The 71,259-nt window shown below is 48.9% G+C and overlaps 1 protein-coding gene across 1 annotated transcript; it reads right to left on the bottom strand.

Moving 5' to 3' along the window:
* Positions 1-31,369: 31,369 nt before the first annotated feature.
* On the bottom strand, positions 31,370-51,880 carry SIAH2 (siah E3 ubiquitin protein ligase 2). Its single transcript, XM_062178517.1, has 2 exons — positions 51,334-51,880; positions 31,370-32,004 (listed from the first exon to the last, which is right to left on the bottom strand). Exons 1-2 carry the CDS (start codon positions 51,778-51,780, stop codon positions 31,447-31,449), a joined length of 1,005 nt encoding a protein of 334 aa, XP_062034501.1. The 5' UTR covers positions 51,781-51,880; the 3' UTR covers positions 31,370-31,446.
* Positions 51,881-71,259: the final 19,379 nt, after the last annotated feature.

Raw genomic sequence — 71,259 nt, 5'->3', positions numbered from 1 at the left:
TGACAAAGCGACCCCCTGGGGTGAAGTCTTCGGAATACCCAGGCTGAATCAGCAGGCCCTTCCTTTAAAGCTGCCCGTCCAGTGTGCCCTGACGAAATGCAGCAACTCGGATCCCAAGGCAGCGTGCTGGGCTTTCTTTCCGCAAAGACACCTGTCCTAGCCGCCTGGCAGGGTCTGGGGCCATGCCTCTTAGGCCAAGTGCAAGACCCTGTTGTCGCTGTGTGCTTCAGAGTGCTGAGGTTTATTTCCCCTCCCGCTAAAGGCACTGTAAGGAGAGGCAAGCAGTGTTAACTTTTTTTTTTAAACTAAACAGACTCTTAGTGAAATCTTTTTAATGTTTAATTTCTAAATATTTAGCCTGTTCCATGAGTTGACACAAACTTAAAAATAATCAGTTCTAGGGGCTGGCACTGTGGCGCAGTGGGTTAAAGCCCTGACCTGCAGGGCCAGCATCCCATATGGGCACCAGTTCTAGTCCCAGCTGCTCCTCTTCCAATCCAGCTCTCTGCTATGGCCTGGGAAAGCAGTGGAGGATGGCTCAAGTCCTTGGGCCCCTGCACCTGCATGGGAGACCCGGAAGAAGCTCCTGGCTCTTGGCTTCAGATCAGCGCAGCTCTGACTGTTGCAGCCATCTGGGGAGTGATCCAGCAGATGGAAGACCTCTCTCTCTCTCTCTCTGTAACTCTCTTTCAAATAAATAAAATAAATCTTAAAAAAAAAAAAGCAGTTCTAGATCAGGAAACCCAATTTTAATAGCCCCTCAAAAACTTCTGTCCCCAAGCCTCCCACACATTCCAGTCACTACCCACCCTAAGGCGAATCCCTGCCCTGATGTCCTGCAGCCCTGATGAGTTGTGTCTGTTTTTATCCTTTTTATGGATGAAATCCTACTACTTCCACTCTTTTATAGCCAGCTTCTTCCTTGTCTGTGTGTGCGGCCATAGAGTGCTCATTCCTGCTGCTGTATCGCGTTCACTGTGTGACTGTACTACAGTCTGTCCATTCTTTTATAGGTGGACACTTAGATGGCTTCGAATTCGGGTACTGTTGTGAGTCTCATGGCTGTGGATTTTCTAGCACACGACTGTGGGTCATGTGTTCACACTCTGGTGCTTGATATCTGGTTGCAGAAATAGTTTCCTATCACCACACCCCTGTCTCAGACATTTGGGCTGCCATAACCAAGCATAGCAAAGGCCGGTTGGTGTATAAACCATAGGACTCTCTTTTTCCCGGTCCTGGAGGCTGGTTGTTGGGGAGCAGAGTTCCAGCATGGCCCATTTCTGGTGAGGGCCCACTTCTGGGTTGCACGCTGTTGGTGGGAAGAAGATGAGAATGCTCTCTGGTGTGAGAGATTTTACCCTGCTGGCCAGCTGCCTCCCAAAGGGCCCCACCTCCTTAGGCTGTCCCGTTGGGGTTTAGGATTTCAATATATGAGCATTCAGTCCATGGCAACCCTCTCTGAGTCGGGAACTCTGTGTGAATGGCTGTGAGGAATTAGAGGACAGCTGGGTGTCCGTGAGGGCAAAGGTCCAGTGAGCAGTCAGGATCTGGCTTTGGAATCCTGCATCCACAGAGCGGCTCTCTCCAAACCTCACGCATCCCATTCTTTCGCCTTCTAGTGGTGACTCCGGTTTTTGCCCTTTGAGTCATCAAGAGGCTAAACACCATGCTTGAAGTCACACAGGCAGCAAGCACAGGAGCCAGAGCTGCAGCCAGGTGGTCTGGCCCCACGCCAAGCCCTTTGTCGCCCAGCGATGCTGGCTCACCGCATCTTCAGCCTCAAGTCCCTGCTTAGAGCCGAGCCGTCTCTTCCCCGTGGAAACAAACGCGCCTCATCTTTCCCTCTTGAACTCAGACATAAATTACTGCAAAAATGACTTTCCATCTTCAGTCTTCCACTCCATCTCTTCTCATTGCTTCTTACTCACATTTTATCTGGGATGTTTAGGATGCTCCTAGAAGTAAGAGTAGTTTATGCTAATTTGGCCTGTGTAGATGTTTAATTGCCAGTGTCAAAAAGAAGCAGTCTGATGCAAAAGAGAACCTCAACATCACTAGCCAGTAGGGACGTACAAAACAAGTCAACAATGAGATACTACACTGTACTCACTAAGCTGACTTTGATTAGAAAAACACAGACTATAACAAGTATTGGGAAGAGGGTGGAAAAATGAGAGTTCTCAGACATCACTGGAGAGACTGCAAAATGGTGCAAGTGTCCTGGAAAGCATTCTGGCATTCCACGGCGTCCCCTCCCGTCCGACCCAGTGGCTCCACTCCAGTTCCACCCAGGAGAATGCAGACACGTGTCCACGCAAACACTTGCTCATGAATGTTCTCATCAGCATTATTCACAGTAGTTACAGTGTTCCTCAGCTCACCCATGGGTGATTAAAATGTATCTTCATCCAGTGGAATACTGGTTGGCAGTGAGAATAAATGAAGTGCTTACCCGTGCTTCAACATGGATAATTCTCGAAAACATGAAAAGTGAAAGCAGCCGGTTATAAGGACTCCACAGTGTAGTTCCATTTGAATGAAATGTAGAACAGGAAAGATGGGCCAATTTGAAGCTACAGAAAGCAGATTGGTAGCCGTGGAGGACCAGCAGAATTTGGGAAAGTGAGGAATGACTAATGATGGGCCTGCGGTTTCCCTTAGGGATGAAGAGCTTGGTCCAAAATCACTTGGGTGATGGGCGTTTGGCTCAGCGGTGAAGATGGTGCTTGGGTTGCCCGCGTTCGCCAGTAACGCGGTTCCACTCCTAGCGCTGCTTCCAGTTTCAGCTCCCTCCTAATCCCCATCCTGGGAGGCAGCTGGCAGTAGCTCACGTGCTTGGGTCCCTGCCACCGTGTGGGAGACCTGGATTGTGTTCCTAACTCCTGGCTGTGGCCCGGTGCCCTAGCTGTAGTGGACATTTGAGAAATGAGCCAGCTGATGGGAGATTTCTCTCTGTGTCTCTATCTCTGTCAAATAAAAAATTTAAAAATGAAGTTATGGTGGTGGAGCACATCTCTGAGAACACAGCAAACACCACTTAATTGCACACTTTGAGTGAGCTGTCCGGTACGTGAATTATATCTCAATAAAGCTATTTTTTTAAAAAAAGGAAGTGGAAAAGTAAAATCACCCCACCCAGAAGTTACCAACAACAGCTTATGTGGCAACAAAATTGAGCCCCAACTCTGTCGCCTGCATGTGCTTCTTCATGCTGGGATTCTTTCTAGGGATTGTATGTCCCTGGCTTTTGCTTTGCTTTGCTATAGTATTTTATGTCCTCTCCTCCTTTGAATTGTGAGGCATTGTGCAAGCTCACAGCAAGTAGTAGTTCTCCCTTTCTAGGATTCTTGGGAGGATTCAATTGTGCCCGGCATGTGGTTAATAACTATTAGCTATTATTTTTATCCTAACCAAATTTTTTATTGTTGCAGAAAAAACCGAGGTATGGAGTATGTTTCTCAATTTTAATGGCTGTTATTTGTGTAGTTCTGCCGGGTCCAGCACACATCCAGTACATGGGAGGTGAAGGCACACAGACCTGCCTCCACACCCCTGTCTACGCATTATCACATGGTGCAATGATACAGACAGACATTAGGGGGCAGCATACAATCGCAAGAAAACCCAGCACATTTGACATAGGCCAGAAATATCAAAGGAAAGTGAAAAGCCTTCCTTCAATACAGTGTCTTGTAGCATGCTTTTTTTTTTTTTTTTAAAGATTTATTTATTTGAAAGACAGTTACAGAGAGAGGTAGAGACAGAGAGAGAGGTCTTCCATCCACTGGTTCACTCCCCAGATGGCTGCAATGGCTGGAGCTACACCGATCACTTGGGCCATCTTCTACTGCCTTCCCAGGCCATAGCAGAGAGCTGGATTGGAAGAGGAGTAGCTGGGACTAGACCCGGCACCCATATGGGATGCCAGCGCTTCAGGCCAGGGCGCTAACCCGCTGTGCCACAGCGCCGACCCCTTGTAGCATGCTTTTATGGAAGGGAAATATTGGATGGCATTGCTTCTGGAAGAACAGCTGCAGCATTTCTCGAGGTCTACCTACACATACCTGCAATACAGGATGTTGCTCATGGGCTGTTCACTGTATGCTGGCTCCTGTGGGATCACTTAGCTTCTCCTGCAGCCAGTTCCCCCCATGGGAGGCGCTGATGGGAGCCAGCTGAAGGCCTATGTTAGGATACCACTGCCTTACAAAGCACTTGAACATGAGATGTGGCTTTTGGGAGCAATGGGGATGCTTTAGGTCTGAGGCTTCCCTTAGACACCTAATGAGTTTCCGTGGAGGTCCGCGTGCCCCAGCTCAGCCTGAGTCCCTCAGGCAGAGGGGCCTACTCCATTTTCCTCTTTATGTTCTCAGCAGTGTGCGGGGTTTGAGCAGCACAGTGACTCCTGGGCTAAACTGCTCTGTGAGCGGAAGAGGGAGAACCATGACCACTTTGTGCACGAGCAATGGGACTCGCCAGTGTGTCTTCTTTTGTTATTTTGTTTTTCCATATTGCAAAAGCAGTCCACGTTCATAATGGGCAAAGCAAGCAAACAGATCTTTGGAAAATGTTCATCATCCCACCTACCCAATATTAATCTGGAGAATATCACAGATTCTTTCCATGTGTGTAGATAAACGTGTGTGTATATAAATGTATGTGTGTATACATAGACAACGTTTACATTGCTGGCATTGTGGAATATCATATTCCATCATATTATGTTACTATCTTCATTTAACTACAGCCTCTCTTTCGGACGTTTAAGTTGTTTCTACATGCTTGGTCTTTTGAAGAGAAGTCTGTCTCCAAGATTCAGCACGCATTCTTCACGAACGCTTTAGGATAAATCCCCAGAAGCAGAATTTCTGGGTGATGGGTAATTTACATTGTCACCAACAGTGGCAGTGCCCTTGATCAGCTGAAAAGTTTTAATTAGACATCATGTGAGAACTCTACAATCGTGGCTCAGGAATGTCATCGCTGCTCAAAACATTTGGGGAACTTTGTGTTTGGTGATTCGGGGTATGACTCACAGAAGAAAATAGATCATCTCATCTTGCCTTTGATCTTTGTACAGGAAAATCCAGTTTATGGCGAAAGGACAAAGCAAGCGTGCATGGAGGATATTTGTATAAATATGGCACCCACGTAAAGGGGAGAGGTGGAGAAGTGTGTCCCACATGGCCTGCAGTGACACACCAGAGGGGAAGCTGCCACCCCTCATTTTTGTAAGTCTCTTTGGAAATTTTGGATAGAACCTCCCCATCATTTGAAGATTCCTTCTGGGTGGCAAAAAGGTTTTTTCTTTTTTTTAAGATTTATTTATTGATTTGAAAGGCAGAGTTACAGAGAGACAGAGGCAGAGAGAAAGAGAGAGGTCTTTCATCCACTGGTTCACCTCCAGATGGCTGCAACAGCCAGAACTGCGCTCATCCAAAGCCAGGAGCCAGGAGCTTCTTCTGGGTCTCCCATACAGGTGCAGGGGCCCAAGGACCTGGGCCATCTTCTACTACTTTCCCAGGCCGTAGCAGAGAGCTGGATCAGAAGTGGAGCAGCTGGGACTCGAACCAGTGCCCATATGGGATGCCGGCACTGTAGGTAGCAGCTTTACCTGCGATGCCACAGAACTGGCCCCTGGGCTCTTTCCTAAAGGTTCCCAAGCTCCTCTTGCTTTAGCTCATAAAGATCTACCCAAGCAAAGCACAGAACATCCAAAAACACATTTCTTCAGGTTTCTTCTTGGAAGAACAAGAGAGGTAGTGAATCCATCCGAGGTTTAGCAGTTCTATTTAGAGGGGCTTATCGGTGGCAGTTGATTGACGGGAGCTGGCCTGGAGGATGGCGCTGGCTTTCCCCAAGGTTATCTGTTTATTTGGAGGGGATTTGGGGAAGAGCTGATGGTGGGCGGGGGCTACAATGAACTCAAGCAACCCTCTCAGTGCTGCTTTGAGAGGGCTACGGTGCACAGAAATCCTCAGTGGCTCCTCGTAGCTTCCTAGATAAAGCTCTGGACCAAAATGCAAGGCCTCCTACATGACGATCTTAGCCCTACTTTCCCAGCCCTCCCAGTCTTTACACAGACCCACATGGAAGCTACCCACACGCTTGCCACTGTGCCAGCCACCACTCAGCAACCAGCTGGGCAGTGTGGCCTGTCAGCCCAGGCCTTAGCTGCACTGAGAGTGGCACACTTTCTGCCTGATGTCTCCCTGATCCTGCCTCCCCGTGGCCTTCTGGACTCAGGCACGCGAGGGACCTGCTGTGCTTTGGAGCAACCTTTGATGACCTGGGGACAGGAACTGGAGGGTGAAGACCCCTCTTATGTTCTAAGCCTTTCTGCACAATTCCTCAGAAGCCCCCAGTGGGATTGAGCCCCTCTCAGTCGGGATTGAGCTCCCCGTGCTGACCAGCTGGGAAGGCACTCTTACTGCCTGGCCCTTTGGTCCCCACTCCTGCTGCCTGGGATCTAAGCCTCATCTCAGGCTCTGCTTACTTGGAGCAAACAACAGTTGCCATCCTGTTTGCTGTGTCCTCATTATGTTTTTTTTTTTCTTTATAAAAAATGTTATTTATTTATTTGAAAAGCAGAGTTACAGAGTAAAGAGACAGAGATCTTCCATCTGCTCATTTACTCTCTCAACGGCCACAATGGTTGGAATTGGGCCAGGAAGAAGCCAGAAGCCAGGAACTTCTTCTGGGTCTCCCATGTGGGTACAGGGACTGAAGGACTTGGGCCATCTTCCACTGCCTTCCCAGGCGCATTGGCAGGAAGCTGGATCAGAAGTGGAGCAGCCGGAACCCAAAATAGTGCTGATATGGGATGCTGGCACTGCAGACGGTGGCCCAACCCACTGTGCCACAGTGCTGGCCCCACTGGTTACGTTCTTTGCTTTTCTTTGATTCATTTCTTCAGTACTCACATAGGACATCTAACGTGTTGCCCATGTGGGGAAGAGTCCTGTAATATAAAAAGAAATCAGACACCGGTCTCGCCCTTTAGGAGTATTTTTTTGGCCTAAGGGAAAAGGCAGGCAGCTCAAACAATGGCAGAGTAACAAAATGAATGCTGTTCCTGAGACCCAAGAAGAGGGCACACAGGGGACAGGGCTACCAATCCAATTTGGGGCACCTGGGACGGGTTTCTCAGAGTGGATTGTAACGGACGAATAGGAGGCAGTTTGTAGGAAGGAGGTGGTGGGTGTGGTCTGGCAGACAGAGTCGTGAGAACGTGGGGTGCTTGGGTACTGTGGGAAGTGCAGGGAGACTGGCGTGCAGCACGCCCAGCAAGGTGCTGCTCAGAACCAGAGTGCCTGCTGCTTATGTGCCTCTGGCCTGTCTGGACTCCGGGACAAGGTAGTCCTCTCATCCCAGCGGTAGCTGCTGGCCAAGGGCAGACGCCATGGACTGGGGACAGGCTGAGTCTGCTGGGCGGGGGGGAGCTGGGAAGCTGCATCTGGCACTGCACATGGGTTGCTGTGCATCAGTTTCCTGTTCTTGGAGAGAGCCAGCAGGCATCCCCAGGTTCGAGTACAGCTGGGAGGGGGCTGGAAGGGTGCTGTCTACCACGGGAGCAAATCACTTGCGTGTGTTTTCTCTGCATTGAAATAATTCTTTTTTTAAATTTTATTCTTATTTTTTGACAGGCAGAGTGGACAGTGAGAGAGAGAGAGACAGAGAGAAAGGTCTTCCTTTGCCGTTGGTTCACCCTCCAATGGCCGCCATGGCCGGCGCACTGCGGCCGGCACATCGCGCTGTTCCGAAGCCAGGAGCCTCCTCCTGGTCTCCCATGGGGTGCAGGGCCCAAGCACTTGGACCATCCTTCACTACACTCATGGGCCACAGCAGAAAGTTGGCCTGGAAGAGGAGCAACCGGGACAGAATCCGGCGCTCCGACCGGGACTAGAACCCGATGTGCTGGCGCCACAAGGCGGAGGATTAGCCTGTTGAGCCACGGTGCCGGCCAAGCATTGAAATAATTCTGCATTATGTTTATTGGTGCCTTTCCATTTCCCTCCCCCATCTTGTTGTTTAGCCAGGCAGCTCCCGACTTGGGAGCAGGTCAGTGACTTTTGGAGTGGGATGGATGAACCAGTGGCTGGCTGAACTAAGTGGCCGCCTCCTGGAGACCCCTTGGAGAGCTGGGGGAGGGTGAGAATTAAAGGCCACACAGAGAAGGCACGGGGAGGAAGCAGTGGGGAGGAGAGGAGAGGCAAGGAGAGCAGAGAGGAGCAGAATGTGGCTGAGGCCCAAGGATCCGGCAGTAGCAGGGGTGGGAGATAGCGGGACTTGGGACACTTGCTGGGGCCCGCCTGATCTTTCTGCTTCTGGAACCATCCCAGCTCCCAGAAACCCACTGGTCTGCCTGACCTGTGGCTCCCAGGCCACGACAGCAAACACACACTTCCCTGTTCTCAGTCACATCCCAGCGTGAGCATGGTCAGGACAGGTCCTGCCTCTCACTGCTGTGTGAACTTGGGCAAGGAGTTGGCCACCGTGTGTGCCTCAGTTTCCTCATTTGTAAACCAGGCTAACATCAGTGACCACGTCCGTGGGTCATCGTGATGACTGCCAGCGGCACTCACTAAACGCTCTCTAAGCTGCGTTAAGTAAAATGTGTGGGAGGCAGCTGTGGACGTGGCCTGGGCCCAATAGACGAAAGCTAATAGAGTTACCGCGGCGGCTGAGCTTTGCTTGGTTGCTGGCGACCCGGCAGCCCGTTCAAGAAGTGAACTAACCCGTAACCAGCTGACAGACTCAGCTGTAGCCGGTTACGTGGCTTCCATGGGTGCCGTCGGGCCACGCTGTTGGCCCCCTTCTCAGAGCCTGCCCTGCTTCTGGGGGCTGCTCAACTGGCGAATCTTTTCTATTTGGCTCAAATCAACTCTGCTAAGTTTAGCTGGTGTAAGGCACTACAGAGACTATTTCCCAGGTGTGTGGCCCGGGGGGCTGTGGCCCCCTGGGAGCCTTGAGCGTTCCCAGGCCTGATGGGGCGAGGGGCGGGAGCAGCTCTCAGACCCAGCAGCCTCAGGAGAGGGCGTGGGACAGCACTGTGGGGCTCTGTACCACTTCAGTGGGGCCAGCGTGGAAAGGCTGTGGATCCTCAAGCCCTCCCTGCTTTTCTGCTCTGATCTCCTGCCCATGCCCCCCAAAGACCAACCCGGTTGGAGACCAGCGGGCAAGGCAGTTCAGTGGGTACATAGAGGGCAGCGTGCCAGGCCCAGAGCGGGCGGTGGGGCGTGCTGCTGTGCTCTCCTCTCTACATTAAATGCCTGGCACTTGGGTCTCCAGGCCTTGCAAACGAAACAACCAGGCGCAGAGAAGGCCCAGGGGATCACACAGCTGGACCTCTCTCTCGGTGACCTGAACGTGCTGTGCCGCTTCCCTGGCTGGCCTTGAAAGCTCTGTGGGCAGACACTGAGGCCTTTTCTCTTTGTGTCCTGAGTGGCAGGCAGGACCAGGACATAGCCCTGCGGCTCGACCATTGGGGTAAGTGTGGAGTCCTGGAGAGGAGCTTCCTGTGAATTGTTACAGAAGGAAAAACTCGATGTGTGTGTGTGTGTGTGTGAATGCTTACGTCACACACGTGCTGGGGAGAGGAAGTCTAACGTGCTCTCAGATTTGGGTCAGGGAGGACGCCGGGCTGTCCCCAGCGCCTTTCTTTCCCCTCGTTTGAACCCAGCTGAGGGTGTCCCTGGATCGCATGGGCTCTTTTTTTTTAAAGATTCATTTATTTCTTTGAAAGTCAGAGTTACAAAGAGAGAGAGAAAAGAGACAGAAAGATAAAGTCTTCCATCCGCTGGTTCACTCCCCAAATGACCACAAGAGCCAAGGCTGGGCCGATCCGAAGCCAGGAGCTTCTTCCGGGTTCCCACATGGGTGCAGGCCCCAAGCACTTGGGCCATCTTCTACTGCTTTCCCAGGCACATTAGCAGGGCACTCGATTGGAAGAGGAGCAGCCAGGACTCGAACCGGCACCCATATGGGATGTCGGTGGCACTGTTGACAGCGGCTTAACCTACTGTGCCACAGCGCCGGCCCCTCTCACTGACTCTTGGCAACAGGTCTGTGGAGTACACGTGGCCGCTGCTTTATGCACGAGGACACTGGGGTGAATAGGTTTGGCAGTGTCTGTGTGTGAGCCCAGGTGTGTGTCTTCCAAGCCCTGAGCTTCTTATCGCTGAGTTAGTGTTTCCCAGCCAAGCCTTTGCAATCCGCCCTTGGCATTTATGCCACTTCCATATATTTCCTGTGTTGTTGTTTACTTAATATTTTTATGAGAATTGCTTTTTTTTTTTTTTGAGTGTTTTAAACAACTCTGCTTGAAAAGGAAATGGTGTCAGTGCGTAAACGGAGAGCCAGAATCACCCACGTTGAGCGGAAGGTGTGCGCCTGTGACACATAGGGATTCCTGGCGGCAGCCTGCCGGCTCTGAGAAGCAAAATGCCTGGGATGTGACTGCGTCCCCTGAGGTGCCGGGCTGCCCCGAGAGGCCCCTCTCCCCTCTGTCTGGGCCCTCAGATAGGCAAAATTAGAGTTGAAATTGGGTGATAGGCAATTGCCTTGAAGTTTATCTTGAAGCCAGGCAAGGCGCACATGCCCCGTCACGGAGACAGCACCACGCCGCGGGCTTGGGTGCAGTCACGTGGTAGATTTTGTCTTTTCCTTCTGCAGCCTGCTATAGTACATGCCCCCCTCAGGCACTTTGTTTGCTGTTTTCCCTGCTAGAACCTTCTTCCTCCAGGTACCAGCCTGGTTCATTCCCTTACCTCCCTCAGGTCTCTGCTGACGGCTCACCTCCCAGAGGGCTTCCCTCTCACCCTATGTACAGCACAATCTCTTCTCCTCTATTTCCTGCTGGGCCCACCCCACTTCCCTGCTTTATTTTCCTCCATAGCGTTGCCTGTCTTCAGTGTATTACCCTGTATTATATTTTTGCATTAGTTTTATTATTTTTGCCTGCTTCCCACCATGAGCAATACAAAGGCTAGAATTTTTTTTTTTTTTTGCATATTTTCCTGGATCGTTTCTGTGTAAAAGCTTACCTGGCACGGTGCAGGTAGTCAGCATATGGTTGTTGAATGAATGAATGACTGAATAGTGGGTACCTAGTAAACATGTGTTGAACAAACAGACGAATGGATGTTGCCTTAATCCTGGACATGCCAGCTTATCAGGGGGAGAGTTTTCCCCATGCGTTTAATAGCTTTATTGACATATGATTTATACATGGTTGAGCCATTTGAAATGTATAATTCAATAGTTTTTACTGTATTCAGGGTTGTAGGATCATTATTAGTAGTAATTTTAGAAAATTTTTGTCACTCCAGAAAGAACCCTGTAGCCATTAATAGTTACTCCCCATCACCTCTCCCCCACCCCCACCCTAGTCAACCGCTAATATACTTTCTGTCTCTGTAGATCTGCCAGTTCTATACATTTCACACAGTCACATAATACGTAACCTTTTATAACTGGCTTCTTTCGCTTAGCATAGTCTTTTCAGCATTTTTCATTTTTTATTGATGACTATCCCATTATGTGACCATGTCACATTTCATTTATTCATTCCTCCATTTATAGAAGTTTGGGTGGTTTTACTTCTTGATCATTATGAATAAGGTTGATAAGAAGATCCATGTTGAGTGTCTGTGTGGCTACCAGGACTGGAACTGCTGGGTCACGTGACAGCTCTATGTTTAATACTGCCAGAATTTTTCCAGAGCAGCTGCACCATTTTATATTCCCATCAACAATGTGTGAGACTTACAATTTTCCACGCTCTTAACTACACTTGTTATTATCTGTCTTTTTGATTACAGTTGTCATGGTGGGTGTGAAATAGTATCTCATTGTGAATTTTACTTGTATTTCTCTGGTTAATGATGTTATGCGTATTTTCACATACTTATTGGACATTTATCATTGGAAAAATGTCTATTCAGATCTTTTCGCAATTTAAAATTATGAGTTGTTTGTCTTTGTTGAGTTATGAGAGTTTATATTCTGAGACAAGACCCTTATTAGGTATTTGATTTGAAAAAAAAAAAAAAAAAAACCCTGGATTATGTTCTCACTATTTTGATGATGTTCTTTGAAATCAGTTTTCTTCTGTTGCTTGTGCTTTTGGTATCATATTTAAGAAGCAATCACCTAACCCAAGGTCTAAATGAATCCTGTTGGTATTTTCTGCTACAAGTTTTTTCATTTTAGCATTTACATTTATGTCTTTGATCATTTTGAGTTAATTTTAATGTTGTGAGGCCAGGGTTCAGCTTCATTCTTTTGTATATAAATTCCCAGTTGTGCCAGCACCATTTGTTGAAAAAACTCTCCTTTCACCATTGAATGGTCTTGGCACTCTGGTTTTAAAAAGTGGGGATTTTACGTGTGGGAGACCAGGAGGAAATTCCTGGCTCCTGGCTTCGGATCAGTATAGCTCTGACCGTTGCAGTCATTTGGATAGAGAACCAGTGGAAGGAAGACATTTCTCTCTGTCTCCCTCTCTCACTGTCTGTAAACTCTACCTGTCAAATAAATAAATAAAAAATAAAAAAATCATTTTAAAAAAGTGGGGATTTTAAATCAGATTTATGCTATTGAATGTTTATTAAGGTGGAAGCACTGAAAATTCTAGTCAAATATTGTTTAGCTACAAGGTGAAAAATCCCTTCAGACTGGCTGAAGTTTTTTTTTTTTTTTTTTTTTTTTTTTTTTTTGACAGAGTTAAACAGTGAGAGAGAGAGAGAGAGAGAAAGGTTTTCCTTCTGTTGGTTCACCCCCCAAATGGCAGCTACGGCTGGTGCTGTGCCGATCCGAAGCCAGGAGCCAGGTGCTTCTCCTGGTCTCCCATGCGGGTGCAGGGCCCAAGCACTTGGGCCATCCTCCACTGCCTTCCCGGGCCACAGCAGAGAGCTGGACTGGAAGAGGAGCCACCGGGACTAGAACCCGGTTCCCATATGGGATGCTGGCGCTGCAGGTGGAGGATTAACCAAGTGAGCCATGGCGCCGGCCCTGGCTGAAGTTTGAGTAAAGGGAAAGGCTAGTACTTGGACTCTGTGTTTTTTTTTTTTTTTTAGATTTATTTATTTATTTGAAAGTCAGAGTTACACAGAGAGAGGAGGAGAGGAAGAGAGAGAGAGAGAGAGGTCTTCCATCTGCTGGTTCACTCCCCAGTTGGCTGCAACAGCCGGAGCTGCACTGATCCGAGGCCAGGAGCTTCTTCCGGGTCTTCCACGTGGGTGCAGGGACCCAAGGACTTGAGCCATCTTCCTCTGCTTTCCCAGGCCATAGCAGAGAGCTGGATTGGAAGTGGAGTAGCCGGGACTCGAACTGGCGCCCATATGGGATGCTGGCTCTGCAGGCAGCAGTTTACCCTCTACGCCACAGTGCCAGCCTCTAGACTCTGGCTTTAAGTTATTGTTTCCCACTAAAAGAACCCAAAATTCCTTGGAGATGTAGTTGATTTCGATGTTGAGGGCAGAGAAAGGACAGGATGAGGCTGGAACTTCAAAGACGATTATCTGTGGTCACGTCAAAGGACCCACAAGCTTAGCTGAATACACGGTTGCCAAACCAAGATGTTACGGTATGAATATCAACCAGGACAACAACTACAATAATTGGAATGTATCAAAAATACTTAAATGTGGCTGGAGTTTGCCGTAGTGTTGAGATGCTGCTTGGGACACCTGCATCCTAGCTTTGCTTTGGATTCCAGCTTCCTGGGAAGGTGCACCCTGTAAGGCAGCAAGTAATGCCTCAAGTGTTGAGTCCCTGCCACCCATGAGGTAGACCTAGATTGGGTTCTGGGCTACTGGCGTAGGCCTGCACCTGCCCAGGCTGTTGTGGGCATTTGAGGAGTAAACCAGCAGATGAGAGAGCACTTTCCTTCTCTGTCTCCCCTGCTCTCTTTCTGCCTTTCAAACAAAATAAATAAATAAAAATTCTTTAACTGCTAAAATCCATGAGTTCATTGTGATTTTTTTTAAAGATTTATTTGTTTGTTTGAAAGGCAGAATTACAGAGATAAAGAGATGGAGGATGATAGGAGAGGGAGAGAGAGAGACCCTTCATCCATTGGTTCCCTCCCTGAATGGTGGTAGTGGCCTGGGATGGACTGGGCTGAAGCCAGAGCCAGGAGCTTCCTCTGGGTCATGAAATTTAGCTAGTATGGGGCCAGGGGTTGTGGCACAGCAGTTACGGCACATCCCATGGAGGTGGCAGGGGCCCAGACATCTGGATCATCTTCAGTTGCCTTCTCAGGTGTACCGGCAAGGAGCTGGATCGAAAGTGGAGCTTGGGGGCCGGTGCTGTGGCACAGTGGGTTAATGCCCTGGCCTGTAGTACTGGCATCCCATATGGGTGCCAGTTCAAGACCTGGCTGCTCCGCTTCTGATCCAGCTCTCTGCTATGGCCTGGGAAAGCAGTAGAAGATGGCTCAAGTCCTTGGCCCCCTGCACCCATGTGGGAGACCCAGAAGAAGCTCTTGGCTCCTGGCTTCAGATCGGCGCAGCTCCAGCTGTTGCAGCCAATTGGGGAGTGAACCATCGGATGGAAGACCTCTCTCTCTCTCTCTCTTTCTCTTTCTCCCTCTGTCTCTTCTCTCTCTGTGTAACTCTGACTTTCAAATAAATAAATCAATATTTAATAAAAAAAAAAAAGTGGAGCTTGGCTACCATGTGGGGTGCTGGCACTGCAGGCAGTGATCCAATCAGCTTTGCCACAATGCTAGCCCCAAGTTTTTTTTTTTTTTCCTTTTTTTTAACTAATTAAAAAATTAAGGCAATGATTTGTCCTTATCTGAACGGCAGAGAGACAGATAGCAGGTGAGAGTGAGTGCTTCCATCCACTCTCTCATTCATTGTTCACTGGCTTACAGCATCCAGTCAGGCTGAAGCCAGGCGGTGGGAACGCAATGCAGTCCTCCCAAGTGGGTGGCAGGAACCCGGTTACTTCAGCAATCACCGCTGCTTCACAGGGTCTGCGTTAGCAGGGAGTGGGAGAGTCTGGAGCAGAGCTGGGTGTTGAACTCAGGTACTCCAAAGAGGGACGTGAGCATCTTAACCGCTGGGCCAAACACTCTCCCCAGTGATTTGTTTTTAAATGTATTTCATTGGGGGCTGGCGTTGTGGCATAGCAGGTGAAGCTGCCGCCTGTGACACCAGCATCCCATATAGGCGCTGGTTTGTGTCCCAACTTCTCCACACCAATCCAGCTCCCTGCTAATGGCCTGGGAAAAGCAACAGAGGATGACCCAGGTGCTTGGGCCCCTGTTACCCACGTGGGAGAATTGGAAGAAGTCCCTGACCCCTGGCTTCATCCTGGCCCAGCCCTGGCTGTTGCGGACATCTGGGGAGTGAATCGGTGGATTAGAAGTTCTCATTCTCTCTCTCTTTCTCTAACTCTGCCTTTCAAATAAATGAAAACAAACAAACAAACAAACAAACAAAAAACAGATATAACCATTTCATCAGTAGCAATGTAAGGTTCTTGTACATGGATCCCTGTTCAAACAGACTGTACAGCAGCTGGAGAAATACGAATTCTGATTGGATATTTTTATCATATTCAAGAATTGTTCATTTTTATGGGTATAAGAATGGTATTGTGAGTATACTTTAAAGTCCTAATCTTTATTACATACTGAAATACACACACACACACACACATATGAAATTACATAATGCCTGGGATTAGATTTTAAGATGCCCATGTGGATATAGAGTTGATAAATGCTGATATTGCTGATGACACCTCCCATTCATCTCATTATTCTTTCTTCTTTTGAAAATTTACATAATAAAAGCATACAAAACCGTAATCCAACTGGACAACAATACAGAATTTAACTCCGAAAGAGGGAACGTGCTGCAGCGTGCTGTTTTCTTCCAGCTTGAGTGGGAGGAGACAATAAATATGGACTAAAATTGAGAGGGGGAAACAAGTAGCAAGAGGAACGAACTGGGAAGACACAATAGGCCATTTCCAAGATGGTTGCAAGCAGGAAACGGATGGGAGGGGACTGGGGCCCGGAAGGGTGGGCAGTGGTGCTTGCTGCCTCCATCTCTCAGGGCCCTCTTTGCCCGCACCCATGCCCGTATCCTGGCACTGCCCTGCGGGTCTGGGGCTTGCCACCAATGTCTCTGATGCTCCTAAGAGAGTCTGATTGGTTGCTGCTCAGCCAATGAATGAGCAAAATGTGGCTTGGGTTTCACCAGCCCTAGCCCACTTGGTAGTTTGTGGATGAGGAACTTGCATGGGGGTTTCCAGCAACTGCAGGCAAGGTTTTCCAGCAAGGAGGGAAATTATCTAGAAAGAGTGGGTTTCATTGTGAGTGGGGTTGGTCGTGAAATTTAGCTAGTACAGGGGCAGGGGTTAAGGCACAGCAGTTACGGCACCAGTTAGGATGCCCACATCCCGTATCAGAGTGCCTAGGTTCGTGTCCTGCCAACCAACTGACTTCTAACACAGCTTTCCATTAATGCACATTCTAGAAGGCAGCAGGTGGTGGCTCAAGGACTTGGGTGCCTGTGATCCATGCGAAAGATCTGAATGGCATTTCTGGCTTCAGCCTGGTCCAGCCCCGGCTGCTGTGGGCATTTCAGGAGTGAACCAGCAGATGGAAGAATCTCCCTCCCCCTCTCCCTCCCCTTCTCCCTCTTCCTCCCCCTCCCCCTCCCACCTCCCTCTCCCTCTCCCTCTCCTTCTCCCTCTCCCTCCTGACCCTTCTATGTGGTTGATCTTGTGTTCAAAGCTGCAAATGTAAGGTTAGAGGACATATGTGTGAGAGAAAATCCATGAAGGGGAGAGGAGGTGTCCAGGGGTGGACTTAGGCACTGAGTGGATTGCAGCTGATCGGGAGGGGCTTCCCTGTCTCTACATCTGCCTGTCTACCTCCATCCTGCAACGTCCTACCCAACATTCAAGGCCCAGTGCAAACCCTGCCTCCACCCGTCAAGGAGCATTCTCCAGTTGTCCTTTGAAATCCATAGCGAGTTGCAGGCCTTTCTCTCAGCTCGCTTTGTGATGACGTAGTTGACACAGTTGTGGTGGCAGTTTTTGTATTACTGTCTGTCGCCTCTTTGTGTTATGCTGTCACACTTCTGCTGCATAGGAGAGTACATACTCTTGTCGTGTGTACTGGTAGGCAGGGCCATAGGAGAGCCCACAGACCTGGGTATAAATCCCATTTCTAGGGGCCAGGTGTTTGGCATGGTGGTTAGCATGCTGCTTGGGATGGTCATATTAGAGTGCCTGGGTTCAAGTTCCAACTCCTCCCTCCCCTTCCCCCCACCCCAGATTTATTTTATTTATTTGGAAGGCGGAGTTACAGAGAGAGGTAGAGACAGAGAGAGGTCTTCCATCCGCTGGTTCACTTCCCAAATGGCCACAACAGCCGAAACTGGGCCAATCTGAAGCCAGGAGCCAGGAGTTTCTTCCAGGTCTCCCACGTAGGTGCAGGGTCCTAAGGAACTAGGTCATCTTTCCCAGGCCATAACAGAAAGCTGGATGGGAAGTGCAGCAGCCAGGACTCAAACCAGTACCCATATGGGATACTGGTACCTCAGGCCAGGGTTTTAACCTGTGCCACAGCACCACCCCCGCTCCACTCTCAACTCTAGTTTCCTGCTAATGTGCTCCCTGGGAGACAGCAGGTGATGACTCAAGTGGTTGGGTCTCTGCCACCTGTGTGAGAGACTGGACTGAGTTTCAGGCTCCTGGCTTCAGCCTGGCCCACCCCTGGTTGTTGCAGGCATTTGGGGAGTGAACCAGTGCTTGGGAGATCTCTGTCTCTGTATGTCCTTCACTGCCTTTTAAATAAATTAATTAATTTAAAATCCCATTCCCACTGCTTGCCAGCTGCATGTTCTTGGGCAAGCTTTTCCTGAGCCCTGATTTCGTCATTTGTCAATGGCAATGATAATACCCATCTCTAAGTATTTATGCGGATTAACTTATGTCAGGATGTAAAAGTACAAGGCCAGGCACAGAGCAGCTGATTGACATGTACTGAATTGAAGAGAAACAAGTTAGGCCTGGAAAGATGAGGAGACTCAGCATCGCTACCCGGAGCTGTCTCCTGTGGTCCCTTGGTGGAGAGGTGAGAGCTGCCCTCACCAGGGAGGAGGGCAGCTCTGGATGACCCGGAGGGACCTCTCCTCATGGTGTCTGCAGAAACTGCTGGAGTTCCACTCGGCTGGTGGCACACGTGCCCGGAGCAATGGAATCTCTGCACTCTAGCTGCAAGCGTGCCCCTCCTTGACGCCGTGCTGCCAGGGCCTGGATGCAGCAACAAGAACAGGACTGGAGAACGCTGACCCAGGCTTTGGGGGAGCCTGGACGAATGCTGCAGCTTCCTGCGGAGCAAACCGCTCTGGCTGATCCGGATCGGGTGCCTTTTCTCCCACTCAGGACTGGAGAGGCACAGACTCCAGCCAGCGCAGGGCCTCGTAGACATCCTTTGCTCCACCCTTTGCTTGTGGGCACAATTTCGGAGGTCATAGCCTCCTGTATTTTAAGAGCGGCTGCTTCCTGACTGTCTTAATTGAACAAGCAAATCGCCTGCCCCGAGAATTCTCGTCTTTGGAAAGACTTTGCCCTGCGATTTCCCCCTCTCCCTCTGGGTCCTTCACCCTGGCATCACACCACGCTCTAGCAGCTGCAACTTAAGAACAGAATAGAAATCGGTTGTGGGCTCCATTGTTCTCCCGCAGCTACTGCTCGGTCCTGGGATTCTCCTTGGCACACCTTCCGGAAAGCATTGTCTGCAGCCCCTGCGTCCGCTCCTCGCTCCTCCAGTCCTGCTCGTTCCATAACCTGGAGTGCCGTGGGCCTCTGTCTCCTCCCCGCCACCGGCTCATGTGACTCAGCTGTCGTCTCAGTGAGCATCAACCCACTTCTCTATTCACGGAACCGGATTTTTTATTCCCCCCGGGGACTGTGACGCCATACATACCTTGTCTTCATTACTCATCTGCTCGGTTCCTCATGTCAACTCTAAAGCTGGTGGTCGGAGGACATGGGCCCGAGTTCCACATTCTTCTCTGTCCGTATTGTCTGCCTGGGTCTTATATTGCACCCACAACTTAAATACTGTACATATAGTGATGCTTCCTCAATTGACGTCCCTACCCTGGCCTCTCCTCAGACCTCCAGGCCCGTGTAAGCCACTCTCTGGTTGATGCCTTCAACCATGTGTCTCTGGCTCTCTCCCTGGTCTTGTTTTCATAAGTGATTCTCATACAGTTACTCAGGGTGAAAACCTAGAGGTGATCACCCTTGATTCTTCTTCTCCTTTATTTCTATAATCATCATACCCTTTATACCCACCCACTCCTTTAGCAGACCCTGTCAATGCCACCATTAAAACATGGCCTAATTCTGTTCATTGCTTCCTCTACTCACCCTTGTCCGATCCATCATTGTTGGGGAAGGAGAGAGCCCCTCTCCCGGCACCCCCTTAGTTCTCATGTGGGCTTTTTTTTTTAATTTGACAGGCAGAGTTAGACAGTGAGAGAGGGAGACAGAGATAAAGGTCCTCCTTCTGTTGGTTCACCCCCAAATGGCCACTACTGCCGGCGCTGCACTGATCTGAAGCCAGGAGCCAGGTGCTTCCTCCTGGTCTCCGATGCAGGTGCAGGGGCCCAAGCACTTGGGCCATCCTCCACTGCCTTTCCAGGCCACAGCAGAGAGCTGGACTGGAAGAGGAGCAACTGGGACTAGAACCCCGGTTCCCATATGGGATGCCAGCACCGCAGGTGAAGGATTAACCAAGTAAGCCACAACACCAGCCCCATGCTGAGTCTAGAAACCAAATTGACTGGAGACAGATTAGCAAGAGAAAAGCATATAAATTTTATTGGTCTTTTATACTATTTAGAATGAGAATGATAGTGTAAAGAAATGACACAAAGGAATCTCTGGACTGGGGCAGTAGCCAGGAGATAGGACTGTATGGGGTGTGGGGTGTAAAGCTAGTGCAATATAAGGGTTCCTTTGGTGAGTTTGTTGAGTCTTAGGCCCATCACAGCCCCAGTGCCCATCTCTAGTACTAGAGGCAGCTTTTTCCATCTTGTAGGGGCAGGCACTCCTTCCAAAGGAGTCTTCATGGTTCACCACACGTAGGACGGGGCCGACCAAATGGCCTTTCAGCAGCTATGGTCTTTAGGTGACTTCAGCTCAAAGCAGCCAGCATACCAGGGGTGATGGATCCTTAACCTCCTTCATAGTCATCTGTCCCCTGGGCAAACGCAGTCACTGCCTCAGCGCTTCCGTTCTTGTCCCAACAATCATTGTTCTTTATTGAGCAGCTAGAGCTAGTGGTAAAACCCTCGATCAGGTTGTCTGTACTGCTTCTCAAAACTGGTCAGAAGCTCCCCATTGTAGCTGGAAAGAAATCTAGAGCCCTGGCGTTGGCCTCATAGGCAAGCATCTCAGCCCTTGCTGTTCACACACCACATCCCATTGTGCTCTAAGCCCTCTGTTCACACCCCGTCTCAGGGTGCTCTAAGCCCGCTGTTCACACCCTGTCCCACGGTTACTCCCACAGCCCTGGCTGGATCTGCCCAGGCCTTTGTGCTTGCTGCAATGCTTCCTTGCAGGTGGGTTCTACATTTGTGTGCATTCCTCCCCTTCACAGTCGTTCAGTCTAAAGCAGTCACCTGGGCATCTCTAGCTCATCACCCCATTTATGTTCTCCACAGAGCACTCCTTACCCTCTGATAGTTTCTTGTTCATTGAGTTGTCTATTGTTTGTTTGTCACTCCTACTTGAATATATATGTCCCGTGAGAGTAGATACCTTGTCTATTTTTGTACACTGCTCCATTTCCAAAACCTAGTATGGGGCCTAACCCACAGCAGGTGCTATCAGATCTTGGATTTGATTCTACCTGACTTACTGACTAGTTGATGAATTTCTTCTTAAGTATTTCATGGAGGCTGGTAGAAGATGTGAGACTCCTGGTTCAGAAACAAAGGACTTTATTCCTCCCAGCAGCATGAATACCAGCACGTTTGCCCCAGGTTTCCCTGGCCTCCACGTCTCACGGGGATGTAGGAAAATGAGTCAGGTTCTGCACACAGCTGAGTCTGTGCAGCAGGTGAGGGACACCAAACTTGAAGACTACACAACTTGTCATAGGTACTTGTGAAAATTCATGGAAAAAATGAATTAAAAGCTTGGTGCAAAAAATTACAGCCTATGCATAGTTTTTTCCCCTCATAGTATGCATTTTTCATGAAGTTCTCGAGGATTCCATTTAGTAAGCAGTAAGCAAGCCTGCCCTTTGCTCCCAAAGGAGACATTACTTCATCCGTCAAGTTACTTGCTGAAAATACAATCCTGAGAAACGTCTCAGGTAAAGAGCAGTTAAGCAGCAGGTCACGGAGCCTCTTGCTGCAACTAGTTTCTCCAATGTTGTCGGCTTAAAATAATCTAGGTACGAATTTGGCGTATTTTGGAGTGGCATGTCCTAAACTCCTTCATTTGTATAGCAGAAGAATAGAAAGTAGTTGGTATCCGTGGCATCATACTCCTCAAGACGTAAAGGAGCAGGAGAGTTCTGTGGAGGACTATCTTTCCCAAAGCTATGTTGTAAGTAGATGCGAAGGGAATGAATGTGGCCAGCTCATCCAGCGGCCAGATAGCAGGTCCTGGTGTCTGCTGATGGGCTCATTGGAAGTCAGTTCCTGCCTGGTTCCCTACCTGTCACTCACCCCTGGGTTCCCCTTTATCACTGCTGTCGTCAGCCCTTGTGACTCCTTGGCAACACCTATGCTAACAGAGGCTGAATGCTTGTTGGAACTTGTAGCCACCGCATTTTGCTGTTAAATGGCCCAAGACTGACCCTGTCACTACGCATGACAGGAGGAGAATTAACAGTGCGCTCATGATGACACCTACTGGGTGAGAAAGACAAGGCGTGTCCTCTAATTCCACGCCCCAAAAAGTACTCCATGGAATGGCATGAAATTGGTCTTTACCATAATCGAGTACAGTCTTACAGGATTAGTAAAGCTCAGTTGACAAGGTCCTGGGTTGACACAATTTGGTGATGCTGAGGGACCCATAGAGCTCTCAGAAAACAAATATCTGAGAGCCAATGAATTTAAGTAGAAGAGATGTCTACAGCTCTCAGAGTGTTGGACCATTTACAACAGTCTACCCAGAACATTCTTGCCCCGTAAGCAAACTGCATGAGACACCAGGTTGCATTCAGAAAATTGTTTGGCAGGCATGGAATTAGACCCACGGTATGAAACGCTGATCAGATGTTAAGAAGGTTTAATGGTATCACTCTTTGCAAGCCTGAGGCACCTATCCCCGTATTAGAAACACACCTGTCTGCTTGAGCCTTATCTTTTACCATAAAGAGTTCTTGCTACAGACTGCCAACCTTTACTTCCTGGTCTCTCCTTTCTCAATGTTCTAGGGTGGACAATTTTCCCTTTTTGATCAGTATGTCTTTCTCTCTGAATTTTACTTCCAATTCTTTTTTCTTTTACTATTGTATTACCCATCTCTTTGTTACTACATCTCAAGTACCTGAGAGGAGCTAACTTACACAGGAAAAGGCTAATTTTTGCTCATGGTTTTGGAGGTTCACAGTCCAAGGTCGGGGGCTCTATTAGTCTGTGTCTGGCAGGGGTGCTGGATGGCAGAATGTGTGCAGAGCAAGGATCACATGGCAAACCAGGAAGCAAACAGGTGCATGCTCACGTCACAGGGTCTCCCCTAAAAAGGGCATCACGATTTGATCGTAGGAGTTCCCCAGCTTAATCCAATCCATTCATTTCAGGCATCATGCTTGGATTAAGTTCTGTCCTTGATCCATTAACATAAGACTCTGCAGAGCAAGCCTTTAAAGTCTGGGCTTTAGGAGCCACCCAGACTATTACCCAAACTATGACAACTGCTTAACTGAAGGAGTTGAGGAGGTGCCATCCCCAAAATGTGCCCCATCGATATAGTGATGATTTCAAGCTGCAAACACTGGAGAAACAGTGGTTACAGAGAGGCCTCTCTGATCTGCTTTTTCCTATGTGTAGCAGGCCATAACGATTCCCTCAGGGGGATTCCTTCCCCTCCCAGGATGAGAATGTTCTTTATCACTGCAGACTGGCACTGAGGGCACCTAAATGCACTGTGCTAACTTTCGTCTTCCACTAGCTTTGCGCCCCTTGGACTCTCCTAGAGTTCACGGTCCCTAGCCCGGACCCCTCTGTGCTGACAGTCCTTCACCCATTTGTCATTCTCTGTCCCAAAAGTATGAAGGCTTTCTGCAGTTTCTTTGCATCTTCAATCCCTTGTCAGGGTCTCCGTGTACATGTAAAACTACTAGTGTATACGCGTTTCTCTTGTTCAGCTGTTTGGTGGGAATTTGGTTCAGAGACTCAGCTAATGATCTTATCAAAGAACTAGGATGGGGAGGGACCATTATTAGTCTTTCTTACACAACTAATATGTGAGTATATTTTGTTGTAAATGACCCAACCAATCAAAAGACACACAAGGAAAGCTGGTCCGTACCTCTCCCCGCTCTCCCCCCCTTTCTTTTAAAAAAAAGATTTTTATTTATTTATTTGAAAGGCAGAGTTATGGAGAGAGAGGGAGAGACAAGAAGAGAGTGAGATCTTCCACCTGCTGGTTCACTTCCCAGATGGCCACGATGACTGAGGCTGGGCCAGACAAAAGCCAGGAGCCTGGAATTCCATCTGGGTCTCGCACATGAGATGGCCAGGGCCCAATACTTGGGACATTTTCTTCTGCTTTTCTAGGTGCATTAGCAGGGAGGTGGATTGGAAGTAGAGCAGCCAGGACTTGAAATGGTGCTTGTTAGGAAACTGGCACAGTTTTAGCCAGGTGGCCGCATGGCCCAGCTACCTGAGCCAGGCTCCACCCCCATCCTAATGGGATTTGCTGCTCCTGCTTCCCTGCCCGCCCTCGGGTGAAGTTTTAAAAGGGCCTGTTCCTGAACACGTGCTCTCTTGGCCCTTCTCTCCTGTGCTCTCTTGGTTCTTCTCTCTAGTCTCCTTCTCTTGTCTCTTGGCTCTCTCTCAGCTCCTCTCATCTCTCTTCTCTCTCTCTTAGCTCCTCTCCTCTCTGTTTCTTTCTTATATTCTCTTTCTCTCTCTTTCCCTTCGCCGCCCCTTCACTCCGGTCTGTTGGGTGTTCCCCAATAAACTCTTTCCCTTACTCTGGTGTTTGGTGTGTTTTGCAACGGCTAACATTAATATATAACAGTGCTCAAATGAGATGCTGGTGAAGTGGTCAGTGGCTTAACCCATTGTACTACAACGTCAGCCCCATTAACTTTTAAATTTTTAAAACATTCATTTATTTATTTGATAGGTAGAGTGACATAGAAGGAGAGACAGAGAGAGATCTTCCATTTGCAGAGTCACTCCCTAGTTGGCCACAACAGCCAGGGCTGGGCCAGGCCTAAGCCAAGAGCCAGGAGCTTCATTCGAGTCTCCGATGTGGGTGCAGGGGCCCAGGCACCTGGGCTATCTTCCACTGTGTTCCCAAGCATATTAGCAGGGAGCTGGATCAGAAGTAGAGCAGCCGGGACTTGAGTCAGCCCTCTAAATGGAATGCCAGCATTGTAAATAGCAGCTTAACCCATGTGGGTCCCCATATTCATGAATTTTTTGAAGCACTTCCATATGTATGCAAGAAGAAGAGGAAGAAGTACAACAGAATGACTGTGTGAACGTACTCAGCACCACTGAATTGTACACTCAAACATGGTTAAAATGGTGAATTTTGTGTGTCTATTTTACCACAGAAATATGTATTTTTAAAAGTTGAACGTGTGTCCAGATCTCTAGGGGATGAGATAAAAGTGCAGATTCTGCATCAGAGGGTCTCCGTGGGCTGGGGATGCTGCACTTCCAACAAGCTCCCTGGTGATGCTGACGCCGATGGCCCATGGACCACACTTTAGGCAGTGAGGCTCTGTATGGCCTGTCACTGGAGGAAAGGCCATGGAAGCCGTGGGGTTCTTGTCTCACACAAGAAATAATTCAGGCTGAGACAGAGAGCGGAGTGATAAGGCTTTATTGGGGATAGGGCATCCATCAGAAGGGAAGGGACAGAGAGAGTGCCCAGTTGCTCGAATTGGGGGAGAGCGAGGTTACACGGTTGAGTGGAGAGAATACACCTGCCAGGTGGGCGGCTCAGCAGAGAGCAGAGGGCTGAGCACACAGTCCATTTGGACTTGCTGGGTTTTTAAGGGAGTCTGTTTACCCACCTCCCCCTCTCCTCTAGGACAAAGGATGGGGAGTCCTGGGGAAGGGTTTGTTGGGTGAAAATTAGCAAATTCCTCCCCAGATTTGCTGGCACCTGCAGGGAAGCTGCAGCAGGGCAGAGCATGGGGCTTCCCTTAGGGCATCTGTGAAGGTGTTTTTGTGCCATGTTATCAGGTCAGGTAGCCCATTTGGTCCTGAGGAGAGAGAATTCTCCTGGGAGCTTTCCTTGGGGGAAGGACTGGGACCCCCTGGGAGGTTATCAGGGTCTGGGCAGGACTTTGAAGTGCAAGCTGCTGGGCTCCTGGAGCTTCCCCAGTAGGTGCTGGTCTTCAGGCCTGTCTCTCACACACAGAGGCTCAATTTCTGACTCCTACCTAACATGGCCTCTGGGTTTCCTTCCCCTTCCAGTTGCTGTGACAGTGGACAGAGCAGCTCTGAAGCACAGGTATTCTGTTCTGTATTCACCAAGCTTCCTGCACCCTATAACTTGCTTATCTTTATCTGTTCCAAATAAATTCCAAATAAGCGGGTTTGTGTTGGTGGTTAGAATGTGTGAAAGTCAAACATAGATGAAGACAGATGCTTTGATGTGGTGAAGGGACACTGCTATGGTTTGAATAGGATAGGACTCCCAACCTGCTACTGATGGTCAAGTCCCAAAGCCGTGGATGGATGGATATGAAGAGGGTTAAGATATGACCCAGTTATGTGTCTAAGAGGCGGTCCTAGTTGTAGGTCTGTAGGTTCATAGCGAGAGGGGAGCGTGCTCTTGGAGAATAGTTCTTGGGAGGGAGTTGGCTGTGAAAACTAGAGTCTGGCCCAGCTGCTCTCTCAGCTTCCTGGCTTGCCGTGTGCGCCTCCCTTTACCTGTTGTGTGCCACAGCCATCCACCACCCTCGGCAGATGGCCAAATAAATGGTCCTGCTCCATCTTGGACAATGAAAGCCCTGAGCCAAAGCAAACTCTCCTTCAGGAGAAGCTAATCTTAGGTACTTGGTTGTAGGAATATAGGCGTGGACCCTGCAATGGGCTTCTATCCCAGTTCTGTTGCTTTCTAGCTGGGCACTGGAGGCAAGTCACTTAATCTCTAATTTCCCAAATGGGGCTAATATGCCCTTCTTATCATCTCCTGGGGAGCATTCAAAGGGTTAATGTGGACAAAGCTCCTTGCGCACAATAGATGCCCATACAGAGGCTGTGATCTTGGTGGACTTTGCAAACTGATCTAATCTCGTAATCTGATTCCCTGCAGGTCAAGGGAATTTATCTGTGCTCTCTGCAAGGCTCATCAAACACAGAGCCTGCCTTTGATCTGAAAGTCAGGTGACACAGTGACGCAAGGAACTTCAAGGCACAGAGCCCGCAGACCAGCATTCTGTCCCTGCCTAGAGAATGGCAGGTGTAGAGAAACCCTTTCCCCTCCTCCCTTATGTAGATTGTGGGATTATCTCCTCATCTCTGCTTCCTGCCGTTTTCCCTAGTGACTTCAGGTGCCAAGCCAGAGACACCAGGGAACATCAACACTTCAAGTGTTGGCTTCAGTGCTACCATCAGCCTAGCCCATTAGTAGTAATTTATTCAGCCAGACATTAATGGGGTTCCCTGGGTGTCAGGGATATGGGGACAAATGAACAAGAACTTCAAGTGTCTCTCACCCTGGAGTTTGTCAAAGAGAGACAGGTGTTGAATAAATAGACAATTGCAATTGTGCTCAGGCTATGAAAGAAAAGAAATTATGGGGGGGGGGGGAGCCATTGTAACCCATAAACTGTACTTTGGAAATTTATATTTACTAAATAAAAAAAAGAAAAAAAAAGAAAAGAAATTTCAGTAATAAACTGGAAAAAAAGAAAAAGAAAAGAACAGGCTGTTCCAAGAGAGAATATTATCTGTGACACCACTGATCTTCATTTAAAGAGCGCTTGCTGACTGCGTGTTGAGTAGACTGGTTTGGAGCAGGAGGAGGAAGGAGGGCATGGACAGTGGTCCAGGCCCAGCTGGTGGCACTGGAGCTGGGGAAAAGTTGGTGGAACCAAGACTGAGAGCAAGTTTACTTCATTTGCCTAATTATCATAAAATGTTGGCTTGTAGCTCTGTAATTATTTTCCCCTTTTGCTCAACATGGAAGACACCAGTTTGTGGTATGGGGCCAGTGGGCTCCCCTCTGGAAAATAGCTATTTTTTCTGGAAGATGGATAGTGGTTGTGAATGGTAGTGTCAAATTGATATCGGAATTTGGCCCCCTAAAATATATATCAAAATGTGGCCCCTTAAATTTCCCCAAAAGTCCCACCTGGGATGCCACATATGTTATCGGAATTTGGGGTGCCATACAATATCACCAAATGTTTATTAATAAGTTCCTAATATTAATAAGCCTGAGTGGGTCCTTGCCTAATATTCAGAGAAGAATTCTGAATACTGGCACAAATGAACCAAGCAGCATGGTACATTAAGCTTTTATTCAGTGCGAAAGATGCATAGGAGAGTGAGAGCTTTATCTAAGAGAGAGATAAATCTGGGTTCATACCGAGCACCAGGAACCAGCCACCAGGAACCAGCCACGTGGAAGAGCATCCAGGCCGGAAGCATGGGGCAAGGGTGACCCAAAGGCCACGCGCCCGGGAGGCGCAGGGCTGCAGCCAGTCCCCTCCTGGCAAGAGGCCAGGGAAAGGAAGGACACACCCTGGTCTAGGCTTTTAATCCACTCTCAAAGGGGAGTGGTTAATTAACCTGATTGGCCGGTGGGCGCTCAGGTGTGGCCAGGTAGGGGCATGAGGTCACACAAGGGCGTGGCAAAGGCGTGGTCTTCCAGCTCACAAACCTAATCAATGTCAACCTGTATGCCTGTCTACTTCAAAATGGGTCTAAAGTCCTCTCGTGCTTAGTCATTTGGGGATGCCAAGACAAGTGAACAGTATTCACAAGTGAGACATCTCTAGAAGCAGAAGGATGAACACTACCAAGAACTGGATTTCCATCCTGCAGGCATTCCTGCTCCCCTTCCACAGGCCATTGAGCTGTAACCGCACGTTAAAGCTGGGGATGTGTAAGTCAGGCGGGGTCCGGGCCATGGGCCTCTCAAGCCAGAACTACAAAGCACAACTGGTCTCCGTGACCAGGCACCACCCCAGCTCTCAGCCGTGGGAACATGAGAGGCAGCTGGAGTGTGACTCACCTGCCAGTGCTGACACACACGCGCGGGGTCACCTCGTACAAAGGCTGGCGGAATGACTGACACACCTTAACTCCAACATCGGGCAGCTTAATTGTTGCAGAGAAACCAGCACAAAAGGAAGAACACGTAGAAGATAAAGCTCCCGGTGATGCAGGTTAGGCAACTTAAGACCAGAGAGGTCCGCTGACTCAACCAGGGGGCCCTCGCTGGCCGGCTGGCGAGTTCCATGGGCCTGCGTGAAGGGAGGTGGCAGCCTGGTTTCCTGAGGAGGATTCCCTGGGCACGGTGTGGGAGGAGGCTGCAGAGGGCTGCCAGCCCAGAGGCGCTCTGCTGCTGCTTTGGGTGTGTTGATGGAATCGGGAGATCAAGGATAGTTAACGCCTCAGAACCCCCTGGATAGCTCCCCAATAGGATTTAACCCCGCAAAACTGTCCACTCTTCAGGGTTCAGGGAAACTAAGGCCAGTTAGTTCCTCCTCAAAGAATGCTTGGATCGCCCTGTCCTCAAGTGCAGCTGGTGATTAAAGTTAACTTTTAAAGTATGAAATAATACAAATAATAACGTATATTCCAGTTCCCGCCACTCAGGAGTGACTGTTAACATTGTCGTTCAAGTTATATTCAGAACCTTTTTTTCCCTTTAGAACAGCACGGATATCGTTAAACATAGGTTGAACCTATTTGGCCAGATTTTTATCAAATTAGAGGATTGAACTAAAACTGGAAAGAGAGAAAAAAAAAATCTTTTTTTTTTTTTAAATATGGTAAAGTAGACCTTGAGATAAGTGGCAAATACATATCATTGTATTTACAACTGCATTTGCAATTAGAACTATGCCAAAAGGCATTTCAACTTACACCACCTTTTTCAGTGTTTTTACTTCCTCTTAAAACAGGGAGTAACCCGGGGATTTTTGTTTTCTGGCTGAAAATGCAGTTTCAAGAAAGAGTACAGGTTAAGGTTATAGACTTCCAATGACTAAGACCAAAGTGAGGTAAACAATTCTGGAAAATAAAAAGCTGTGCTGCCTGTGACTTTATTTCCATTGGTGCAGCTGGAGAAGCCTGTTTGAGTGGGGAGTCGGGAGCCCTGAATTCTGGGATCAGCGCTGCCCCTACCAACATCCAGGGGGGCTGCTGCCCCGTCACTTTACCTCTTTGGACTAAAAACCCAACATTTGGTGCTCTTGGCAATTTGTTGAATTGGTCCTGATTGCCACCATCACACAGGACAGGGAATGTGAGATGTGGACATAAGGAATGCTGGCCAGTCGGGCTGGTTGATAGAACACACTGCCTGCGGGCTGTGCAGGCACTGGACGGCCATGTGGATCGGCTCTGTCCCCAGGGCCCAGGTCCAGCCGCTCCTGGACCCTAGTTCTACCTCCACAGGGTCTTCCATATACCAGCTCGAAATGCAACTTTCTTAGTGATAAATGCTGGGATTTTCATTCACTCACCAAACATGTTGGAAGCAACTCCCTTGGAGTAGGGCATTTTTAAGAAACCTTTATTTGGAGGATAGGCTAGAAGATACGTATGTTAGAAATTCCAGAATTCTACGCTGGGTGAAGACAGGGAGAACTGTCACACGCCAGAAACAAAGACAAGCGCACAGCCGTCACTTCCACCTGGTACTGCACTAATGACACTAGCTTACTGTGGGAAGTGATCTTGAAGGCTTTCTGGGCACTGGGGGTAATCTCTGGAGTTCTTGAGAGAATTGAGAGTTGGGACTGAGGGACCCTGGATCAAGCTCAGTATTGTGGACATCAACACCTGCCCAGCCCCCTGATTCTGTGCAGTGGGAGCAATATCCCCCCTGCAGGGGTCCTGGCGCTGTCCCACAGAAGGGCCCACCACCGTCCACGCTTCTGAGATGTGAGTTTGGGCTCCAGTGCTGCCCCCGCCCCACACCACGACCTCTGACAAATGGCTGCTTCCTCCTTTGGGAACAGAGCTGGCTCCAATCCTAGAGGGCATGGTGAGGTTTCCTTGCACTTACACACAGGAGCTGCCCAATAGTTACATCTTATCCAACTAGGAGAAAGGAGGACAACATTCATTTTTGGAAAATATTTATTACAAAACTAAAGTGAATGTGGCAAAAAAAAACAAAAAAAACCAACACATCCCTTTAACTAGCAAGCATATGGTGTGTTTATAAAGCTTTTCCAACTCTACCAACCTAGTCTTTCATACCAGCTACCATCAAGGAAGGCTTCTGGGAAAACAGGTCATCTGTGCTTAATCACGGAGAGCTCTCATTGGCCATGCCTTTCCTAGGCAGTCCACCCCAAACCCAGAGTGACCAACCCCAGGAGCATGTTCACGTGGATCTATAGTTCTAGTTTTGAGGACAGGGGGTAGTTGGAGGGTGAAACAGTAGAAAGACCAACAGTATCAGCAGAGGACAACCTTAAAGCACCTTTAAAATCTGGACCCTTGTGTCTACAGTTTAATCCTCAAACTTTACTATGTGACGAGATGGTTCCATTCCTGGCCTCCCCCCCATCACCGTTTTTAGGATGAGGGTTCCAGATGATTCTGGTCAGCCATCCAGTTTGAGCGACTCGGTTTAAAATGCATGAAAACAGTTCCTACCCCCTAAAAGTAGAAGTCAGATTAAAGAATCTGTTGACAGTCAATGTGCTTTTGTCAACGTGTAGGGACACATGGAGGGAGGCAGGGGGAAGGCACCTCCGCTTCCTCGTGTCCTGGTCTGGGGAGCCCTGAGCCACCTGCCGTGTGTCGTTCAGGAAGTAAACACGAGTTAACAACGGAGTGACCTGACAGCACAGAAGAGCCTCCCACTAACAGGCCAGCCCTCTGCATCCCCCTGTAAGGACCTCTGTCGGGCTGGGACGCTGCTGCTCGACAAACAAAAAACACCACCTGATGGTGGGGTCTGACTTGCGAAGACATATTGGCTAAAACATCTGTAAAAACCTTTATTAAACATAGAGCACGAAGCCCAGGTCATCTCCATGGTTTAGGAAAGCCACCGGGCGAATCAGGGGCAACACGTGGAGATGGTCACGTTGATGCCAAGGTTTCCGTTATCTGCAAAAAGATGAGCTATGGCTGTGTCAAAGACAAGGCAGTCGCTGTTCATGATGGCCGCGGACACGCCGTCGTGGATGGAGCGCGGCGTGGCCTCCCAGGTCAGTCTCCGCCGGTTCCCATTCAACTCCAGTCTGTAGGCAAAGTTCTCAGCTTGCTTGCGGGTGCCGATGAGCAGGACGATGGCGAAAAACTGCTGGTGGCCTTCGTACTTCTCCTGTTTCTCCAGCACCAGCATGAAGTGGTGGCCGAAACAGGACTGCATCATCACCCAGTCGACTGCCCCTGGCAGGTTAATGTCTGTGGCTAGAAAGACGATGTCTTCTCCCTGAAGCGTGGTGATGCTCTTGTGGGCGTGCATGAGATGGGACATCACGGCTTCCAGGGACCCCTGCCACTTGCAGGAGGCACCAGGACAAGGGCAGGAGTAGGGACGGTATTCACAGATGTCTTCGTGTTCTGGCTTCTCCGTGTGGTGCAGGGTCAGGGAGCAGCCCGTGGTGGCGTACTGCAGAGACACAAAGACAAACGCTGAGTCCCGGGTCCTCTCCCCACTTCCCGGCATGGAAGCCTCTGTGACTATGCAGCCACTCCAGTTTCCTGGGCTTCCACTGAATGTGGGCAGGGCACAAAGTCAACGGAAAGTGGAATTAACAAGTAGGATTATCTTGGTGCAAACACATTTGAAATCCATGCATAGCTTTTTCACAGTATGCATTTTCCATTAACTTTTTGAAAATACCTGTATTTTTTTTTTAATTAAAGATTTATTTATTTGAAAGGCAGAGTGTGAGAGAGACAGAGACAGAGAAGGAGATCCTGTATCTGTTGGCTCATTCCTCAAATGTCGGCAATTGCCAGGGCTGGGCCAGCCTGAAGCTAGGAGCCAGGAAATCCATCCAGGTCTCCCACGTGGGTGGTAGAGGCCCAAGCACTTGGGCCATCCTCTGTTGCCTTCCCAGGTACATCAGCAGGGAGCTGGATAGGAAGTGGAGCAGCCAGGACTCTGACTGGCATACACGTGGGATGCCAGTGGCTCAGGCGGTGGCTTAACACACTGGGCCAAAACACTGACCTGTATCCCTCTATTCTGAGCAAAATATCTAAGACTAAAAGTCTAACTTCCTGTTTACCATCAATATTGCCACGCAGAAAATCAAGAGCATTTCCTCAACCAGAAGTATCCTGCTTTCCATTACCCCTATGGCAACATTGTTAAAAAGTTGCGAACTAGGTTCTCTTCCTATTAAACATTGCAAACAAAACTTCTCAGTCAACCTGACCTTCCCTTCATTTTCCACGAAATTTTTCTTGAAGAGATTAAGTGCTTGACAGTGGGTTGGGCAAGGATGATCACATGAGGATGCTTGAAAACCTCATGGAGAAATAGAACGAAGTTTGGGGTAGATGTTCAGTGCAGCAGCTGACGCTGCCTGGGATGACAGCGGCGTGCATCAGAGTGCACAGGGTCAAGTCTGCGTGCCAGCGCTGAGTCCAGCTTTCCGCTGATTCGTGCCCTGGGTGCAGCAGGTGAGGGCCCAGGTACTTGGGTCCCTGCCACCCATGTGGGAGACCGGGGCTGAGTTCTTGGCTCCTGGCTTTAGCTTGGTCCAATTCCGGCTGTTGTGGGCATTTAGGGAGTGAGCTAGCAAATGGAACATCTCTCTTTCTCTCTGTGTCCCTTTCAAAAGAATCTAAAAAAATATTTTGGTGCAAAAATGTTGAAATAGATGCACATACTATTTTTCATAGTATGCATTTCTCATGAACTTTTTGAAGAGTCTTCATATATGTGGACTTTAAACTTTCTTGTGCCAAAATAAACTTCTCTTGATTTCCACTTTCCACAAACTTTTGGAAGTACCCGCTTACTACCTAGACTCTTTTTGTGCACAAAGACAATTTTGAAGAGAGAGTACTTCTCTCTATTGTCCCCCCACTGCCCCGGGCTCAAGCTGGTGGCTGGCAGGCAGGCCAGGGGGAAGCCACCCTGTGGCTCCTTGTTCTTGACGACTGGAGTGACCAGGCCAGGGCAGAGGAAGGCTGGAGACCCCTATACGCTGCTGGAAATGTCACCTGCCTTCAACTTGAGGGCCTTTGCCCATACTTTTTGGGTTGAAAAACAAAAACAAAAACAAAACAAAAACAAAAAAAAAAAACCACAGGCAATAACTTTCAGTAGGGTGCTTTTGAGTTTGATTCCAGCCAGTGGAGGCAAAATGAGAAGAGCCTAACCCTCCTCCCAAAGCCTACAGAACTTTCCCAAGACCACTTCCTCAAGTTCAAGTGCACATCTGTTCACAACTACGTATGCTGGATTCCCACCACAGGCCCAAGAGGAAGGGAAACTAGATGAGTTTTCTGACATGGTCAAATCTGTCCCTCTGACACTGCTTTCCTAGAGGAGGCATAGAACCTTTTCTCTCCCTTGCTCTTGGGTTGCCCTGCCCAGTGGATAAATAGCACCCGCCACGACAATAGTCCACACTGGAAGGAATTCAAGTTCTCTCCCAGCCCTCACAAGAATGACAATGTTAATTCCTAGGTACCAGATGGAGATCAGCCCACAAGCAGATACTTGCCCAGAGTACAGTGCTGCTGTCTTGTAAAGAATTAAGAAACCTGAGTCACCTTTTCAGGTTAAACTAGATGTCAGTCTTCTACTCCTGGGGTGCAGGTCAGCAGGTGAACTGTCTGGCTTCTGTGCTCGGATCCCGCCCTTTTCCACTGAGACATGAAGGCACCAAGTAAGGGAGGGGCCAGGTCCTTTTTCTAAGATGCTGCATCCAATTGCTAGCAAAACGAAACCCTCAAACCCTCATATCTGTGTTTGCTTCTCTTTACCCTGCTGCCTTATGTCATAATACCCTTATAAACTTTTAAAAAATATATTTTATTTGAAAGGCAGAGAGACAAGAGGGAGGAGAGAAAGAAAGGAAAAAAAAGAAAAGAAAGGAAGAAACAAAGGAAAAGAAAACAGATTTCCTCTATTCATTGATTCACTCTCCAAATGCTGGCAACCCCAGGAGTTGGGCTGGGCCAAAGCCAAGATCCTTGTTCTCAAACTGGGTCTCCCACATGGGTGTCTGGGATGCAAGCATCAACCCCTGCCCCCAGGGTCCACTCTAGTAGGAAGCTGAAATTGGGAGTGGAGCTGGGACTTAGTCCCACACAGTCTGATACCGGTTGTAGGCATCCCAAGCAATGTCTTAACTGCTACATCAAATGCCTACGCCCTCCTAGGGCAAACATCTATCCTGCAGGCAGTATTATTCTCTAGAATGTGCAGTATATAAATAATTCACACTGAAAAATTAAGAATGGGAAGCCTCCTATACAGGAGTTATTTAAACATGTATCACTTTAAATCGGGTCTTGACAACAGACACTACTCGCTTTATAAATCCAAACGAAGATGACGTGGTGACATGCCAACGAAGCACACACACAGGCAGATCCACTGCAGACGCGTCATTCACTACGTGAGTCACTCACTCTTCACCGTGGTCACCGAGATGCCATGTGCTGAGGCCTACAGTGGATCTGAAACCACTTCCAGAAGTGCATGGATGACAGCTGCATTTTAAGAATTTCCATTTTGGCCGGCGCCGTGGCTCAACAGGCTAATCCTCTGCCTTTCGGCGCCGGCACACCGGGTTCTAGTCCCGGTTGGGGCGCCTGATTCTATCCCGGTTGCCCCTCTTCCAGGCCAGCTCTCTGCTATGGCCCGGGAGTGCAGTGGAGGATGGCCCAAGTCCTTGGGCCCTGCACCCACATGGGAGACCAGGAGAAGCACCTGGCTCCTGGCTTCGGATCAGCGCGATGCGCCGGCCGCAGTGGCCATTGGAGGGTGAACCAACGGCAAAAAGGAAGACCTTTCTGTCTCTCTCTCTCTCACTATCCACTCTGCCTGTCAAATAAATAAATAAATAAACAACAACAACAAAAAAGTCTTTGCTTCTCATAAAAAAAAAAAAAAAGGAATTTCCATTTCCTCTATTCTCCTTTATAGCCAGGGGGCCTTTTCTCTTTAAAAGCAAGGTCTTTGGGTCTGACTGTTACACGACAAGTCTGTCTGCCGCTAACCCCGTTAACTGCATCAACCTCCATCCCCCCACCGATGGCGGGTTTTGCCACTCTCACTGGGACACGCTGCGGAGCGGGGCACTCTGGCCAGCCCCAGGGTCTTTCTCTAGATGGTGCTCGCCTCTTGGTTCTGCTTTCCTATGGGGCTGCTCAAGCCCACTGCTCTAGCTTCCCGGCTGATGGTCCAGGGCGCAGAGATGGCTCCTGGGCCAGGGACATTCTGATTACACCTGATAATCACTGCCTCGACCAGCAAGAATTGGCAACTTTGTATCAACCACGCCCTTTTTCTCCCGGACAGCGGTGGCAGCACATGCTACAGCCAGTTCAAGACCACCACCTACTGTCTACTGTTGCAACTGCTGGCCCTGGAAGGTTAGCAGTACTGCTCTGATTCTGGAGACAAAAGAACTAGCGTCACTGGAATTCACTCTGGCTCTTAAGGCCAACAGCAGCACAGAATATCCTTGGGACTTCACTCCTGTTAGTTATCGCCTGCATTTCTGTATCAGCACAAGGTTTCTACGAGTCAAGTTTTGCCATAGACTGTGTCTATTCCAAGCACCACTTGGATGTAGGGTGCATGCTACATCTCAGTTTCCCATTCCGAATGAGGCTCCCAAGAACCCCGTTACAAACTTTAAGTAAGTCAAATTATAATGCATTTTTAAATAATTTTTTTATTTAAAAGGGAAAGAGACAGATATCCCATCTGATGGGTCACTCCCCAAATGCCAAAAGCTAGGCTAGGCCAGACGAGAGCCAGGGACTCAATCCAAGTCTCATGTAGGTGGAAGAGACTCAAGTACTTGAACTCAAGTGCCTGCTGCCTCTCTGAGTGCGCATTAGCAGGAAGCTGGAGCCCAGAGCACAGCCAGGACTCGAACCCTGGTACTCCAATGGTTAAGCAGCACTTTATCCCCTGAACCCAATGCCTGCCCCCAAATTCTAATCTTTGCAGATGACTTTATCGCTAGCAACATAGAGGTACTCAGCACCTTCTCCACACCAGATACCAAGTCACAGCTGTGGAAGGGGCGCACCAGAGAGACGACAGCCTGCATTCTACTCGGGAAGAATGGCTCAAAGAGACTATGTCAGCTTGCTCTGCCCTCACCTTCCCCACCCGAAAGCAGATGATTATCTTGAACAGAAACTGTACAGTTGTTGACTTTGCCGATGAGAACGGCTTGCTTATGGTTTTGAACCATGGGCTAATTTTGAAAGCATGGGTGTAAAAAATGCAATCAGAGGGAACTAAATTTATTTACCCCAGTGTATTTATACTTTGTGTTTCTTCTTTAAAAGGCCTGAAAAAACAAGTTACTATTAACTGTGTTGAAAATCCAGTTTGTGGCTAGGGATATAGAGACCGCTGATGGTCAGGTGGGTGAGGCATTTCTGTCTGGAGTTTTTTCTTTCTCTCTCTCACGTACGCACACAAACACACATGCCCTCTTCAGACACAGCCAAGAACCAGCTCAGGGGCTCACAGCTTCTCTGGCTGCCACAGGCTCTCAGGATCCCGAACCGAAGCCGTTTCAGAATGGGTTGTTTACCACAGCTGCCCAGGAGCGATCCCGGGAACAAGATGAACTTGGGCGAAGGGCAACACCGGAACGTACAAACTGTACCCCTTCCCAGAGCCTCCAACCGCCCCACGTTCACCAACTCAACGCTGACAACAAATGTTTCTCTTCTTGCAATCATTTTAGAACCGTTCCCATCCCAGCAGTGGTATTTATATTCTGAACTATTTGGTTGCCTTACAAGTCACACATTCAGCTCTTCCTTCGAGCCAAACACAGGAAGAGGGAACCTGCCCAAATTACACCAGCAGAAAGGGTGCTGCCTGGCTTCTGTGTGGACGATGACCTTGTGAAAACAGAGCCTGCTGCAGCGGCTACTGACTTAGGCGAACAGCTCTGAAAGCCTTAGGTGCTCACTCTCTTCTGAACAAGCTGAGCTCTGATGCCAACCTCTTCCTTCTCTCTGCATCCCGGGTACGGGGTGCACCCTGGTGCCACTTCCATGATGACTGGTTGGAGATGGTCTCCACAAAGAAAAGACCTAAACTTGACCCATACCCTCAGCATCCCTGGGCCCCACGCATGCTTACAGCAGTCTTGGTGTGGTTCTGGAGTGACATTCCAGAGCACCATGGGAGTTCTGCTGCCTACATTCAGGGCTCCCATTCAGGGACCAGAGAGAGGGCTTCACACGGTCTGCAAATTCCCTAAGCCTGCATAAAACTCTCTCTGTGCCTCCGAGTGGCCAGGGCAGATCCCACTGGTCCCTGGCCCTGGATTTGTGCCTTCTTGAAAAGCTCCAAGGGTTTCTGAGGCTTGCCGGGGCTCTTAGAGCACACAGAGGGCACCAGCTGTGGCTCCTGCCCCTTGCAGCCTCTGCAAGGGCCGTGCACTGCAACGATAAACAACTCAAATGTGGAGGCCCCCTTAGCCCGATTTCGTTCCTGTGGTTTCAGTTACTTGCTGCCAACAGTAGTCCCGAAATATTCAATGGAAAGTTGCAGAAGCAAACCATTCACAAGTTTTAAACTACACGCCCTTCTGAGCACCGTGATGAAATCCCTGAGTGGGTCATCCCTTTGGTCGGGGTCTCCATGGTATATACACTGCTGGCCCCGTATTAACACAGTGACGGCCCAGGAGCCTCCTTCTGATGTACCACAGAGGACCCACAGCAGCAAACGCCACACCCCAGTGCCTGCACCATCCAGCTCCCTTCAACTCAGCCTGTGGGCACTGTATCGGCTGACATGAACACAAGGGTGATAGTGTATTTTGTGAGAAACAGACTACATTCACATAGCTTTTCCTTCAGCACGTTGTGACAGTTCTATTCCTGCTCATCAGTCACCGTGCATACTTTACAAAGTAAACTTTATCCTAGATATGTTCAGTAGAGGAAACACGCAAATGCAGGGTTTGGAACTACCCAGTTTCAGGCACCTGCTGGGGAAATCTTAGGACATAGCTCCGGCTAAAAAGTGGAAAACTGTACATCAGTGATACAGCTGTAAAAGCAGGAGGGGCCGGGTAAGGAGGAAGGGGTGAGGACAAAGCGGGCTGCAGGTGGAGCTGCTTCAGTTCATTCTGGAACAGGGTGAGTGGAGGAGACAGTGGGGATAAGACGCTTTGGCCGACAAGTCAGTGCATCTTCCCGGCTACTAACCGTCTGGGGCCCCTCACTCCGTTGTGGGGCTGTGCTGTGCACTGGGGGATGTCTGGCAGCAACTGTGGCCTCTATGCATTAAAAGTGATAGCAGCCACTCTTGACCCTCAGCTGTGACAATGAGAAAGGCCTCCAGCCGAGGCCAAATGTCTCTTAGGGGACCAAACGGCCCCAGCAAGGACCGCAGATGCTGCTTCCCGTGACTGAGAGAGCCTGGCTCCAGGCAGCCACATTGCCAGCTGCAGGAGGGGCTCATGCCAGCGACCAGGTGCAGCTGGTCCCTGCCCAGCCCAACAGGCATGACCAGGGCCCCTGGGGAGCGCCAGCCCCGACACAGTACTGGATCCACTGTAGACCAGAAAACCAGTTCCACCCATCTTACTGCCTAACACACCCGGAGCCCAGCCCCATGTCCCTCAGAAACCAAAGAACCCACGTTTTGAGAAAAAGGAACAGCAGTGATTCCCACTGGCTACCCCCACACCAAGCCCCAGCCCACAGACACCCGGCCTTCGAAGGAGGCTCTAACAGTGGCTTCTTCCTTGGTTGGCAAGGAGCACACCAGCCCTTGCGGTGCCACTCCTTAAGGAATAAGGTGGCAGCCGCACCTCTCCCCACAGGATCAGGCTGCCGGGCCCTCCCCACTTTCTGTGGCACCTGGCAAGACGGTCTCGAGGTTTCGCTTTTCATCCTCTGGCGAGGGCTCGCCCCACCACATGGGAAGAACAGGTCAGAGCAGTTGTGTGTTTGGGCCGGGGAGGGCTTTCCTGGTGGCGCTAGGCTCTTAGCTGTAGCCCGTTGTTAGTGAGACGGCTCCTGCTGGCTCCGCAGAGAGCAGCCCTCCAGTGTGTTCTGGGACCTGCTCACAGCTATAAACGAGATTGCTCCCTAGGGAGAGGATCTGCTCATCCCGCTTAGTTTTAAGTCAACCTCTCCAAGGAAAACACACACACAGAAGCTCAAAGCTAAAGAAGGATTCGAGGAGGGGGAAAACGGCTCAGCAGGACATGAAACGGAGAAATGTTGAAATTGTATTTCTGCCTTGTCTTGAGAAACTTCACATTGCTCAAAAGTCGTGTGCAAACACGTTCTGCTCCGAAAGGCAATGCGTGACCTGGTGCCTCGTTTTTATGTCTCTGCAGAGAGCGGCAGGCAGTTCCCATTCTTTTCCTATGTACAGGATTCGAAAGTTGTATTTATGTTGGAATTGGGGTAAAGTGTTTCCCTTCTTTGACATAGGAACCCTTTATGTACAAATACATACAATGAGATACGTCAGAGCATAAATACAGGGCACCTGTTATTTACCTAATAAACATAGTCACATTGTATTTGTTTAGGCAATGAGTATATAAGCAAAATAACCTTAGCCAGGGTGTGAGGGAATGGTTTGGAACAATTCATTTAATCTATTTAATTCAACCCCATTCCACGCAATTCAAGGCCGCCAACACTCAGAGGCACCAGATGCACACCCCTCTCGGGGGACCACCCTCCCTCGATCGGCTTACCTCCTAGGAGACAGCTGAACTGTACGAGCAAAGTATCTGCCAGTGCCTCACATGAGAACATCTCAAGAAAAACAAAGCACAATTCATATTTTGTTGGTGATGCTCATATCCTTTTGGACAAAATCCAAGAAATGACCTTGTCTCAACAGAGTCCTCTTTTTGTCCACAGACGCTGTAATGGTCACAAAATGCATGTTGATGGCAAAATGAGATCCGTGACCCTGGCCTGGGAAACCAAAAATTGCTACGAAGGACGTTACTGGGGCAACAGCTGAAATTTGAGCATGGTCTGTGGATTAGATAATAGTATCTAGTGCGTGTCAAGTTTCCTGATTTTGATAACTGTACCGTAATGACATGAGACAATGTCCTTGTTTTTAGGAGAAACACTGTGAGGTATGTAATAAAAAAGGCAAGAGCTTGCAGTTTATATTCACATGGTTTTAAAATATGAGAGGAGAGAGCACAAATGATAAAGCAAAGGGGGAAAAAGAAAATAGTGGGGAATCTTGATAAAGGCTCTTCAGAATTTATTTTGTAGTCTTACTGCAACTGATGTGTAAGTGAAGGCATAACAAAACAAAAAAATATATTAAAGAATCATTAAATAATCCCAGGACTGAGTTGGTATATTTATCCTTTATTTGATAGAAATTTCTCATGCAGAGGTAGCTGAATGAATTAAGTTGCATCAAGTGTTTTTCTAAGAAAAAATAGTCTTATATCTCTACAGGTCAAAGCAACTCAAGTTTCATGGTGCTTCTTTGACTCTAGGCTCTTTGAAACTTTTAGTGACTTGGTGCAAACTTGCAATGAAGACATAGATTGTTAGAAGAACCAGCACTTCTTTGGCCCCCAGAGAAGACACAGCATTCTGCAATGTCCTCTGATCCTTCTGACAAAGTCTGGCCACCGCAGGCTCATTATCGACCACCAGCAGTGGTCCAAGGTCAATGCCTATTGATCCCAGACTCCATGGGGAAGATGAGCTCTGGGAGTGAGATTTACCCAAGCCCCCTTTCTCTTACACAGATTTTTTTTTTTTCCTTTCTTCTAGCACTAGGGAGGTGAACACAGAAAGGGAAGCTGAGTTCTAAGAGTTCAAGTGGAAGGCTGAGTTCCTGACAGTCTACTTTATGAATGACCGGCACATACTTAGCAGGCTAAGGGTTGGAGTCTCTGTCTTCTCACTATTCTTGATACATGTTCAACAGGAAGTTGCAGCTAAACCTAGTATAGGTAAACTTACATTTCAGACAGAAGTCACACATAATGTTACCGCTCTTTCAAAGCGATTTATGGTTGTTCTTTCATGATTAAAAATCTCCACCTATGCCTGAGACACTACTGAACAATCACAGGTTGCTTCCCAGTTTATTTATGAATTTATTAATTTTGTTTATTGATTCGCTGATTCATTGCTTCTTGCCCTCACAATATTTGCTGATAAATGAATACATGTTAGTTCTATCTACAGAGGACTGAATGTTCTCTACCAGGTTAATTTATTATGAGCAGTCTTACTGTGGAACTTCACAGTAAAAAAAAATGCAACAGACCTTGAAATCATCTAAGAAAAATGTTGTTTTGTTTTGTTTAGGCACTGTGAATCTGGTGAGAGTGTTCTTTCTTCTGAAATCTTACGCAGATCAGGAACCAGCCGGGTGTTGTCCTTTTGCTGGCTTGAAATGTTTGTAACCACTTGATTAGAACTCAAGGACATGGTGTCCTGTGTGCCCTTGAGCTTCCCAGTCACCTCTGCCCGTGACTCACCTCATGACTATTGTTAACAGTGTAAGAGACACAAGCATATCCAGAATTGGCTATGGGAGTACAATGATGCTAACACTCACTCTTACTTGCACCTGTCTAGCACCCTTTGGCTAAGAAGCTTAGTGTATTTTCACCTAAATGGTGAATACCTCACCTCCCATACAAGGCAGGGCCCTGAGACAACTGTGAAGGCATAGACAGTAGTAACACAAGACAAGCTGACTGCGTCCCAGAGCTGTCCAACACTGTCACCAAGCAGTGGTCACACTAGAAAACACTGTTCACTTTGCACACCCTCTGCGGGGAAGGCGGTTCTAGTTAAAATCTTGGGCTCAAACATTCACCCGCTTTGCCCGCAAGGAAGGTGACAGTGCCCCCGTTGCACATAGCTTTCTTTCTCAGTGGTGGTCTCTGTGGAAGACTCCTGTGTCAGAAATCTGAGACCGTCCTGCCCCGAGGGGCAGGTGGCTCTGGTCTTACAGATTCCCTGGGCTGGCTAGGGTTTACTTTCCTTCTTAGCAACTCCACCCAGAAGTCCACTTCTGACCATGTTATGTTTCTCATCTGCCCACAGCCAGAGTTGGCAGGCAACTGCACGCCGTCTGCGAGCACCAGTTTGGCGAGATCGCTTAAGAGGGCAGATCCAGGGCAACACAAGCACTGGGGCGGGAGAGCGGGCGGGAGCTGCAGCCTCTTTTAGGACCGTTCCCCGCCCAGCAGTCACTGTTACTCCCGGACAGCTCTCCAAACAGCCTTCTGGCCCTCAACAGTCTTTCTTTCTCAACCAAAGCAGCCAAATTCGCAGATTTGCAACTAAAAATACAAGACTCCATGCCTTGCTTAGACTCCCCTTCCTCCAAGAAATTATCTGCGGCTCAGATATAACTGTGCTTCTTGTATTTTACCTGACCACCCCGGTTAAGAGGGCCTCTCCATTAGCCTTGCCACACGGGGGAGCGGAAGCGGGGAGGGGTGTCTGCAGGAAGGGCAGGAGGCTGTAGTGGAAAAGACACAGCTGGGGTAATAACAAGGCCCAGGCTGCAGTTTCTGCCCCCCTGAACTTGCAAACTGCCTGATGCTGGGCAGATCCCTCAGGAGGCACGCTAACCGCATCCCACCTCCTTTGGAGAGCAAGCAGGTTAGTGTGAGGAGGCACTGAGTTCAGGCCGCCTCCAAGCAAGGCGAGCAGTGTCCTCTGCAAACGCCGCCGCTGGCCTCCCCACATGACCTCCTCAAGAGCTTGCATCCCTTCCTCTCTCACGGATAGCGCATGCCCTGAGTGTTAGGAAACCCGCGCAGTTTTATCTACGGCGCGATCTACACCCTGATTTATATCCTAGGCCCTAGCCCCGCGCCGCCATTGCTGAAAGCCAGGTGGCCATGTGGCCCAACCACTGGTGTCAAGCTCCACCCCCATCCTAATGGGATTCGCTGCTCCTGCTTCCCTGCCCGCTCCCTGGCAAAGTTTTAAAAGGAGCTGTTCCTGAACACGGGGCTCTCTCTTTAGCCTCGTCCTCTGGTCTCGTCTTTTCTCTCTCGCTCTCTCTTCTCTTTTGGCTTCTCTCTTCTCTCCTGCTCACTCTCTCGCTCTCTTCTCTCCTGTCTCTTCTCTCCTGCTCGCTCGCTCTCTCTCCTTCTCTCTTTTCCCTCTTGGACCCTTCCCTCTGGTCTGCTGGGTTTTCCCCAATAAACCCTTTCCCCTTACTCCGGTGTTTGGTGTGTTCTGTGATGGCCTAACACTGTGCTTACCTGTGTCCCAGCAGACACAGAGGGCTGTGAGTGGAGGCGACTGGTTTGGGAAGGACTTGGCCTGGGGCTGCAGGAGACTCTTTTAAACCACAGTCAGGAGACAAAACACCTGAGGTGGGTGTCTGGTGCAGCTGCTAGGGATGCCTGCGTCCCTGTTGGAGTGCCTGGTTTGAGTCTTGGCTCCTCCACTTCCGATCTGGCTTCCTGCCAATGTGCACCAGGGATGGCAGCAGAGGATGGCTTAAGTATTTGGGTCCCTGCCACACTTGTGGGAGACCTGGATTGAGTTCCAGGTGGTGCCTGCTGACTTCAGCTTGGTCCAGCCCTTCTGTTGCGGGAATTCAGGGAGTGAACCAGTAATGGAAAATCTCTCTTTCTCTCTGCCTTTCAGATGAAAACACAGAAATTAAAAAAATAAAGCAACTTAAAAGGCCATAAACAGAAGCTAGATTAAATAACTAGTACTGATAGAGAACTACAATACTATGCAGAGGTTAAACAGGACTTTCAAAGGAACATGGATCAGTGTAGAAAAGCAGACACAATATGCTAGGTGGGGAAAAAACCAGGTCACGATGCAATGTGTACAACAGGATTCCCAGCTGCACTTGCTTTGCTTTTCTTTCTTTTTCCAAATGAAAAACTCCAATGATGTAGAGATGAGTTTTCAAGGATTATATGTAAAATGTTATAGCTGTTCCCCCCCCCGCCCCCCGAGGAAGGGGTTTATAGAGATTTCTAATGTTTTTAGCACCTTTTATATTTTCTATATTTAAAAATGAACAAGCCTTAAAATGCATGTATTTTGTAATATTGCTTAATCTACCCAAGTTTCCCTTTTAAAAGCATTAAAGAAATGGGGGCAAGAAGTCTCATCACTGAAAAGCCAGAGTCAGGGCCATCTTACACAACTCTATGAAATTCTGTGGGAGAAAAAAAGCAAAATTCCTTTTTTTTTTTTTTTTAAGATTTTATTTATTTATTTGAGAGGCAGAGTTATAGACAGTGAGAGGGAGAGACAGAGAGAAAGGTCTTCCTTCTGTTGGTTCACTCCCCAAATGGCCGCAAAGGCTGGAGCTGCGTTGTTCTGAAGCCAGAAGCTAGGGGCTTCTTCCAGGTCTCCCATATGGGTGCAGGGGCCCAAGCACTTGGACCATCTTCCACTGCCTTCTCAGGCCACAGCAGAGAGCTGGATCGGAAGAGGAGTGGCCAGGACTAGAACCAGCGCCCATATGGGATGCTGGCACCGCAGGCAGAGGATTAACCTACTGTGCATTGGTGCTGGCCCCGTCTGTATTTCAAGTTTATGCCTGGACTTAACTTTAGACCTTGGCTACGTGTTCTTGGTCTGCTTCTAACTGTGCACATATATTTAGTGCCAGGGCACTGCTGATGCTAACAACCCTACCATCATTCCATGTTGTCAACGAACCATGGTGACTTGGGTGGGTTTGCAGGGGTCACCAGCCATGCACAGTGGGGACAGAGTAGGTATCTGGACCAATTCCATGGCCAGGGCCTGTCTTTGAATCTACCAGAGTAGGAAGGAGCCCAAAGACCTACCTTTATGAATTCAGAGGTTGATGAGAGCGCACAGGCCCACTCACTTAACACAGGGGTATGTGCCCCCAAACAGACTCCGTGGTCTAAAAGTCATCACATCACATCTTTACCCAACTGTAAATTTTCAGGAAACTAGTGGAGAAAGATGGGCATCTGGGTGAAGGTGAACTTCTGTCTCTCCTAAGCTTTAGCCAGCATACCCTACAACTTAAAGGTACAGTTAGGAAAACTTCCTTTTTTCCTTTCAGAGGTATCCAGAGCAGAGCTACATGCAAATATTCCAGGCAGGACCATGGCTATGCAACTCACCAGCAACCCACAGTAGCTCTGGATGCTGGCAGCTGGTTCAGGAAAAGTGTACCTACTATGAACCCCTATTGCCTCTGAATAAGAAATGCCCTGTCTCACAAACCTTGCCAGGTGCACAAGAAGTCTTGCTCTTAAGATCTTTTACAGTGAGGTCTTTCTTTGTCCCACTTTCTATGGGACTTCAAAAAAGGAGCTCTAACACAGAATGGGAGGAGGCAATCCGATCTCAGGCTGGTATTTTATAGGCCAGACCCGCTGCATCATTAGTGAGCCTCCATTCTGGTTGTAGGAAGAATCTACTTCAACAAACGTGATATATCCCAGCTCCAGGTCATGATGACCTGTGGCCCACTGCATATAGAATCAGCATTAAACCTCAGTACTGCTGTATAACACATTCCAGCGCTTCTGTTCTTGATTTCGCACTGAAAAGCTGTACTGTCACTTTTCTTTAAAGTCTTGAGCCTCTTGTCCTTGCCAGCTCATTCTTTGCTTCTATGGGCCTCTAGTCCAGTGAGACCAACTATAAAAATACCAGCAGGGGCAGGTACCAAGGGGGGGGGGTGCATCTGACAAAGGACTTCAGGGCAATGGAGACCATGGGTAGAGATCAGGTACCACCTCCAAAGAGGGCAGCCCTTGCTCAGCCATAGCAGACTGATAGGAGTGGGGGTACGCATGTGGCCATGCCAGACCTTCAAAGCTACAAAAATCACCTATGGTTGGGCCTTAACATGGCCGCAAAGTTCAATGAGTACCAGATCAGAGGTTCTGTTCTGGCAGCTGGCACTTGGCCCATGTGTCTGGTTGGCCTGCAAGTGCTGGCTGTGAACTTGAATTAGGCTGGCATGAAGGGGAAAAAATTGAGATATTTAACACAAAAAGATCCAGATTCCTGGATTTGCTTGAAAAACTTTGAAGGTCTGGCATGGCCACATGCGCACCCCCACTCCTATCAGTCTGCTATGGCTGAGCAAGGGCTGCCCTCTTTGGAGGTGGTACCTGATCTCTACCCATGGTCTCCATTGCCCTGAGGTCCTTTGTCAGATGCCCCCCCCCCCCGCCCTTGGTACTAGCCCCTGCTGGTATTTTTATAGCTGGTCTCACTGGACTAGAGGAAGCCAGCCAGAGGGTCTTTTAAACTCTTCGCTGTGCTGTCTGACCTGACTTGGTTTTTGGGAGGAAAAACAAAGCAACATGATCACAGGCTAATCACAGGGAAGACTTGGCTGGCTAAGGCTTTCCAATGCAATGATTATTTGGAGATATTCTAGATGGATAGAAACTTTCAGAGAAGACAAAGTAGAAAAGAAAATTACATCAGAGTAACTAGGCTAGAGTGGTTTAGCACTTCCCACAGATGTGGAGAGAAACAGTTGGCTAGCATCAGAATATTCTGTTGCGCGGTAAAATATACTGTATTGAAATACGTGTCAACCTTCACTTTTCCCCTACGCCTACACTCCACCAAGGTGGGAGGGGGGAGCCCGAGATAGAGGTACAGGATGTCAAAAAGTTCCCAGGTGTGCAATAAGTCATAGGATAGACTAAAACCACCCCAGGTGGAAGACAGCCATGCTTCTTACAAAAGGAGACCTGAGCTTATCATACACACGGTACCCTGTGTCCAAGGTGCTGGCAGCGCTCTGGCCTTCAAATAGTGGCCCTGCACCTGTGTAAGGTGGCTATTGGCAAAACATCCACTGTTGGACAGGTCGGCTGAAGCATGACCAGTTCAGACTGGGATGAAACCATTAGGTCTGTGACCCCTCCACCACCACCTGCCTATTCCACATGCCCTACAAAATTCTTGTCAGTGAATTTCATAGTTAACTTATAGGTTGTCCTGTTGGGATGGTTCCACCAGAGGCCCACCTGGTGAACTCACCCAGGCAGATGGTTTTATTACTGGTGTCAATCTTGAGTTATGACATGGGGCCTTTTTGTATAAACTCAGATTCAAAATCGTTATGTCAGTGCCAGTGCCGTGGCTCACTTGACTAATCCTCTGCCTGAGGCACTGGTACTCCAGGTTCTAGTCCCGGCTGGGGCGCCGGGTACTAGTCCCGGTTTCTCCTCTTCCAGTCCAGCTCTCTGCTGTGGCCTGGGAAGGCAGTGGAGGATGGCCCAAGTGCTTGGGCCCTACACCTGCGTGGGAGACCAGAAGGAAGCACCTGGCTCCTGGCTTTGGATCGGTGCAGCGCGCCGGCTGTAGCAGCCATTAGGGGAGTGAACCAATGGAAGGAAGACCTTTCTCTCTGTCTCTCTCTTCACTGTCTATAACTTTACCTGTCAAATAAAAAAAAAATCGCTATGTCATAAGGAATAATACAAAGGATGTCCAGGTCCGGGATGCAGGTTCACAGACTGGCCTGCTTCCTAGTTGTGTGGCTAGACAAGTCAACTGACATTGAACCATTCTACAGGTGCGGTTTTTGTTTTGTGACAAAAGCGCAAACTAATAAAACCTGGTCGGCATAAAGTAGTTAGCGACGGAGGCACCCAGTAATGTCCCACGACACACTTTTTTTTTTGCATGGGACGCTGGACATGACAGGTCCTTCAAAGTCCAGAAGTTTGATCTTTCTTTTACAGATGATGAAATCACGATGCCCAGAGGTCTCTCAGGCAAGCAGGAGCAGTGCCCAGCAGCTCTGGAGACCTGGGTCCTGGAACTTTACCCAACATTGGCTTGCTGGCGTGAGCCAGCTCACAAGAGAGATTCTGAGAACTGGTAGGGACAGTGACATGGCAGTTCCTATAATTTCCAGGAACCTCAAACTGCAAGCCAAAGGGCTAGCTAGCTACACAGATTTCCCTGGTTTTAAGTTTGCCACAGTGGGGCAGGTGTTTGGTGCTATGGTTAACACACTGCTTGGGATACCCTCGTCCCATATCTGAGTGCCTGACTTCAAGTTCTGACTCTGTTTCCAATTTAGCTTCCTGCCCTATAAGGCAGCAGCAATGGCTCAGGGACTTGGGTCCCTGCCACTCATGTGAAAAATCCATATCGAGTTCCTGACTCCTGGCTTCAGCCTGATCCAGCCCCAACTGTTGCGGGTATTTGAGGAGTGAACAAACAGATGGAAGACCTCTCTGTCTCCATCTCTCTCTGCCTTTCAAATAAATAGTAACTAAATAAAATTAAAAGACATAAGTGTAAGACAGGCCTTACTGTTCCCCATCATTTCTCATTCTCTCACATCTGATTCTCTTACACAAATACGTCTTGATTGCCTGCTGGGCCTCTGTATATATCCAAGTTTAGTTTATCCATACTGCCAGGCCAAGTTGCCCTACCAATAGCTTGGATTACTGGTCAACCAAAGATGAAGCATGCGTACTTCAACTTTATAAATCACACACACACACACACACACACAGTGACCCCACGATAATGTTTGAAGCCTGGTTTCTGGTCTGTAGGAGAATGGCTGACCCTTTTTAATTTCAGCTTGCCAAGTGATAGCTTTGCCAAACTGCATTCTTATAGAGACTTGGAAAATGAATGATATATAAAAAAAGGCTTACTATTCCTGATTCCCAAGAGACCCACTCTTGAAGAACGACTTCACTAGCCTGCTACACAGTAGGAAAGAACATATGCTTCAACAGGAACCACAGTTCTAGATCCAGAAACTGCACCTCCACACTCCATGCAGCATGGTACAACGATTTCCTTCTTTTTCTCTTGGGACCAACATAATTCTCCCATGATTGTGTTTTAAAATTAAATTTTGAACATTGACATATCAAATGCTCACGTGTAAAATAAAATTCTGTCAAAGCCATCTCTTCTGTTAGCCACTGAAGGTTTAGACCAGGGATGGGGCATGGCCTGCCCATGGGCCCTATAAGGCCCTTGAAATCACTTGGTCTGGCCCCACCATGGTAAAACCAGGTGGGACTCAAAATTCAATAAAATTATAATAGTCTGACTTTTAGGATGATAATTTTGTGTGGCCCATGAATGATGTTATAAATAGCCAACACTCTTGGCAGAGAAAAGATACCCCACCCCTGCAGAAAAGTGAAAGTATGAGACAGAGGCTCCCCAGAAATCCCATGGGCATACTTCTACCCCCCCCCCCCCCCATAACACAGACACACACACACCTCAAACATAAGATACCCACTCTACGGCAACTATCACCCAATCTTCTTTAATCACTAGGCTGCCACACTTTTCACTCCCCTAAGAAAGCTATGAAAGTATTTTATTTAAATTTTATGAGAAATGAAGAGCTGAGGGAGGTAGTGTGCATTATATGAGGGACTGAAAGCAAAGTAACTTATTAAGCTTGCAAGAAACCCATCGTCCAAACCCTGATTCAAACCCTTATTTGAATATGCTATTTTAATCCTGATTTGTTGCAGGGCAGGAGACCAAATTAGATCACTCATTTTACTGATGTGAGTTCCAAGTCTGAATTCTCGGGTGGATTATTTTTAATTTAAAAATGAGCTCTTGCCCTATAAAAAAAAATAGCACCAAAGAGATATGCAAGGCAGCCTAAACAGCCAAAGAGGCAGAACAGTTAACTTTTAACAGCATTATTTCCACTTCTCAGTTTAGAAGACTAACTTTATGGTCTAGCTCTAGGTTCAATGATTATAGACAGGTAAGTGTGTGAAACTGCTCCTGGGGGTTCTAAAGAAATGGCTGTAGACAAACAGATGTTATAATATGACCACACAATGCAGCCATTTCAAGTACATTAAGGTTGGGCTAGGCACAGGCATTAAACAGTATGTGATAGCATCAATTAAGAACACCAGGTTGCAGAAGTCATTTTTGGAGCAAAATTTATGTGTGGGCATTAAAAACTCCTAGCCACACACACAAGGAGGACTCTATATTTAGCTGTGAGGATGCATATAAGCGTGGTTTAAAAAGTCTTCCCTCACCAAACCCAACGCTGATGGGAAAGGAAGGGAGGGGTCTTGGTCTTTCTGGACTTTTCTGGTCTGTGGTTTGGTAACTTTAAAAAAAAGTAATAATAAAATGCTGGGCTTCAAAGACTGTAACACAGCTCCTAGGAGCCCTTTGCAAGTTCCCAGTCGGCCTCGTTTTCACCCTGCTTAGTACAAAAACGCAGCCACAACTCCTCAGTCCCGGGGAAGGCCAGGCGAGGGAAAGGCGTGGCTTGCAGGATTTTCTGGTTGCAGAAGGAAAACAGGCTCGGGCGCCCTTTTTTTAGCTACACTCCCGGGAGCTCCCACGTGTCAGGGGTGTGCAGACCCGGGGCGCGGGGCGCATGAGGAATCCTGTAGGAGCACTGCCAAGCCGAGTGCTGCTAAATGCTGCCTTTAGCTCGCCCATTTCCTCCCTCCCCGGTCCCCACGGGGAGCCACCCAGTTCAAGTTTTACTTGGGCGGCCCAGCCGTACCGAGCACACCCGAGCACACGTCGGCTGAGGACGCAGGCACAGGGCACGGAGGGCTAGGATGTGTTCCCACCAGCAGCGAGAGGGCCAATCCTTCTGGGTTCAGTGCCCGGGCAAATGTCAATCAACCCAGAGTGACTCCCGAAGTGGACAGGCGGGCTCGGGGGAAGAGTGGACGGTAGGGTAAACACTGGCCCCCAACCCCTTCAAACAAGAAAGATGCCCCCCACCTCTCAGGGCCTGCCGACAGGCCCCCGGGCTTACCTTGCAGGGAAACAGGACCGCCGAGGCCACCTTCTCCATAGCCAGGTTCCTGATGCTGGGCGTCAGGGCACCCCTGCACGTCGGGCAGCAGCTCAACTTCTGGCGGCATTGGTTACACACCAGGTGCCCGGCCTGGCACTGCAGGATGGGGGGCAGGACATAATCAAAGCAGACCGGGCACTCGAAGAGCGAGGTCAGCTCGTGGTGCTGCGGGGACACCGGGCCGGCCCCGCCGCCACCGCCACCACCACCGCCGCCGCCGCCGCCGCCGCCGGGGCCCGAGATCACCGCCGCCGCGGCAGGCACCGCGGACGAGCCGGGGCCCGCAGCCGAGATGGTGGCGGCGGCCGGGGGCGCAGCCGGGGACGGAGCGTGCTGGGGCTGCGGCGGCGGCTGCTTGCTGCAGGGTTTGTTAGCGCTGGGGCCGGTGGAGGACGGGCGGCTCATCGCGCTCGGAGCCCACCATGGAACTGCGGGCGCCTGCCTGCCGCGGGGCCGCCCGGGTCAAGGCGGTGCGCGCCCCGCGGGCGGCAGGCTCCGGGGCAACGCCACGGCGCCCAGCCCCCGGACCGGGCAACGGCGACGGTCGGCTCTCGGCAGGCGGGTGGGAGATGGGCTGGGCCGCGCCGGCGCCCTCCGCGGCCCCGGGCGATCCGCACAGCCCGGTGCGTCCCAGCCGGCGCGGTGCCTTCCTCCCTCCCGGCGGCTTTCGGGCCCCGACCCCGAGCGGCGCGCAGAACCCAGCCCAGCAGCTTCTGGAGCGGCCGCTGACGCAAGCCCCGGGGGCGCGCGCGGACGTGACGCCTGGACACGTGTGCGGCCGCCCCGGCGCGCGGGGACTGGCAGAGCCACCCTGCGCCCCGGCGCGGGCTCCGCCCGGTTCCAGCTGGCGGCGCGGGGGGCCGCCCAGCGCGGGCGCTTCCTGCTTGGGGCTGCAGGGAGCCCGGGCCGGGAAGGAGGGCCGACCTCCGGCGTCCCGTGGCCACACCCCGGGTAGCCCTGCCGTCCCGTTCCCCACCCTCAAACCACTGGGGCAACTTGGGGCGCGCGGGGGCGTGGCCGATGGGCGGGCCGGCACGCGAGCTGGCCGGGGCGGGGCGCGGGCGCCGGGGACAGGTCGGAAAAACCCAGAGGTCCTCTTCCCTCGGTTGAGTCACCAGCGCGTGGGGGAGGCGTGCGACGCAGCCCGCCGGGCTGTCGCGTGTGGAACGCGGGGTCGGGACCAGGGGCTCGGAGTGGGTCTGCAGCCGGCACCGGACCTAGTGCTGGACTGTTCAGGACGGGGTTGGGCTACTCGGTGGTCCTGTCTCGAGGGGTGTTCAGTGACCAGCTGACGGGGAGGATGCCTTGGTGACCCGAACATCTCTAATTTGCATAGCAGTTCGGGGGTGGGGTAGCGTTGGCCAAAGCAGAGTTGGAGATCATCTGGGATCACGCCAGAAACGTGGGGTGCGTCGTAAGGCTCAGGAAGACTGTGGGCGCTGCGTGAGGACCGACGCGAGGTGCGGACACCTGGCCCGGCCTCGCAGCGGAAGCAATCCTGGAGGCGTGGCAGCCCGGCGTGAACCCCGTGTTCGTTGAATGGCTAAGATGTGCTTCGGGTTAAATTACTTTTGTGCACACTTGCTTGAGTCAAGGGAACGGGCTGCTTAGTTGGGAATTGGGTAGTCTTTGTGGGACAGAGGTTAGAACAACAGGTTGTCAACTGGGTGAAAAATGGTGCCTGTGCCCTTGCCGTCTGTGGCTTTGGGCAAGTTCTTCTTTTACTTATTTATTTATTTTTTGTTTCTTTTTTTTAAAAAAGATTTGTTTTATTTATTTGAAAGAGAGAGTTACAGAGAGAGGACTTCCATCCGCTGGTTCACTCCTCAGATGGCTGCAACAGCTGGAGCTGCACCAATCCGAAGCCAGGAGCCAGGAGCTCCTTCTGGGTCTCCCACACGGGTGCAGGGGCCCAAGGACTTGGGTCATCTTCCACTGCTTTCCCAGGCCATAGCAGAGAGCTGGATTGGAAGTGGAGCAGCTGGGACTCGAACCGGTGTCCATATAGGTTGCTGGCGCTTCAGACCAGAGCTTTAACCCACTGTGCCACAGTGCCAGTCACAAGGGCAAGTTCTTTAAAAAACTTATCTGGGCCTCAATTTCCTCATCTGTAGAAATGGAATAAAGGCAATACCCATCTTATAGGTGGGTTTTAAGGGTTAAGTGAGTATGCTATGTGTCAAATATGTCATATATGAGATATATCATAAGGTTCATTTAAATGTTAGCTGTTTTAGAACATTTTAGTGAATGTTTAAATTTTTTTGAGTTATTTTTGAAAAGACTTATTTATTTGAAAGGCAGAGTTACAGAGGGAGGGAGGGAGACACTCCCTCCAAATTGCCACAATGGCCAGTCTGGGCCAGGCGAAAGCCAGGAGTCAGGAGCCAGGGGCTTCTTCTGGATCTCCCATGTGGGTGGCAGGGGCCTAAGGACTTGGGCCATCTTTGCTTTCCCAGGCACATTGGCAGGAGCTGGATTGGAAAGTGGAGCAGCTGGGACTTGAACCGGTACCCATATGGGTAACACAATGCCGGCCCCATATGCTTAAAATTAATACTAGTGAATACTCATGGATAAAATAGGTCCAAGAAATATGCTATTAGAGCCTACAGGAAATAAATAAATCTCATTTTATTTATTTGAGAGGCAAAGAGACAGAGCTCCAGCCATTAAGTCCCTCCCTACATGTTCTCAACAACCTGGGCTGGGCCCAACAGAAAGCAAGAATTGAGAACTCTATCCAGGTCTCCCAAGTAGGTGGCAGGGACTCAACCACTTGAGCCATCATTGGTTGCCTCCTGGGGTCTATACTACCAGGAGACTGGAACCGGGAGCAGAGTGGAGACTTGAACCTAGCACTCCAATGCAGGAAGCAGGTGTTCTAAGCAGAGTTGTAATAGTCGTGCGTCCTGTGTAATCTCAGAAGGGGCATCTAGAAAGACTCCATGCATGGAATTGGTAGGCGTCATCTCAATTTTGGAAAAGATAGCAGGCATAGGTGTCATTCACCTTTGCTACGCGTCTCCTGCACTGTGTTGTGGCGGCTACTATTAGGGCTCTGAGAGTGCCTTCATTCTGAATGTAAGGAGGCAGCTCCGGAACCAGACCCTCCCCGGGGCAGGATTACAGCTTTGTTGGAGTGGTGCGGGTGGGAAGACACAGAAGGAGCTAAAGCTCAGAGTGAGAGAATGCAATCCCAGAGTGCAGTAGGACTTGCTGCTGGGGGGCGTGTAATGGGTGAGCAGGGAGGTGGGACCTTCAGCTGGTGTAGTAAGACCTTTACCTCAGTGTCAAAGTCTTGTAAAGAACCGTCTCATGGTTGAATCTGCGTTTCTGGATAGATGCTGTGGGAAATGTAAAAAATACAAGTAACTAATAATGATTGAGTGCTCAGTATTTGTCAGAGTGGATGCTTTTAAGTATTTTGCGGAAGTCTTACATGCCAGATACGACTGCTAACCACTTCTCTTTAACAGCTGAGGGAGCAGCTGAGGGTAAATTTGCTCAAGACCACACATCTGAGAACGTCAGCGCACACTCCGGATCCCCCCCCCCCCCACTGCTTTTGTTCTGCTTAGAGAGAGAGAGAGAGAGAGAGACTCCACCTGCTGGTTCACTCCCCTACTGCCCACAATGGTGGGGGGGGGGGGTGCAGCCTAGGAACTGGGGACCAGATCTCAATCCAGATCTCCCCCACATGGGTAGCAGGGACCTAAGTATTTGAACCATCACCACCGCCTCCCAGGCTCTGCGTTAGCAAAAGCTGGCATCAGGAGCCAGAGTCGGGAACGGAACCCAGGCACTCCTGGGTCTTCATCACTGGGCCGAAAGCCTACTGTTAACTCCAGGTCTGATTCCTCCCAGAGTTGCCCGACTCCTGCTTGCACTCTTGAAGGAGCTTAGATGAGCATCCTGGCAGAGGCTTGTGTGGCCTGTGACCAAGTCCTGAATCCTGTGGGTGAACTTTACAGAACGTCTTCCCTTAGCAGCTCGTGGGAAACAGATTAAATCATTCTATTTATTCCATTTCCATCCCTTTGTGGCATAAAGGGGACAGAATAGGGATGAGAGAAAGAAAAAGAGATCATTCACAGTTTCATTGTTATTGGAGAAAATGGAATGTTTTCCACTCGTTTTTATTTTAAATGTTTTATTTATTTATTTTGAAAGTCAGAGAGGGAGAGAGAGAAAGACTTGGGCCACTTTTCCACTGCTTTTCCCAGGCCATTAGCAGAGATCTGGATCAGAACTGGAGCAGCTGGGCCTCAAACCGGCACCCGTATGGGATGCTGCTACCCATGTGGGAGCATCCAAACACTCTCTTTCCTTCCTTCCTTCCTTCCTTCCTTCTCTTTCTCTCTTGATTTATTTATTTATTTATTGAAAGGCAGAATGACACAGAAAGGGAAGGAGAGAACCTTTATTCTGCCAAGGGCCATCTGGATATTTATAACATCACTTGCTGGCCATAAATTATCAACTGAAAAATTAGCCTGCTGTACATTTATTGAATTCGAGTCCCACCTGTGGTTGCCTTGGCAGGGCCAGAACAAATAATGTCCCGGGTGTATCCCACTCATGTCCCAAATGACCACAACAGCTAGGGGTGGGCCAGGCGGAAGCCAGGAGACAGGAACTACATCCTGGTTTCCCACATGGGCAACCAGCCATGCAACGTTGCCTTCCCAGGCACTGTTAGCAGGAATCTGGGTCAGAAGCCGTGTAGACAGGAAAAGAAATGGCACTCCAATAGAGGATGCTGGCGCCCCAAGTGGTGGCTTAACCCACTACACCTTAATACCACCCCATGTTTTCCACTTTTAATTTAAAACCCGAGTTGTTCAAATGTAATGATTGGAATATATTTTTCTTCCTTCCATCTCCAGCCCCTCAGTGCGGTTACCACCCACCAATCCCCAACCTTGGGCTTGCGGGCTGGCATTGGAGGGGTCAGATCATCACCCTTGCCCTTCGACATGAACTCTCAGTGTTCTAGCCAGTTAGGTGCAGGTTATTTAAAGTTATTTAGTTAGGGAGGTGTTGAAACAAAGAGGGAAAGCTACTCTCTGCAGAGACATCTCGGGAAATTTTCCTAAAAATACTGCCCCATCCGCTCTTACCCTGGTATATAGAGAAATTTCTTCTTGCTTCCTCTGTTACATCCTCGCGCTCCTGATGGAGTCGGCCTGTGTTAATTAAAAATAACAGGAGTAAAACCACAGCCCGACAGCAGGCAGGAAGACAGTGGGCAGGCCTGAAGGTGGAACCACCCCAGTGACCTTTCCAGGCTGCCTGGCTGGTTTTTCCAGTCCTCCTTTCTTCTTCCTTCTTCCCTTGGGGCTTTTAAACAGGAGAGAGGTAGCCTTTGTACCTTGGCCACTGTGAGCTAGAGCCTTCTCTATCAGGAGGGCAGTCAGCACAGAGCGGCCACTCTGTGGGCAGTCAACATGGGTGCAAAATTGAGTTGCTGCAGGTGTGTTTGCCCTTGGAGGTGTTGCTACGGTGCTCCTGGGCCACTGGGCAATGGGTGATTTTGTGGCTTGGCCGGTGGGGGGGGGGGGAGCCCAGCCTTTTGTTATCTCCTGATTTATGTATGAGTCATCTACCACATGTGCTGGGTGAGGGGTTCCTCCTCCCCCCACCCACTGAGTCACCACTGCATATCTCAGCCAGGATGCTGCTCCTTAGCCCATCTGATCTGCCCCAACCTTTACAGACTGGGGGTGTGCTGAATAACCCTTTCATTCCTTCAAATATCAGGATGAGTCATAAAAAAGAAAAAGAGCAAAACCTCGCAGGTGAGCATCCAAGCTCCCCTACATTGCCGAGTACAAGGAGAAATCCCGCAGCGAGCAGACACAAGCTCTCGCCCTTTTTTCTGTACCTTACACATTGTGTGGTTTTGCAAATCGGGCAGCTTCTGCTGTGAGGAAAACGGTGTGCATGTGCAGAGCAAAGTGTGGTCGGCTTTTTCTATTTAGGTTCCGAGATGACTCAGGTGTGCACTGGCGCTTGGAAAGTTCTCATGGGGGAAAGCTGATGGGAAATTTGGAGGTGACTACGAGGCCCCCCACCAATTGTGGTAGGAACGTTTAGCTCTATAAGGTACTTCTGCTGCTGGGGTAATTTCCACATGCTCACACTTCTTCTGAATAATCCTTTTATTTTGTGACCACTCACCAGACTCTTACTACTGTTCAGTGAACAGAATAGGTCTATGTATTTGCATTCTTTTTTTATTATTATTATTTTAGATAACTGATTTGAGAGACAGAGCAAGAGCAAGAGCGAGAGAGAGAGAAAGTTCCCATCCTCTGGTTCACTCCCAACATGCCCGTAATGGAGGAGGGCTGAAGCCAGGAGCCCTGACCTCAATCCTTGTCTCCCATGTGAGAGGCAGCCCAGGTCCATGAGCCCCCACCGCGGCCTCCCAGGGTCTGCATGAGCAGGATGCTGGAGTTTGGGGCTGAGACTTGAAACCCAGGCACACTGGTGTGGGTCATGGGCACCTTAACCACTAGGACAAGTGCCTGCTCCTTGTTTTCCATACTTAGCTACTGTCTCTCTAGTGCCCACCCTGTGCTAGGTACTGTCCTGAGCTCTTTATGTATTTTAACTCATTCAATCCTCAAGATGTCTTTTATGAGATAGGAGAGTACTTCAAAAAAGCTTGCGGGAAAATGGCATTAAGAGATTTTGTCTTGGGGGCTGGTACTGTGGTGTGGTGGGCTGGGCTTCTACCCAAGGCGCCAGCATCCCACATGGGCAGCAGTTCAAGACCTGGCTGCTCCACTTCTGATCCAGCTCTCTGCTATGGTCTGGGAAACCAGTAGAAGATGGACCAAGTGCTTGGGCCCCTGCACCTGTGTGGGAGACCCAGAGGAAGCCCCTGGCTCCTGGCTTCAGATCAGCTCAATTCTGGCCCTGTGGCCATTTGGGGAGTGGGCCAGAGAATGAAAGGCCTTCTCTCTGTCTCTTCCTTTCTCTGCCTGTAGCTCTACCTCTCAAGTGAATTGATGGAATCTTTGAATAAAAAAAGGTTTTGCTTTGGTGCAAAAATTTTTGAAATCATATATACAAAGGGTTTTCTAAAAGGTCATGAAATATGTAATTAGAAAAAAAATTGTGCTGGATTTTAACTTTTTTTTTCCATCAAACTTATTGAGTCTGGTGCGGTGGTACATTGGGTTAAAGCCCTGGCCTGCAGTGCTAGCATCCCATATGGGCACCGGTCGGAGTCCCAGCTGCTCCATTTCTGATCCAGCTCTCTGCTATGGCCTGGGAAAGCAGCAGAGGATGGCCCAAGTCCTTGGGCCTTTGCACCCACGTGGAAGACCCAGAGAAAGCTCCTGGCTCCTGATCGGCTCAGCTCCAGCCATTGTGGCCATTTGGGGAGAGAACCAGTGGGTGGAAGACCTTTCTCTCTCTGTCTCTACCTCTCTCTGTAACTCTTACAAATAAATAAAATAAATCTTAAAAAACGAAACATCTTTTGATCTTGTTCATCCACAAACTTTGTGAAGTATACCCTGTAGAGGTTTACAGTGGCAAAACTGAGGTCCAGACAGAACACACTGCTTGTAGTAAGTAAGCTACAAGAAGGCTCCCATCAGTGTCATCCCCGTGTCACCCCTCCGTTTCCTTTGAGTAAGAGCTGATCTTGCTTTAAAGGAATAGAATTGGGCCAGAGTGGTGGAGTGTGACTTCTGAAACTAGGCTGCTAAAAGACCATGACTCTGGCTTGCTCTCTGTCCCTGTCTGTCTTCTCAGCCCGAGATGCTATAACAAAAATACCACAAATTGGACTACTTGAAACTTAAAACACTTATTTCTTGAAGCTGTGGGGGCTGGGATGTTTAAGATCAAGGTGCCAAAGATTGGGTGTCAATAGTGAGGGCCAAGTTCTTCTTGCTGTGTCTTCCTGTGTTAAGACAGGAAGCAGGCTCTCGTGTGTGTGTGTGTGTGTTTTAAGATTATTTATTTGAGAGTCAGAATTACAGAGATATACCCTGTATATACCCTGTAGATATCTTCCATTGGCTGATTCACTCCCCATGTCTCCCATGTGGATGCAGGGGCCCAAGCACCTTGACCATCCTCTGCTGCTTTCTCAGGCACATTAACAGGGAGCTGGATCAGAAGTGGAGCAGCTGGGACTCGAACCAGTGCCCATATGGGAGACTGGTGCTGCAGATGGCAGCTTAACCTGCTATGTACGCCACAGTGCCAGCTCCTCCCATGGGATACTTATGAGCACATTGGTCCCATTCAGGCGGGCTCCACCCTCATGATCTCATCTAATCCTAATTATCTTGTGAAGAGCCCATTTCCTAGTGCCATCACTTACAACATACAAATCTGGGGGGAGGAGACATAAGCATCACGTATAAACCTTTCTGGTCCTCCTCGGTGGGTGGAGCCAGCTCCCATGTTCAGAGCACATCACGGAAAGGTAGGTCCTTGGCATCCAGGAATTGACATCTCTGACCATCAGGACCCCAGGCCTGCCCATGGAAGTCTGGAAGTGGGTCCCACCCCTCCAGCCCCGGGCTTATCTCAGCCCTGGCCGACCGTGACTGCACTTGTGTGACCCTGGACCAGAGGATGCAGATGAGCTGACACACACATTGTGATGCGATAAATGGCTGATGTTTTAAGCCAGTAAGTTTGGGGGTAATTTGTTACATAGCAATAAATAACCAACAAACCTGTCCAAGATCACAGAGCTTGGATGTGAAAAGAAATGCAAAGGACAGACCTACCTGTCCTGCTTTTTTTCTCTTAAATGATGTTTATTATAGTGCTATTTAGATATACAGAAACAAATGTGGGCATGTAATTTTATGGTGATTATTATATACAGCTATAGGGAAAAAAAAAGGAGTAAAGCCAGAATTCACATTCTAATTTCTTATTTTGATTTATGCTCACATTTTCAAAGTTATAATTTAATATGATGGAGGATATGCTAAAAATGAAATCACTATTTAGTTTGGAAACAACTTCAGTGGCCATTAACAGGAAAACACTCCATAAACCAGCCTACCGGGTCCTCTGTGATTTGGAAAGGGTCTCTAAGACAAATTGTTGTATGAAATAAAAGCAAAGCTGCAGCCCAAAACACTCAAAGTGATCCCATTTATGTAAACAAACAAACAAACAAACCACAGGGGCCAGGCCAGTGCTGTGGTATAGCGAGTAAAGCCGCTGCTTGCCATACTGGCATCCCATATGGGTGCCAGTTCGAGTCCTGGCTTCTCCACTTCCAATCCAGCTCTCTGCCATCACCTGGGAAAGCAGTAGAAGATGGCCCAAGTCCTTGGGCCCCTGCACCTGTGTGGGGGGCCTGGAAGAAGTTCCTGGCTCATTGCAGCCATCTGGGGAGTGAGCCAGCACATGGAAGACCTCTTTCCCTCTATGCCTCTGCCTCTCTGTAACTCTACCTTTTACATAAATAAATAAATCATAAAAAAAGAACCATGTAAAGCAAAGCAACTGTTTCCTTTTTTGTATGCTTAAAAGTGGATAGAAAGGTCTGGAAGAAGACAGTGGACACAAATGAATGTTTATCGAGGAACTTTTGCTTTCTATTTTCTAGAATTATGGCATTTCTTCTTGTTCTTTTTCTGCAATAAAAACTCATCCATGTGGTCCTTGTGTTCCAAGCCCTGGCTGTTACAGGGATTTGGGAAGTAAATTGATGGATAGGAGCTCTCTGTATCTCTGTCTCTGCCACTTAAAAATAATTCAAAAGTTGCCTTTGCCTTCATGGGGTTATTTTCGTGTAGGATTCTTTTGGTTCTAGGCTTAGTGCCAAAATGAACAGGGCACAAAAGGCCAGTGAGCCAGAAGAGGTGGGCCTTATACGGCCATGGAATGGACTCGGAGCCGTAGCCAGGTGCTTTGTTTCAGAAGGTGACTGGCTGCAGCTGATGTTTGATCACGGTTAATCAAATACAGTGTGTGAGTGGAACTGGGAGACCCTGAGGAGAAAGACAAGACAGGCCGGAGGGTCTAGCTTTCCCAGGGATGCTCCTCCCGTCAAGCACACATTCAGTCCTAGGGCAGAGGGGAAGGTGAGCCAAGTTCATGGCTGTTGGTCCGCTGACCAAGTGCAAAGATTTAGTCAGGCAATGGTGTCACACTTGGCCAAGAGCAAAAACATACCCAGGCTTGCCTTCTTGGTGGCTGTTGGCTTGACTGTTGGTAGCCCAGAGAGGGCGTGATATTAACAATGCTATACATCAGGCACCTTTTAAAGCACATTCCGCTTAATCCTTGCAAGAACCATATGAAGCATGTTCCATTATCCCCTTTTGTAGATGGACAAAGTAAGGAACTTAGAGGTTTAACACCTTGTCAGGGCCTGTATGGCTGGCAAGTGAGAGAATTACAAATTGGATCCAGGCTGTTTTAACTCCGTTCAGCTGTTTGCTCAGAAATCCATTTGAAAACCAAGTGCTGTGTGATAAGCACCCACAGTGTTGGGGCGAGGGGGAGGGGAAATCTAGCACTTCCTGGACAGGTATGAGGAAGATACCAAGAAAAAGGATCTCGAAGCAAGAGCAGGAAGTGACATCCCAGGAAAGGGCACAGTGTGTCCCAAGGCGTGGAGCTCCCCGAGCTCTGGAGTCTTCCTCCTCTGTCCTCTGTGTGGCGCCCTGGATCAGATCCGCACTCCCCTCCCCTTCCAGAACCTGCTGCTGAGGCAGAGCGGCTCCCAGGACTGTCTGTGCTTGGACCTCTGTCCCTGAGTCAGACAAACGGCGTTTGGTCCCCAGAGGGCCATGAGGAGGGGCACAGGGGAGCAAGTCCTGAATACTCTTCCTGTGTTCCAGCTCACGCCCCTGGGCCTGCCCTGGGATTCTCCAGAGCCTCACCGGTGTCAGTCAGGCCCGGCCCGGAGTGTGGAGCACGAGAACCAGCAAGAGACACAGAACTGCAGCCTCCAACCCTGCATGCCTCTCCGTCCACATCAGCTGCATCCGATTAAATACCCAGTAGGGAAAGAGATGCAATCAAAGGGACGCTGACTCTCTAGCGGAGAGCAGGTGAGCTTTAAACCTGGTTCCTCCAGCTGCCTGTGCCGCACTCAGGAGAGCTAGAAACGCCTGAGCATGGAGCTTTCCCAGAGTCCTCCTCGTTCCCCAGGATGGCTTCCTCGCCTTCTCTTTCCTCTGCGTGATGAGTGGCTCCGTAATTGCCCGTCTCTGCCTGGTGGGAGTCTGGGAGCTGACCCACACCCTGCTCCCTCCAGCTCAGCCCAGACCCAGCGCCCCAGCACCCCGTACCCCCGGCCCTCCCATGCCATCCCTGCTGCCCCTGTGGTCCTGTACAAGCGCTGGGGACGCCGCCTCCTGCCCCCGCAGCTGGCCAGCCTCTGCCTCCTCCAGCCCCATGTGCCGCCTCCACAGTACAAGCCTCAACCTCTGGCCAAAGAGCGGCCGGATCCCGAGTCCTGCTTAGGGCCCTCTGGGGTTATCTTGAAGCGGCTGGGTGCGGGGTTTTACAGGAGAAAGGGGAGGAGTGGCCCATCTACGGGGTAAGTCTGATAAAGGCGGAAACTGAGCATCGCGGCTCCGTGCCTGCGAGGTGGTGAGAGGGACCCTAGCTTTGGGTTGCCCTGCTCCGGCTGCCCGGAAGAGAAGTCCAGATGAGCATGGAAGCAGTCCCACTGCGCGGGTGAAAAGGGAGGCAGGCAACGTAGCCTTGAAGCCTGACAACCCAGTGCTTTGTAACCCTGGAAAAGCATCATTTGGTTCGAATAAGCACAACACTTCCCTGTGGGAATGTGCCACCTCGCGTTTGATTCCAGTGAGAAGCGGCTCCTGAATCTTGGTATCGCCCCGTGATCCCGGTTGCGGTGTGGCTGCTGCACCTGTCATGTTGAAATCTGGCTTTTCTGGTGGGGGTGGGGCCTTTCTCCAGGTAGCGAGAGCCAGCCCTTGCCTAGGTTGCTTTTCCTCTCCCCATACGCCTGCTTGCTTTCTGCTTTGCCGCCGGCAAAAACAAAAACAAACAAAACCCGAGCGCCTGCCTCCAGAAATGTGAGCCCCCCAAAACCTCTGTTCCGTAGAAATCATCCAGTCTCAGGTACAGTCAGTTGTCCTTTGGGATCCATGAGGGATTGGTTTCAGGACCCAAATCGGCACATCCTCAAGTTGTTTATATAAAGTGGTACAGTGTTTGCATATAACCTGTGTACTTCTGCCCATATATTTCAAATCCTCTCTAGAATGTAAATGCTATGTAAATAGTTGTTATGTTAATTAAAGAGTTCAATAGTATTATTTTTTAATTTTTTAAAATTTTTTGACAGGCAGAGTGGACAGTGAGGGAGAGAGAGAGAGAGGAAGGTCTTCCTTTGCCTTTGGTTCACCCTCCAATGGCCACCGCGGCCAGCGTGCTGCAGCCACCGCACCGTGCTGATCCGATGGCAGGAGCCAGGTGCTTCTCCTGGTCTCCCATGGGGTGCAGGGCCCAAGCACTTGGGCCATCCTCCACTGCCTTCCCGGGCCATAGCAGAGAGCTGGCCTGGAAGAGGGGCAACCGGGACAGAATCTGGTGCCCTGACTGGGACTAGAACCTGGTATGCCGGTGCCGCAAGGCGGAGGATTAGCCTATTGAGCCATGACGCTGGCCCGCAATAGTATTAAGTAGAACAAAAAAAATACTAAAAGGGATAAAGTATTAAGTTGTTCATCAACAGTCGGGACAAGGGCTGATCAAGTCACTGTTTCTCATAGTGTCCATTTCACTTCAACAGGTTTCCTTTTTGGTGCTCAGTTAGTTGTAACACACAATTATTCTTAGGTGTTTAAATTTAACTGAAAACTGATCCCTGTTAAATATGAGTGGGAATAAGAGAGGGAGATGTACAGTTCGGCACATGCTCAATCAGACTTGCCCCAAACGGTAGAGCTAGAAATGTGCCGAGGGATTCCAATTCAATCCCATCAAGGTGGCATGTACCAATGGCATCGCACTAGTCAAAGTGATCAATTTCAGTTCACAACTGATCATAATGAAAGAACTAAGAGTCAAAGGGATCACATAAACAAACTAGTGTCTGCTAATACTAACTGATAGAATTAAAAAGGAGATAATGGTCCAACATGGGAAGCAGGATACACAGCAGACTCATAGGATGGCAGATTCCTAAACAGCACTCTGGCCTCAGAATCAGCCCTTAAGGCATTTGGATCTGGCTGAAGAGCTCATGAGAGTATTTTAGGCATGGAAAGCCAAGACACTCTGGCAAAAAAACAAAACAAAACAAAACAAAAACACCTAAATGAAAGATCTCTGTGAGTGAGATCCCAGTGGAAAGAATGGGCCATCAAAGAAGGAGGTGCCTTGCCCTGAAGGGAGGAGAGAACTTCCACTTTGATTATGACCTTGTCTAAATAAGATTGGAGTTGGTGAACTCAAGAGGCTTCTATAGCCTTGGCAACTCATGACAAGAGCCTAGGGTGATTACTGATGCCATAAACAAGAGTGTGAATTTGTTAAGTCAACAACAGGAGTCACTGTGCACTTACTCCTCATGTCCTAAATGTGTTGTACAATGTGAATTAATGCTATAACTAGTACTCAAACATTACTTTACACCTTGTGTTTCTGTGTGGGTGCAAACTGTTGAAATCTTTACTTAGTATATACTAAATTGATCTTCTGTATATAAAGATAATTGAAAATGAATCTTGATGTGAATGGAATGGGAGAGGGAGTGGGAGATGGGAGGGTTGTGGGTGGGAGGGAAGTTATGGGAGGGGAAGCCACTGTAATCCATAAGCTGTACTTTGGAAATTTGTATTAATTAAATAAAAGTTAAAAAAATAGTTATGTTGTATTGTTAAAGAAATAGTGCTAAGAACAAAATCTGTTTGATGCATTTGTGATAAAAATTTTCACCTGTGCTTGGTATGGGCTCAGAACCTGTGGAGACTGACTTGTTTTTTAGGGCAACACTGTGTAATGAGAGCTACAGCACCAGCTCATAAGTCGCAAGCCATGTACCTTGTTGTTGCATTCCTCAAGTGTCGGAAGTGTGTACTGTGTGCCTGGCCTTGGGTTAACTACGTTGTGTGTTCTTTTGGTCACATAGCAGATAGGAATGAGTTCAGACTAATCCAGGGGTCTTGCATGGGAAGAAGGCAAGGCAGTGCCAGCCGGCCTGAGCACCCTAGCGTAAGGCCTGGGAAGCTCCAGGAAGCGGGAAATAACTGGTGTTCTCCGGTTCTTTCTCAGGTAGCCTGTTCAGTTCCTCCTCTTCCTTCCCCCTGGCTCTCGGTGCTCTCCAGAGCACAGCATCAGATGCAAGCAGCCTGCAGATTCTGATGTACTCTGCCGCTCCTTTTCCTGAGGTCTTGGAGAGAAAGATCTAATTGGCCAGCTTAGGTCATGTGACCACTCCTTGTCCAGTCAACGAAGGTCAAGCAGGCCGGCCCACTCTACACATAGAATTGTTTTGTATGGGTGGGAAGGGAGTTCAGAGCTGTCCAGATACTCCAAAAGTTGTCTATGAAGTGTTCTAAGGAAAGACATGACCTCTGAATTATCAGTTCTTAAACTCCATTGAGGAAATTGAGTGAGTTGGAGTTATTTGAAACAAATGTAAAATCTTTGATTTTTGTGGAAAGAGTTGGAAGTTATTGATGGAAAAATTGAACATTAACAAAGCAAATGTTTTTCAGTTTTGGAGAGAATGGTTATTTCACATGAGATTAGAAGGTTTTAGGTTCCTACAAGGAATGAGTGTTTTTCTCAGTACATTCAATTTCGATTGCTGATTAATTGCTGATTAATTCGATTGAGATTAATTGGTAAGTGTGAACCTTCCACCGGAAGGATTTGAAACTAAGTAAGTTTAGACTTGGCCCATTGATGAATGATGGGAAATTAGGATGGTGAAAATGGAAACGGAGTTAAAATGGAGTCCTAGAGGCTTGGGCTTGAGCCTGCCCCTGCCTGTGGTTTTTGTGACCTGAGTAAGTTCTAGAATTGCAATAGCTTACTGTCTTTATCTAGAAAGTGGTAATAACAGGACTGGCCTGTAGTGTTGCTCTCTGCTACATCCATTTCCACTTGTCAGTGTCAGTTTGGGGACCCACTGTGTGGTTTAGGTAGGAGTGAATGAATTTTACAGCATGAGAAAAGACGTTTGACCCTGCCCAGCACCACCCACCCAGCACTTTGCTTGGTCGCTTCACTTCCCTAGGTTGGAAATGGCTGCGGACCTGTAACCTATGTGATGTGAATGCTGCCTCTTTACACGCGGCGTCCGGTGCACCACACGACCTGCCCAACTGCACAAAGCAGCTCTGACCCTGGCCAGCTGGATCAGCCTACCCACTGGCCACAGGCTGGGGAAGCAGAAGTGGCCCAGCCAGGCCAATGGCAGATGATGATGCCACATGAAAGTGAGCAATGCCAGTGCAGAGAGTAAAGGGCTGAGAGGCACAGGTGCAGCAGGAGCGCTCTTTGCTCCAGCCATGCCTGAAGCTGGACAGCCGCTGGGCTAATATGAACGGCTGTTGCCACTTTACCAAAGAGAGCTTTAGTTCTTTTGTTCCTTCTACCTTTTAGATCAGAATTACGACAATATCCAACAATAGCATCACCTCAGAATCCAATTAAGAGCAAAGCCCCGTTTTCTTGAACTTCCCTCCAAATCAAGAGTTCCCCCTGATTGTGAAAAGGTGGGGAGTATCTCAGACATTTTATACTGAATAGCACCAATAGGAGTCCATTTATAGTATCCACCATGCTAATTAACCAGGCACTAATTTGACCAATGTAAACCGATTAATAACACTTGTTATAACTAGCAGAGCCTGTGGTGTTGATTGAAGGTAGCTGAAGCCTTCTGATAGTCCTCTCTGGCGTGTGGCATTCTGATTAACTGTTAGCTGTGAATTCTTGATTAGGGCAACTGACTGTCCCTATAGTGCAGATTAAGGCTAACAAACATACCTATTTATGTCATGCTTTCTGAGCTAAAGTGTTTAAAAGTAAATTAGAGAAATCATACACGGGCCAAACCATTTCTGAGTGTACCTGGGACCATGCAGAATGGGGACCAAGTGTGCCTTTCATCAGCGGTCTTTGTGACTTTGGGGCACTGTTTCGATTTTTTTGGGTTCCAGTTTCTTCATTTATAAAATGAAAGACTTGGATTAAATTATCCTTTAAGTTTCTTTCAACACTTAAATGCTACAATTCAACTCTAAGAGGCAACGTATTCACATGTATAAAACCATATAATGTAGACAGATTTCATGACTGCTCAGAAGTAGTGGTACAAAAGTGAGACTGGATTATTCAAGAAGACTTTTGGGGAAGTGACACTAAACCAGTCATCAGTGAATTGCTTCACTCATCGACGTGTGTGTACCTGCGTATGTGTGTATTTGTCTATAAGCCATTGTCCTGCTTAGATCAAAATGAATCTGGTACTTTAGGATTCCGGCTTGGGATTTATTATATTTAAGATGACCTTGTTAGCTTTTGGAATGTGTAAGGAGGCAGGGTGTTGGTTTTTGTTTGCTTTAGGTGGATACAAGAGTATTTCGGAAAGTTCATGGATAAATGGAATTAAAAGATGTTAGGTGCAAAATTTCTCTTGAAATCCGTGTCTGATAAATTTTTTTCTATGATACGTGTTTTCCATGAACTTTCGCAAGTATTCTTGTAGGAGCTCTGCTGACAGACTGTTGGCTTCAAGTACAAAGAAGTTACATGCCTTCTTACTCCACTTGCGCCTCTTCCGGCTAGACTTGTAGTAAAATGGCTACCTACAGATTAAAGTCTGGAATAAAGATGCACATTTCCTTGTATTCAAAAAGCAAAGGGAAGCACATACTGATGTCAAATACCTTGATTAAAGCAGCATTCAAATCCTAAACACTGCTGCAGGAATGCAATTCAAATGAGCCCCATGGGCACATCTCTGTCCTTGGGCATAAATGCTTCTTAGTTCCCAGACTTGCCGCACAGGGATGCTAGAAGAGAGTGCAGCAGCTTCCTTTCCCAAGGATGGAAGTGCCCGCTGGACAGAGGGAGGGTGTGGGACAAACCCCTACAAGGGCTTTGCAAGTCAAGTCAGCAGATGAAGCCAGCTGACAGGAGTGAGCAGGACATGACCCAACAAATCTGACCTCACCAAAGGGGAAAGCTAGCCAGCAGCCTCTGTGGCCAGTGAGCGTGAGACCTGTGCGTCCTAGGTTGTCAGACATTCTAGCATTTCCGGAGTTGCCAGCAAACCCAGTGTTTTGTCTTCTAAAGTTGGAAATCAGATGCTTACATGATGTGTATAATGAATTCAAACGTTTTTAAAAGTTTTATAGGCCAAATAAAACTTGGACCTGGGAGCGATGGTTTGGCCCCGGTCTGCCACAGCTCCTGACTTCAGCTTCCTGTTAATACAGAGCCTGACAGGCAGTAGTGATGGCCTGAGTAGTTGGGTTCCTGCCACCCATGTGGGCAACCTGGATTAAGTTACTGTCTCCAGCTTTGGTTTCAGCTCAACCCCAGCCCTTGCAGGCATTTGGGAGTGAACCAGCTGATAGGAGCTCTCTTTCTGCTTCTCGAATAAATAAAAATAAAAATAAAAATAACCCGAAGCATCAACCTGTACAATGTAGGCATTTAGAGCATTGGTTTATAGAAAAAACAAGGGCTTTAGACACGCCTGAGAACAACATCCAGCAAAATCTCTTATTTGTTACATAACACAGGGCAGGTATTTAAGATATCCCCCCCCCCCTTTTTTTAAAGATTTATTTATTTGAGAGGTAGAGTTACAAAGGGAGAGACAGATTTTCCATCTGCTGATTCACTCGTCAAGTGGCTACAATGGGTGAAGCTGGGCCAATCCGAAGCCAGGAGGTTTTTCCAGGTCTCCCAGGTGGGTGCAAGGGCCCAAAGACTTGGGCCATCTTCTACCGCTTTCCCAGACCATAGCAGAGAGCTGGATCGGAAGAGGAGCAGCCGGAGTTTGAATCAGCGCCCGTATGGGATGCTGGCAGTGCAGGTGGCAGCTTTACCCTTTACCTGCTATGCCACAGCGCTGGCCTCTTATTTTTCTTATAAATGAAACATGAGGACATTTTTACCTATTTGGTAGGGTTATTATGAGTATTAAATGAGAGAAAGAACTGACAAAGCATTCAAATACACTTCAGCTACTTCAATATGTGCTTTATTCCTGTTTGTTCTGACACCCTTTGCATCAGTGGTTAAGGATTGGGTGCCCACAGGTTCCTTCTTACTGGCAAACACCAATGGAATGGGTGTCAGCCTCCTTCCTTGAAACAAGGCCCGAGCTTCTCGGGAGGGTACTGTCCCTAGCAGCCTGCCTCTTTCACATTTGCTCAATGCCTGATCCCTTAGCCATCTGAGCTGTGACCCCAGCATACAGGATGTTCACTTGACCCTGAATACCTTATGGTGTCTTTTACAATCCCTGCTCCATCAAACTCTATTTCATGATAAGAACCATGATGAGGCTGACTGCCGAGAATCGGTGGAGGCATCAGCAGATCCACAGAGCCTGGCCCCTGCAATCAGGATAACAGTGAGTTCAGCAGGAATGTCGGGTCTCTGGCTTTTCTGGCTTGTGCTTTCCATGATAATGAAATAACCTATTGGATTTATGCAACCTCAGTCTTCTATTGGTGCCGATGCGTAAATTCTCATTTTTTCCAGCATGCTTTGTGCTAAAGGCAAGAAATGAAGAACCAGCAAACAATGTTTCCTCTATCAAATAATAATTAAAAGGTTATGTCTTGGGGCTTGGAAATACCATGGCTTCCCCAGGAAATGACTGTAGAAAGACTTCCCACTGTGGCTTGACTATAGGCGGTATGGAAATGAATGCAGCAGCCAAGAGCATATGCACAAATCCCAGATCCTGGGCCTCAAAGAGCTATAATGGGTACCTGGTGGATCTTAACATTTTCACGCCTGGAAAATTGCCATCTGGGGAGCTGTAGGCAGTTTATACTTTCCATGGTAGAACATGCAGTTTGTCATTGGGGCTATATCAATTAGAGCTGTTTGATGCAAGCAACAGGAATCAACTTTGGCTGATTTTAGCAAAAAGATTTTATTGGCAGGATATGGGAGAGCTGAACAAACAGGAATAAAAGTGGATGACCCGAGGTCTCTGACAGAACTAGGGATCAGGTGGCAGGATTGCTGGACTCTTTGGGGCTGCTTTTCAAGTGGATGATCATTCATTTTCAGCCTCCAAGTCACTCAGCTCAAGGTTTGGATCCTGGGGAGAATGTCTGGGTCTCTCCCTCACATCTGGGAGGAAGTGCATGTTGATCAACAGCTCTACCTAATGCCCAGTATGGCAGTCAGATCCAGTTCTGATGCTGGTTCCAGAAGCTGGGGCACAATGCCTAAAAGGGACAACTATCCTCAGATCTATTGGCTAAGCAACCCTAAGGTTAATGTCTTATCTGGGGAACAGATGTCAGGGAAGAACATCTGATGCCTGCAGTTGGGTCAGGTTCCCCTCCTGGTCCAGGGTCACTGCTTTAAGCACCTGGTTAAGCAAACAGGTAAACAGCGATTTAAAGAGCTATTAGCAAGGTTTTGTCAGCTGTAATCAACTGAGGGCTTTTGGTTTTTGGTAGGAACCCTAATGCCCACTTCTCCAGGGGAGGAAAAGAGAATTCCGTTGAGATGGAGAAAGAGCCGAACAGCTCTGGGTGGGCCTCTCTTTCCTCTTAGGAAGGCAGCTGAGAAGCAGGGAGTTGAAGTGAATCTGGCAGAGGGTCTTCAAGTATAGTTCTCAAACCGCTGGCTGCGGGGCCCTGAGACCCTTCCGGGGGTCAGCGAGATCAAAGGCATGCTTGGAACAGTGTTAAG

Source organism: Lepus europaeus, chromosome 2 (genome assembly GCF_033115175.1).
Source record: "Lepus europaeus isolate LE1 chromosome 2, mLepTim1.pri, whole genome shotgun sequence".
Classification (NCBI taxonomy): domain Eukaryota; kingdom Metazoa; phylum Chordata; class Mammalia; order Lagomorpha; family Leporidae; genus Lepus; species Lepus europaeus.
This window is presented reverse-complemented; position numbering and strand designations above follow the sequence as displayed.

What these genes read in the sequence shown, in the direction of transcription:
- SIAH2 (XM_062178517.1), bottom strand. Translation starts at nt 51,780, where the DNA reads ATGAGCCGCCCGTCCTCCACCGGCCCCAGCGCTAACAAACCCTGCAGC. An exon ending in CGGTCCTGTTTCCCTGCAAG is followed by an intron (nt 32,005 to 51,333) that starts GTAAGCCCGGGG and finishes GTGTCTCTGCAG; the next exon opens with TACGCCACCACGGGCTGCTC.